We start from the raw sequence: 60,948 nt of genomic DNA on the forward strand, positions 1-60,948 counted from the left end.
TCAAAGCCGGCGCTGGCCTGCTGGGTGTCTCCCACACAGCCTCACCGGGACACTGACTTCTCCACCTCCCTCTTCCACACTAAGGGCCCCCTGGAGACTACTTCGGGCCTATTTGGATAATCCAGGATAATCTCCCCACCTCCATACCCTTGACTTAACCCTGTCTGCAAGGTCCCTTTGCTATTCACAGGTTCTGGGGCTGAGGATGGTGGAGTGCGTTATTCTGCCCTCACAGGCAAAGGAGGGAGCTTCCCCAGGACTCGCTGTAAGTACGCAGACACCTCCGCTCCGGGCCAGCGTCTGGGAGGCACCAGACAGCCTCTGGGGCCGTACCCACGTACGGTCTTTGTAATCAAAGGTTGTGTAGGGCTGGGGAAGGACCATCCCAGGGACCAGCGGTCCCCCTGTGAGCAGGCAGAAGAGAGGGGGTGTGCCGTCTTCTGTAGGAAGTCTCCTCCAAGAGGTGGCATTTCTCCTGCTTTGGAAAGAGCTGGAAGGGCTGGGCCTGGGGAGTGGCTATGGCCCCCCAGCAGGGAGAGGAGCCCGGGGGCTCTGAGCGGCTCTGGCCAAGGGAGACCTCAGGCAGCGAGGCTGGCCTGGGGACCCCCTGGGGGGCTCTGAAGCAGGGGGGAGGCCTGCCGTGTGAAGTGCAGAGCCCAGGAAGCCCTCCAAGACGCAGGCACCATTGTCTGCACGATAGTGGGGCAGGCTCCCTCCACAGACCCCGCAGAGTGGGCGGTCGGGCATCGTGGGGCAAGAGGCAGAAGTGCCCAGCCAGGGAAGCCAGAGGCCTGGACCGCCGCTATGCCCTGGGCAGGAATCATGGGGCCGGGGAGCGGTGACTGGCAGCCCAGAGCAAAGGAACCTCCCTGGGCAGGCACGGGGGGAAAGCAATGTCCAGTGCCCCAAGGGAGTGACTTTTTGCCCAAAGCCCAGCTCCTTTGAACACAAAGACATTTTTCGTCCCTTCAGATCTCCAGAAATCACAAACCCTGCAATCTTAGGACTGGACCGAATCCTAAAATGTCACCTGGGCAACCACACCTGCCAGGGGAAGGTAGAGGGAGGTACCGTCAACCCCTCTGCAGAAGCCCTGAGGTCATCTAGGGTCACTGGGCAAGTACTGGTGGTGTAGGGTCCGCAGCGCTGCTCCGGCGGCTTCTCCCCCCCACGAGCAGCTGAGACGGGGCAGAGCCAGAGGTGGGATCTGGGCTCCTGTTTCCCGTTGCGGCCTCAGGCTCCTCCCGCGTCCCGCAGCTTCAGGAGCCTGGGGGAGCCAGTGCTGCCACGGGGGCTCGGGCTGGGGGGCCTGGGAGCCAACAGGCGTGCCCCCTCATTCCTGGCTCGGCCACCCTTGCCATCTACGGAGCCTTCGTCAACTGCTGAACCTCTCTGAGCCTCAGTTTCCCCCAGGAAAGAGGGGCTAATAGCCCCGGCCCCCCGGAGGAGTGCAGGATCCCCTGAGCCCACATCAGATGCTGGCTCCCCAGCCCCGCCCTTTCTCCAACTCCTACCAAATTCAAGTCAAGCCAAATTGATTTTCTTAATCAGCCTCACTCATTTCCTGTCCTGGCAGTTTCCAAAACTAAAACGCCTTGCCCGCGGGCTGAGCTTCCTGGGGTGTCCCCACGTGGGCCACATGCCGACGGGGCGGGTGAGCAACGGGGTCAGCCCCAAGGACCCTGGGCCAGCCCGGCCCATTGTAGTGGCGCCAGCGGTTTAATCATTAACTCTTTCTCCAGTGCAGTCGGCCTCCCACGCACATTCATGAGCTACTCAGCCTCATCTCGGCCAGCATAGCTCGGCCGCCCACATGACAAGAGGACCAGCATGCTTGGGTTCTGAGTCACTCACCAGCACCACACTTCATGCCTTTCCAGGATTATTTATCGTCAGGAATCACGTATGCTGTACATGTCAGCATCTCCCGCCCAGCTTCACTTCCTCAGCCTCCCTTGGGCTGCTCTCTCTCCGCTCTCCTCTCTCCAGCGCTGACCGCCCTCAGCCAGAGTCAGCCCGTTCTTCTCGGGCGCCCGGACCCCTCCCTCGGTGGAGGACCCCTCCACGCACATCCCCCCCAGCCAGGCCACCTTCATATTCCCTTCCTGCCCCCTTTCTCTTCCACTCTCAAGCGCCCACATGTCCTTAGGAAACTCTCCATTTTCCTCCTTCTGGGAACACTCCTGGTGTAACAGGGAAAAACCATCTCTTTCACCTCCATTCATCCCTCAATGACCCACAAATTTTTTTTTTTTTTTTTTTTTGGCTGTGTTGGGTCTTCGTTTCTGTGCCAGGGCTTCCTCTACTTGCGGCAAGCGGGGGCCACTCTTCATCGCGGTGCGCGGGCCTCTCACTGTCGCGGCCTCTCTTGTTGCGGAGCACAGGCTCCAGACGCACAGGCTCAGTAGTTGTGGCTCACGGGCCCAGTTGCTCCGCGGCATGTGGGATCTTCCCAGACCAGGGCTTGAACCCGTGTCCCCTGCATTGGCAGGCGGATTCTCAACCACTGCGCCACCAGGGAAGCCCAACGCACAAATATTTTAAACTCTCTCATCCTGCTCTTACGCTTTTGCCTGCTACCACACCTTCAAAGTTCCCCATCATGGATGGCACCAAATTCCAATGCCTCTTTCTGGTTTTCAAGACCTTTTAGCATTTGGCTCCAGCACCTGGGTCCATCCAATCCCTCCCCAGGGCCAACCCTCTGGGGTTTGCTGTCTGCCGTCGGTCGCAATGCCCCTCTTCTTGTCTCCACCCCAGTGAAATTCCACTCCTCTTTCCTTCAAGGCCCTCTTAGCTCCATCCTTGATCTCCTTCTCTAGTACTGGAGCGTGAACCACCTTAGGAGGCAGATGCAGGCGGCATCAGAGAACCTAATTCAGAACTAGGTTCAAGTACACAGTGGAAGCAAGGTGAGTACTTGGTGTATTCATTTCCTGTGGCTGCCATGACAAATTACTACAAACCGGGTGGCTGAAACAACAGAAGGTCATTCCCTCTCAGCTCTAAAGGCTAGAAGTCCAAAATCAAGGTGTCAGGCGGGCCGGGCTCCCTCTGACGGTTCTAGGGCAGAACACTTTCTTGCCTCTCTTAGCTTCTGGTGTTGCCAGCAACTCTTGGTGGTCCTTGGATTGCAGATGTATCACTCCAGTTCTGCCCTCCATCTCCACGTGGCGTCTCCCTGTGTCCTCTCTGTGCAAGTGTCCAGATGCCCCTCTTCTTATAAGGGCCCCAGTCATTGGCCTAGCCCACCCACAGGACCTCATCTTAATTTGATTACATCTGCAGAAACCCCATGTCCAAATAAAGTCACATTCACAGGTAGCAGGGGTTAGGATGTGAACCTTTCTGGAGGACACAGTTCTCCACCCCAACGCTAGTCATATACCTGCCTGAGCCTCAGTTTTCTTACCTTCAAGATAACACCCTCTCCCTCAGGGAAGTTGTGAGGATGTGATGAAATAACGCAGTTGGAAACTGGCCACTTCCTGGCGCAGATTTCTCAACCCTTCTCTGTCAAGACCCGCAAGACATTCTTGCAGGTATAACTGCTGCTTCTCCTTTCCTCTTTCTTCCTCTCCTGAAAAAATATCAGAGTGAGAGTAATGATACTAGGGTCCAAAATGGAATCTGTGCTACTTTTTTTTTTTTTTCTTTTTAATTAAGGAATCCCTGGCAAACTTTGCCACTTTATAACGAAGATCAATTTTGGAAACATAGTAGTTCTTAAAACAATTAAGAACCATCAGTTTAGATAGGGCACAGAGTTCCTTAGCGAGCATCTGTCCCCTCACCCTTCCCTACAGCCCAGGGCATCTGCGGCTTCCTTGAGAGCTCAGGTCTGTCTGGGGTCTGGCTGTCCAGCCCAAATCCCAACTCACTATTAACTAACTAGCTGCACAACCGTGGACAAGTCCTTGCAGCAAGCTGAACCTCCTCCGTTTCTCATCCGTGAAATACTAGCACCCACCTCATGGGGCTGTTGTGAAGATGGGTGGAATAGTCTCGTGACACAGCACGCACCTGGCAGATCCTGAGAGCTCCGTACCTGTGAGTTGCCATAGTTACGGTGCAAAGGCTTCTCCTAGGGTAGGAGAGACTCCAACACGAATCCAGAGATCAAGGCCAGAGGTGTTCTCTTCCGAGCCTGAGGCCTTGCTAAATTCAACAAGAAGCTGTTTGCTGAGTCTTTTCAGAGTCCTCGCTCCCAGGCCCCGTCAGCCACTTCAGTTCCACTCTCTACGTTTAGAGCTGGAGATCAGGGGCTCCCGTGGGATGAATGACACAGAAGGCCCTGAGGGGCGCACAGAGCTGACATCCAGTTAAACAGAGAGACTGTTTCCCGGCCGGCCCCCACCTCTCCCAGACCTCTCTCCCCATCTCAGGGGCTGTGGACAACTATCCCAGCAGTTACCCCAGCCTAGAATTTCTAGTCAGGCCACTGATGGCAAACATATTTCTAACTCCAGTGAACTGAAACTAATTTTATTCTAAACTAATCATAGTGTTGGCATCTGATCCAGCAATTTCAGGCCTAGGCATAAATCTGGCCAAAACTATAATTCAAAAAGATACATGCACCTCAATGTTCACAGCGGCATTATTCATAATAGCCAAGACATGGAAACAACCTAAATGGAATACTACTCAGCCATTAAAAAAAGAACACAGTAATGCCACTTGCAGCAACATGGATGGACCTAGAGATTATCATACTAAGTGAAACAAATTAGAAAGAGAAAGACAAATACCATATGGTATCACTTATATGTGAAATCTAAAATATGGCACAAATGAACCTATCTATGAAACAGAAACAATCACAGACATATAGAACAGACTTGTGGTTGCCAAGAGGGAGAGGTGGGAGAGGGAAGGAATGGGAGTTTGGGATTAGCAGATGCAAACTATTATATATAGAATGGATAAACACCAAGGTCCTACTGTATAGCACAGGGAACTATATTCGATCTCTTGTGATAAACCATAATGGAAAAAGAACATGAAATATATGTGTGTGTGTGTGTGTAACTAAATCACTTTGCTGTACAGCAGAAACTAACATAGCATTGTAAACCAACTATACTTCAATAAAATTAACTAAAATAAAAAAAATTATTTTGTTCTGAAGATGCACTGGCAGGCTTTGAGAATTTGAAGACTCCTAGCTGGTGGAGAATCCTGTGCTCAGGCTGCAGACTGCCTGTCTTCACTGCGATCCCTGCAGGCTGTCTCACCTCACCCTCCAGGTTCTGTCCGGGCCCGGAAGTTGGCCTCAAACTGTCTCCCTGGCCCCAGGGCTCCTCTGGCCACAAGCTGTTTTAAAAGTATGAAGGAGACAGGCTGTTAAAATCTTTTTCCTTCCTTGCGTTTTCCTCCCTCGCATTCCTAAGACACTCTCCTCCAGCCCTGCAGCCCTGCGTGGCCGGCCTCTCTTATTTCTGTTTATGTTGTACGAAATTGGAGACTTTTAGAAGAATTGATAAGAATGAAAGGCTGGGAGGAAAGAGGAGCTAACATCTTAATTAGACGTCAACGTTGGGCCAGTGGGAAATCGTACTGAAGGGCCAGGCATGTTTTCCCAGAAATGCTGCTGCATAATTATTTTCCATTTTTCTTTCATTATCATTCATTCCACATCATTCATGTTATAATTTTTCATGCTTCTTCCTAGTCCGCTTTAACAGTGGTGGGCAATTTTCGCCAAGTGGGCATGGCTGGGTTTGTTTTGTCTTGTTGGTGGGGGAGCTGGGTCATTTTTTACGTAAAAAGTCTTGTTTTTCTCGTTCTATAGATGGGGAAGTGGAGGGACAAAATACAAGTCGATTTCTTGACATGAGTGACTCTGGAGCAGATTTAGAGAAAGGTTTCCCTAGGGTGGCACCTGACGGGGGCGGGCAAGGTGAGGTGCGTCCTCCCAGGAGGGGGCAGCTCAGCCTGCCCGGACAGCCCTGCTCAGCGACAGAAAGGCACCACAGGAGCTCCCCAGGCGCACAGAAAGGCCTCCCCCTCGGGACGTCTCGCAGCTCCCTAAGTGGGGTGTGGGTCCCCGTCAGCCCAGATCCCTAACAGTAATGGGACCTTTCCTAGGGACTAGGGCCGGTTCTGGAAAGGGACCGCCTGCTTCTACTCACTCACTGGTCAGTGTTAAATGAGAGCAGCTGATTTTTAGTCCCGTATTCCTGAACTAAGGACATTGTCTCAAGATCCATCAGAAAAGGCATCTCAGCTCTTGGTTTCTTCACTGACGGAGCTTTTCCGAAACTGCAACCTCTCTGGCCCCTAAGACCATGAAGGCTCCCTGGCAATATTCACTCTCCAGGACTCGAGGGATCGCGGGGGTAACCGCCCCAAACCGCCCCGCAGCCCACCCATCCTTCGGCCCCTTTGCTGTGGGTTCGGCCCACACAGCCAGCACACCCCAGGAGCCGTCCCCACAAGGGGTCCCCTAGAAAATGTCCCTGGAAGCCTCCAGGGGCTCCAAAGTCTGCCTTTTAAGACTCTCCAGAGCCCAGAGGCGGGGTAACCTAACACTCCTTTCTGATAAGCCCTTGCACTGTCTTTTACCCAAATACAATGGTCCTCGTTAGCTTTCACTGGGGCTTTGAACTCCACACAAAACCCTTCCCTCCCCTAACTGCCTGGTGGAGCGGCCCTGGGGGCCCGGCCATGTCAGCGTTTCCTTTGTTGTCTGTTTTTAAGGTGTTTATAATGGAGCCTTTTTCTCTGCTCCACACTCTCCCCCCAGGTGAAATCTCAGTCTAGGAGGCTATTCTGCTGCTTTCCAATCACCGACAGCTCTTTTCTTAATGCCCGAGAGTAAACTAGGTTGCTTTTGAGCGGGAGCGCTTTTTAGCACTTGGTTGCAGGGCCGGTAAACTGGGACAATTCGGACGCCCTGGGTACTAACCAGGCAATCGGAAAGGCCGCCGAGAGCAAGGCTGAGAAAGGGGAATTGCTGGAGCCCTTTCTCCCTCTGGCCCCAACCCACCAGCTGGGCTCCAAAAAATCACTGGGACGTTAAACAGCCCAAAGGTAGAACGCTTTTGTCCTCAGAAGCAATGTTTCAGCTGTCCCGGAGGGCCCCGGCGAGCCCACAGAATTTGATTCCATCCCTGAGGTTGCCGGCTTCTCACACGAATGATGACTGACGTGTGTGTTGAGTCTGGGGGGAGGTTGGGGCGCGGGGAGCAGCTCCAGGGGTGAGGGGAGCCCGACAGTGAGTCCACCCGCCCTCCAGATAAGGTGAGCACGGCAGGGAACAGAGTGGGTAGTGTTTGTCCTCAGTTAAGGCTCACCCCTCCATCTCTGCGCCCTTTCTCCCTGGGTACCAGTCCTGAACTCTGACCCCGAAGCTCACTCTACAGCACCCTATCCTCAGGGGATGAGGTCAGATAAGGCTGCCCAGCCCTCCATCCCCAAGCCTCCACTCTCCCTGCAGGATAATCCCTGCTCCCGGTGCCCAGGCGCAGGACCCTGCTCGATCCGTGCGGGCCAGGAGGCAGGTCCCGCGGTGAGCATCCTTTCAGGGAGAAGGGCAGCAGGTGCAGCCGGCCATGGCCCCGCCCAGCAGGCTCATTCCTTCCCCTCTGTGGACAGTTCCTCCTCTATCAAGTGAGGATACTGGGGCCCTAGACCATGTCACGTGGTCCCTGCACAGGCATGCACGTTTACAACAATGTATTTGTGAAGCCAAGTGAATGTCTACCTGATAGACTTCAACGCAGCATCATGAGGTGTGATGAAAGCACAGACAGTTTAGAAGAAGCTACTTTGAAGCCTGTCGCCCCCCCAGTCTTCGCTCCTCAGCTGGCCTTGACTTTCAGGGTCTCCCTTTCCCTGCCCCACAAGCTCCCAAAGCCCCAGCTTTCCCTGACGGCTCTTAGGTCAAGGACGCCAGAGCTTCCTCAGCAGATGAGGCAATGGCAGAGTGGCCGTTTATAAATCCACGTGCTGGTGAAGCCGGGACCTCCTGGCTTGGGGGAACCCCCAAGTCGCTGAGCCTCACATCTGCACACAGCTGGGGAAGCACGCCTCCCGGGACCCACCTCCCTGTGTGAGCAATACCCTGATCCACAGCTTAGGGATTAAGTGCAATGCATATTGGCCACTCTCTGTGGATGCCCTTGATCTCTCCATTTATTATATTACCTCCATTCCCTCATCAAGCTCTTGTGAGTGAACTATGCATGAAGTGATCGCAATACTTCTGTGGTAGCTCCAAGAGGCCATGGGGACTTCCAGTGCTTCTCTAGGGCTGCATGTACCATAGTTCAGGCAAACCCAGGATGGGGAGGAAGATGATGATACAATTAATGATGGTACAATGAAATTCTTTATAACAGATTCTCTCTAGGTTCGCTTTTAGTAGAAAAATACACACAATACTTATTTCATAGGTGAAAACCTATCATCCTACATACAGGGAACATTTTTTTTTGTTTTTAGAATTGTAGCCGACATTTATTTTACTTACTTATTTATTTATTTTTGGCCATACCGCGTGGCTTGTGGGATCTTAGTTCCCCGACCAAGGATTGAACCCCAGGCCCTCAGCGGTAAGAGCGCAGAGTCCTAACCACTGGACCACCAGGGAATTCCCCAGGCAACTTTTTTAATAAGTTATTCCAAAAAGCAAGGCGTCCCTACAAGGATAAGGAAGCATCATTCAAAGAGTAGCAAGGCCTCACTTAAAAATCTTGCTGGAGATTAAACCGACCACCCGATGGCAGATCCATTTCTACTCCACGAGGACACCATCTGCCCACAGGGCCAAACATACGCAAAACAACGCACCTAACACCTAGTTGATCATCCAGGCTGTGGAATGTTTGGGCTTCTTCCTTCGCCTGCTTTCTCCCCTCCAGCTGACTTGCTAGAAGACCAGGGAAAATGCAAAGCCATTGGTCTCGTGGGGAAGGAGACTGAAAGCATGCACCAGTCTGCTGTTGGCTTTGGCTTGTCCGGTCCTTTACCAAGTTCTCAGCAACATCGCTGCGCCAGCATGTGTTCACCCCGAGGCTCTGTGCCCCACGCCAGGCCAGACACTGGCTAAGTTAGAATGTCCCAGGTGTGGTTTCCATCACCCGAAGGCAGGTGATTGATCTAGTTCAGTGGTTCTCAACCAGGGAAGCTTTCAGTGATGTCTGCAGACATTTTTGGTGGTCACTTGGGAGAAGGGTGCTATTGGCGTCTAGTGGGTGGAGGCCGGGGCCGCTGCTAAATACCCTACAAGGCAGAGGCCAGCCCCCTACAACAAAGAATTATCCCCTACAACAAAGAATTATCCCCTACAACAAAGAATTATCCCCTACAACAAAGAATTATCTGCTGTAGTTGAGGAGGTGAGGCCAGATAAACACACCTGATACCAAAGGGCACAATGCAAGGAAACGTCGGATTCTGAGCACCCCAGAGGCGCAGGGAAAGGGAGAAAAGTCACCGGGGCTGCTGCAGCCTCCGTTTCCATTTTTGTAAAATAAGTGGCTTAAAGTCTGTGCTTTTATTAACTACCACTGGCGGAGCTGTTCCCACCCCTTCCTCTCTTAGACATAAAATCTTGTTCTACTCTCACAGTCTTAAATTAGGAATATTTGGTGGTGTGATCATGTATGTTTAAAACCAAACAGAAATTTCCTGTTCCCCAGCACAAAATAAAATTCAAGTTTATAAAAGGGCCTGTAAAATCTCATAATCAAGCCCATTAGCCGAGCAAAATGCTCCACTTTGATTCTGTGGTGTTTAGCTTTCTTTTCTTAGCACTACTTCATTAGCGTGCTTTTAACGGAGGCTCCTCCAGCCTGCTTCTTGAAATTGCCGAGAAAGAAAACACACAGCTTTAAAGCACAAGATACAAGAGCCATATCCCTCCCCCTTTAAATCCTGAGGCTCGGGGAGAGCAGAGAAGGCCAGGGGCGCCTGCAAATACAGTGTGGCCCCAAAAACCTTGTCTTCCTGGGGCACCGGGATCTTCTCCTGCAGTTTTGCTCCCTGGCCTCACTGCCAGTGGCCTTGCTAATTTCCAGCTCTTCGCTGCTTCAGAAGACCAGATTTTCTTGATTAATAACAAAAGGTTTTGTTGAGATCAGAGCTGTTTCCCACCATCTCTATGCAAACCCTGGCAACACCGACTGTGGACATTAGCATTTCAAGGCGCTTCCTATTACGGATGGCAAGAAAAGCCCCTCTTGGTGGGTAAAATCCATTTTGTCCTCTCTGGTGACATCTGTTCTAACTTTTAAAGCCAGAAGGGAAACTAGATAATGCCAGTCCTTTGATTTACAGCACTTGTCCTTGTCCTTGGATGCTGGCAAGCTCACACGGGAGAACCCAGAAGTAATGCTGAACTTGCCGTTCCAAAGTTTTTTGTTTTTTTTTTGTCTTTTTCATGATTTCTTTATTACATGTTCAATGACTTCTACACCTCACGAAATTGAGTATCTTAAACTTCCATTTTTTTGGAAAAAGAATGTAAATGTTTATTGCTGCAGATACTATTGTGTTTCATCTCCAGGTCCCCCAAAGCTAAATTTGCTTTCGTGGAGTGAGGAAATCGAAGCAGATTCGATTAAGCAACTGAAATATGTATACAAATATGGAAGAAAAGCCCCGCGAGTGGTAGGATAAAAAGGGAAAGGAGAGAAACCCGCCAGATCGCCACCTCCTCCTACCATGTGGGCTGCAAGCTCCGGGGTCCCTTACCCTGGTCATCCCCGAACAAAGCTGAAGGCAGATTCCAGCCGGTTCTCCATTCACTATTCATTCAGGGGTCCATCCGCTCCTTATGCATTCAGCCAACTGCTGCGCTAAAGGGCCTCCGCCCAGGATTGACATGGTAATGAAGTGCCCGTGCGGCTCCTGAAAAGGTCGCCCTAGGTATGTGCCCCTCTGACAAACGCACCCTTTCACCCCGCGGAGGCCCCCAAATTATCTCATAACATGACAGCATCTGCGCAGAGGGCTCCCGTCTTTGGAGCTGGGCACGTTTATCACGTGGCCGGGCTTCCCTTCGCCGGGTGGGACGGCCAGCCTCCCGGGTCCCCTCCTCTCGCCCGTCCCGCAGCCTCTGTGCTCCAAAGCTGCTGTGCCCGCAAGTGCCAAGGCAGCCGGGATGCTGAGTGCCTGGAATTCCTGTTTGATCATCTTCAGGTGTTAAAGGTCGACCGAAGAGTCAAGCCATGTCAGATGAACTTGCTGTCGGAGGGCCTTATAAGTAGCCCCGCAAGGAAGCCAGACAAAACCCGGGGGGTTCCGGGCCGGCAGTGGGGTGCGGTTGGTGCTGAGAGGGAGGAGAAGTTAGCTAATGAATTTTGCTCAGATTCCAGCAAATGACATTCGCTTGACTAATAAGTGTATCTGAACTTTATTTAAACTGGCCCAGGTCAATAAATCCTAAGAGTAAGCAGTGGAGTTGGGGGAATTTATAGAAAGTCTGCACCATCTGCAACTTATGTGTTCTGCCCCGATACCATGATTTCATTTAATTTAATTTGACATTTAAGAGCCTTTTTGGAAAGAAAAATGAATATTTCTATATTCTATTTGCAATAACCTCACCTGACTCTGCACATAACCAAGAAGAATAAATGTCACATTCATGGCACACAGTTGCGGGCGTCCTGGACAGGGGACCTGGGGCAGGGGAGGCGAGCAGGGCCCTCAGCAGCTGTTCCCCTGCTGTATCTGAGGGCCCAGTTGGGCTCTGAGTGCTCAGGCTTGCTTTGTTTTGCTTCCCCGTGTCCAAATTCAAGTGATGCTTTTGGATAAAATGTTCTTGACCGCATGCAAGATGGATCTGTGTCTGCCAACCGGAATACACAGAGCAGCCCGCTCGGACAGGCCGTGAGGAAGCCGTGCTTTCCTTGAAGAGCAGCAGGGAGACAGGCCAGCGTGACCCCAGCTTTCTGCAGGTGCCCCATTCCCTCTTCAGAATCTTTCCAAAGCTTCTAGGTCGAGATTGAGCTGTCCCGCCATCGCAGGACTTGGAAATGCATCCCTGGCAGACACGTATCCTTCATTCATCCTTGAAAAAGAGCAGCCTCTGCCTGCTGACCTCCAGGGGCTACAGACTCAGGGGACAAGAAAAAGCAGGAGGCGGGCTGGGTGCATCCTCCCGGGAGGGACCACACCCCTGCTGTGCACATCCCAAGGCCCGAGGACCAGCTTTCCGTGGGGTGTGGAAAGGACCTGGGGTTCTAGGGCTGGGGCGGCCACAGGCCACTTGCAAGGGCCTTCACGATGCTGGATAGACCCAGAGGTGGGAAGCAGAGGAGAGACTGGAGGCAGGCAAGCGCTGCTGCCCCTCTCCCTGGGCCCCCTGAATATCAGAAGTGCGCCCACTCCCCTTCTACCCTGTGCCCCCATCACTCAGTCACCCTCCTCCTCCTCCGGGGGGGAGCAGAGAAGGGCGGGGAGGGGGCCCTGACCCAGGCCTCAGGGGTTCTTGCCAGATAACAGGAAACTGTGCATCTAGGAGAATATCCTCATTCCTTGATTCTCCCAACAATCTCTCCCCAGCTTTATCACTTAATCAAGACCCGCTCTCTCACAGTGGCCGCGCCCTCGGGCAAGTAACCCTTTCACAGCGTCCAGTGCGTGGTGAAGAGGCCTTCTGAGCACTGCTGGGCTGTCCCCTCCGCGTGTGACCCGGGCTAGCTCGAGCCTCGCGTGGGAACCCCATGCAGAGCCTTCAACGCCACGGGTCCTGGGAGCTGAGTCCCCGCAGGGGAGGTGCCTCCGGGGCTGGGAGCTGAGAGCCGTCTGTCACCAGGCTCCGCCTCGTCCCAGGCTCTGTCTGACAAGGCGCGTTATGCAGGGCAGACGACACCGCCCCTGGGGTCACGGGACCCTTGGGCCTCAGCCAACCGTGTGACTCCCTCAGGCTAGAACCCTGCTTTGCATCATGCCCCAGGCTCCCCTTCCCCTGCACCCCCCGACCCCTGACCTGCAGGATCCACAGAACCCGCAGCGTGCGGGACCACCTGACGTTTCCAGAGCTGAGGGGGTCCCTCAGCGGAGGGACGGCTGGAGGGCCTTTGCGATGGGGGTCTCCTAGTGCCCCAGCCCCTCTCCCCGGTGATCAGTCAGTCCCTTGAACCCAGCTCCCTCCTTCCCTCGCTCTGCCTGACACCCACCGTCAGCGCCCAGCCCTCCCCCCGGAATCTCACGGCTTGTGTTTCTGCAGGCAAGGACCTCACCCACCATGAGTCCACTGTCACCGCAGAAGCGACTTGCTGCCCCCAAGGAGGATGGGGGTCCATGGACCAGTAGACGGCCTGGAAAGAAACTCAGGGGAGATGACCAGAAGGTGAGGGGGAGAGGCTGCACTCGGGAGAGCCGAGTACCCCAGGGAGGGCGTCCCCAGCTCCCAATTCCAGGCCCACAGAACTGTACCCAATACAACGGCTGTCATTTCAGGCCATTATATTGGGGTCCTTTTTCGTACAGTCCTAGATAACTAAACCGCTTTTATTCAGGCCTGAATCATTCCTTGGATTCTAAGGTACCACTGTTTTTGTTTTTGTTTTTTGCTTTCCATTTTATGACCTTCCTAAATCATTGCTGACTGCTTCTCCAGAAGTCCAGCTTATAATAGCCAAACAGTCTGTGCACGGTAGTCTCCTTACAAAACCTATTTATCTTCCTTAAATATCCCAGAGCAGTAAAACTAAAAATATTATCGAGTTATTTTGGCTGGAGTTACCAATAGCCTTTCCACAGCATTTAACTTCCTCATTTCTCTGACCCGAGTTTACAGGAAAAAATATATGTGCAGATCACCCTGAAGATCTACGTTTTGGAAAGATGTCACCTAATCGCCTCTTTCTGTCAATACCGTCCATCCTCGGGGCCATTCGATGCCCCTAGAGGCCGCCGCATTCCCTGAGTGCCCCGACGGCAGGGTCCCCTGTCCTTCCTGCCAGCCTCCCCACCCTGCATCCAATTACACCTGTGGTTTGAAAGCACAGCTCACTTATCTCTTAGTCACCCGAACCACATAGCTGGTCAGCAAATATTTACTGAATGAGCCTCATGGAGTGGGTGCTCCCACAACTTCCCCTCACCCCCTCTTCTCCCCTCCCCATCCCGCCACAAGGCTTCCTGTTAGGACATTCCTGACCTTCCAAATTCCTACACTCCCAGATGTAAACACCTTCCCCACCTTAGCCCCACAGGCCACTGACCAGACACTGCTGATCACTAGACGAGCGGAAGGGCCCCATAGTCGCAGGAACAGGGCAGAGGCCTCACACCTGGCCAGTTCCTTTTTTCAAACTAACAGTTTATTAACACTCAAAAAAACCATCTTAGCACCCCGTAATTCCATTTTAATCATTCAGGGGGATGCCCACCAACCAAATACTAAGAAAACCAAGCAAGGCATAAATAAATAAATCATGGTGCCCAACCTTGATGTCTGGTGAGGAACACAGACGCAGACCCGGATATGGGGGAAACTTACATGCAGGGAGGTCAGGGCTAGAGCACAGGTGAACACAGGTGCTGTGGGAGCTTGGGGAAGGGCGATTCTCCCAGCGTGGGAGGAACAAGAAAGACTTAATAATGAAGGGCACATTTGAGCAGGCCCTTGAAGGATGAGATTTCACCAGACAGAAAAGGGAGAAGGGAGGTCCATGCAGAGGGGCCAGGGAGGCCTGAGTGAGTCTATTTCTTTACCTCCATCAGTGAACCAATGGCTAATGACATAATGGGTCAGCCCAGGGCCAGGACTGGGGTGAAGGAGTACAGGGAAACGAGGCCTTGCGTGTAAAATTGAAGGTGATGTCAAAAAACTCAGTGATCAAGATAAAACCTATTCCAGGCAGTATTTAAGAAGTCAAAATTAATGCAAAATCCATGGCTAACAAAATACCACACTGTTAAATAAAAACCAGACCAGTATTACTGACTTTTCCTTTTGTTTCTGGCTCATTTTCACCGTTAGCCTGCCACTTTTAAAGTGTTCCCAGCTATGGGCATTTGTGCACTTGTCTTTACCCATAATTCCCTTTACTTTATTTCCAGGGAAAATGAGAGAGAGAGAAAATACATGAGAATAGTTTGAACCAAAAGCTCATTCATTCCTGTCTTGGCCTTCAGCAAATTCTTCCGTCTACAAATTCCCTCCTTCTTTTGGAAAAACTTGAGTCTGGGAGCTGGAAGCTTTCCTTCATACTGAATACTGTTCAACACCCTTTTCCTCTGTTAGCCAATGAACAAGGCAAACGTGCACGCCAAAGGCTTCAAGCTGGCCTGGGAGCCTGCGGATATGTGTGCATCCTGCCGGAAGCTGCAGAACCGGGCAGGAAGTTGCAATTACGAAGAGGTTGGGCTTCTGCAGAAGCTGAGCAGTGCTGGCCTGAATAAACCCAGGCTTATCAAAAGAAGGGATATGGGAGTGAATCTGGTAATTAATAGGACTGCAGGTTTCAAAGGAAAAGGGAGGAGGCCAGGCCAGCTTTGTGGCGCCCAGCACTTTCCCTAAAGGCACAGACAGAAACAGGATAAACAGCCACGGGGCAGGCGGGAATGGACCACATCCAATTGTGGGGCAGGCTCTCTCCTCCTTTACGTCTTCCCAACAGTCACCTGTTTGCTCAAGACCCTTTCTCTTCTATCATTACTGACTCCTTAGCTTTTCGAGATAATTATCATTGGGGCTGAAGTTTCTTACTCTTGGATCCTAGCCAAGTGACCTTATTTTCAGAGTTTAAGGAAGATTTTCAAATTTCTCTTGTAGGTTCCAATTTCAACTCATTTTTAACAATATTTGCTAGAAGCCACTGAACGCTGAAATGTGTATTTCAGTAAAAGTGAATCCTTTTCGTCCCGAAGGCCAGACAGTGGACCACAGGAGAGCCTGGGGGTTGCAGAAAGCCACACTACCCGAGATCCGCCCAGAGCCCGTCTGCTGTGCACTGAGAGTTCTCTGGGGACCGGCGCACAGCCAGCGTGGCTGGCCACATGTGTGAGCTGCTTTGCTTTCAGAACCACCCGCCAACCCACATGAGCCAGGAGCCTGGGCTCTCCATTCAGAGCCTACAAGTGTCTACCGAAGCGGAACAGGAAGGGGAAAGCTCAGAGGAAAGGGTTTCTCCCTCCCGTGACCCTGAAAGAGACCCAGTTGTAGCCTGCAGGGCTGGATGGGAAGACTTAGACAAAAATCACAGAACTGGGAGGACAAAAGGTCACACTGGGGGTTTCTATGGCTTGGTGGAAAGCCAGCTCACCTCGGAGTCAAGAGAGCTGCCCTGGAGCCCTATGACACACCTGCTGTATTTCTGAGGTCCACCCTGACCCTCGGTGTCCTCACTGGGGCAAGGGCTGGGGCTGATGGAGTAGGTGACACGCCCTCCCTCGAATCCCCTCTCACTCCAGTCCTGTTCCCTGACCTGTTCCTCCTCCTCCACTCCCTCCGTGCGGGCTCCAGGGATCTCCCTGAAGAGTGAGTCATACCTGGTGACCCACCTGCTTCAAAATCACCCCTGACCACCCACGTCAAGCATTTACCTGCAAGGAGCACCACCGCCTGCAGAGTCAGCTCCACCCTCCTGAGTCCCCCAGGATGTGGCCTGGCCTGAGGTCCTGCTCCTCGCTGCCCCTCTTCTGGTGCCCCTCCCCACCTTGTTTCTGCTTGAATTCCCCACCCTGTGTTCAAATTCCAAAAGGAATTTGAGGTAGTGCCCACCTCAAATGGAGGAAGGAACATAGAAGGCAGACCATCTAAGGCCTTTCCCTCACTATCACCATCGCCCACCACACCTACCATCTTCTAAGCCCATCTCCCCAGGAAGTCTCGTCTCCCATGACCCGGGTTATAAGGCCCCTGCTCTGGGCTTCCCAGCACCCCAGTCTTGCCCTCTCCCAGAACTCACCATGTGGCATCACGACGTACACATTCATTCACCTGCTTCACCTCTCATCTTTGCTTCCTATGCTTCTATTCTGGTAGCTGCCATAGCACTGATGCTCAAGATGAATGAATGAATGAATGAATGGGAGAAGGGACACATCTATCCCACTGTGAGCGCACAGAGGTTCTTTCATTGTTGGGCCTCTTCTCAAGGACATCTGACGATGACAGAGCTCTCCCTGCTCCCCTAGGCTCCAAGGCGCAGAGGATCACGAGGGTTCCTGTCTGTCCAGCTGCACCCTCCCTGCCACAGCTGTTGCCCACCCACCTTCAGCCAGACGCAGAGCGGAGGGTCGAATCTGCGTGGCACCAGCTTTAGGCCTCCTTTCACCTGGAACACTGACTGTTCAGCACATCTTCGCCCTGGAGATTCCCGCCAGCTGGTTCACAAAACCGAAGGGCTGAGTTTTCTCTACAGAGAATGTCTTCTGCTTCCCCTTCAGAAAGGAGACGGGAGTCTGAAGTTCCCAGCACAGTTCAGCTTAGCCTCTCCACCTTGGAACCTCGTTCGTTTCCTCTGGGGCTATCAGGAATAGGGACCTGGCTGAAAGCTCTCATGATGCAGCAGTGCCCTCTGCCACTCCTCCTTCCTGGAACTGAAGCTGAGTAGCTCTGTGCAAAAAGGGAGACGAGTGGGCTGACACCTTTCCTAAGCCTTGATAGCCACTTGAGACGGTCCTCAACCATTCCTGACCTTCCCCCAATTAAATAACCTCAATTCCCTGAACTTTCTTCAAAAGGATCATCTACTCAGCAAGAGAGAAATGCTCAGAGCCTTCAGAAGGCAAGGAAAGAACCAGGCTCTGTCCTGATTGAAGACACAACCAGTGAGATTGGTAAGCAGAGTTGCTTTCTATCGGTAAGATTCTTTTTTATATTTATTTTATTTATTATCATTTATTTTTGGCTGCTTTGGGTCTTCGTTTCTGCGTGCGGGCTTTCTCTAGTTGCGGCGAGCGGGGGCTACTCTTCGCTACGGTGTGCAGGCTTCTCATTGCGGTGGCTTCTCCTGTTGTGGAGCACGGGCTCTAGGCATGCAGGCTTCAGTAGTTGTGGCACACGAGCTCAGTAGTTGTGGCTTGCAGGCTCTAGAGCGCAGGCTCAGTAGCTGTGGTGCATGGGCTTAGTTGCTCCACAGCATGTGGGATCTTCCCAGGCCAGGGCTCGAACCCGTGTCCCCTGCATTGGCAGGCGGATTCTTAACCACGGTGCCACCAGGGAAGTCCCAGAATTGCTTTATAGGTGAAAGGAGGAGATAAACATGAAGATTTTTATTTTAGTGCAAATTTCAGTGGCACAGCCCTCCTGGGGCAAATTCCCAACTTCCTGATCCATCACAGACTAGCTCTGAAAATGTCAGTTTTCTTTAGGTGACAAGTCAGAAATTTCAGGGCCTCATAAGGAGTGCTCCCCAGAAATAAATTTTAGAAGTGTATTATTTGACATCACTACTTTAGAGGAGTGACATTAAAACTAATGAAAAAGGGAACGTTTGTTTTCCCTCTCCCTTTTGAAATGGCAGCAATAACATTCCAAATTAAGGAGATTTCCAAAAGCATCATACCTTTGGGCAATGCAACAGGAAAAGATATTCTGCAGAAGCTGATCATCTAATAGGTCACACTGTACCTGCTTCCCATCAGGCTGTGGTTTTGCCTTGTCTTGGGAAATGAATAAATCAGAGGCGTGATGGCAAACTAACATCTTTACCCTTCAGGCTTAGAAAGTCAGTTAATTAAAGCAACAAGGCGCTAACGGATGTTTGCACTTTTCTCTCCCTGCTTTTTGTGCATCACGTGTGCAAGTGGCTGTGTGGACCCCCACTCAGACCTCCTATTGTCCAAAGGCACCATTTAGCCAGCAAACCTGGTGGCTGAGTGCTGACTTTCTCAAGCCCGATGTAGAACCTTCTAGAGGTAGAAGGTGTGTCAATTAAGTTAAATTAACTTAATGAAATAAGGCAGTCAAGCTCTGACTTCAGTATATACATCCATGTCCTTTACTTTCTCCCGATGTCATGGATACCTGTGAACTGGTTATGCGTCTTTCATCCATTGTCTTATCTGCTGAGAAAAAAATAAATTCATTCACTCCATGAACATTAATTGAGGACTTCTAGGTGCTTGGCAGGTGCAAGGTGCTGGGCACATGGAACAAGAAGTACCAAGCAGATCCCGAAGAAGCTGGCAGTGCCCTGGCGAGGCAGAATTAGCAAAAGCCACGTGCCAAACGCTCACCCTGCTTGTTTCAGCTTCGGGGGCAATCTACCCCAGGTAGGATGGGACCTTGAGGGAGGCACAGCCCTCTTCTAACTGGAGGGCTGGGCCACAAAAAGGCTTTGCAGAGGCAAGTCTCAAATGAGAGATCTTGCAGGCTATCCTGGGGAGGGGGCACGGGGCTCTGCGGAAAGCTGACAAGCACCAGGGTGGCCTGCCCCGGCCTGTTCGGGGAGCAGGGACGGTTGTGAGTGACTGAACGTTGGATGCAGGGACCCAGGGACCAGGCCAGGGGATCGGGCTGAAGAGGGAGGCGGTGGGCGGCCCATGGAGCTGCTGCCTTGAAGGGCTGGGTCTTCTGTCCCCTGGGGGGGTCCACCGAATGTGAGAGTCTGAGAAACTCCTCTAGTGGCAGCTGAAGAAGAGAACTGAGCAGGCTCCTTCCATCCCCTGCTCACCGTTTATGACGGGGAGCGCGCTGTGCACCGCGGATGAGATTCCCCGGCCCCGGGACGGACACGAGGGCCATGCGTGTGCCCTTGAGCGGTCACTTCGCCCAAGGTGGACAGGCCATCCCTGGGATCCCGCCGACTCTGAGATTCCCTCACGCTGATGCGCCGCGTCCCTGGAAGATGCTGGAGGTGGCACCAGGCGGAGGAGAAGGATCTCCTTTCCTCAAGATCTGCGGGCAGACGAAATCAACCGCCTCAGCAGCCTTCTGAGAATCGTCTGCTCGGTGACAGTCACTGCGGAGGACAAGAGACGAGTAGGAAAAGGCAGCTGAGGGACTTCCCTGGAGGTCCAGTGGCTAAGTTTCCGCGCTCCCAGTGCCGGGGGGCTGGGTTTGATCCCTGGTCGGGAAACTAGATCCCACGTGCATGCCGCAACTAAAGATCCAGCCAAATAAACAAATATTTTTTTTAAAAATGCAGCTGATCTCCGAGGTGGCACTTCCGTGCAGTGGGGCATTTGAGAGCCCTCCCCGCAAGGGTCTGACACAGAACAGAGCGTGGCCAGCTGTGAGGGCAGTAGAGGGACCTGCACCCGCCTGAGGGTGACCGGGAAGGCCTTCCTGAAGCGGTGATTAGGCAATGGGCTGTAAAGACCTCCCAGGAAACCGTGGGGAAGAGGCATCGCAGGGCCTGTGAGCAGAGGCGCAGGGGTGAGAAAGCACGGAGGCCAGCTGGGCAGAGGCCTGTGCTTCCAGGACGGGGGACCCACAGAGGAAGCCCTGGATGCAGAAGTTCTGCTTCTTTCTGTCAACCGTGGGCAGCTGTGAGAGGCTTGGAGCAGGGGAGTGGCGGGGTCCCAGTTTTGCTGGGAGAAAATGGCTCTGGTCTCATTTGTATAGAATAGGCTGGCTGGGAGGAGACCAGGAGCTCTCCAAAACTCGTAACCGGATACCCGCTGTGTCCTTCTGTAGCCAACTGCCACCCTCTGTGCCAAACTGTCATTTATGTCAAATTCCACTCACCCTTAACCACGGGGCCGCCGGATATCACCTTTCTGCTGCATGTAGATACTGGTCAGCACGGAGACGTTTTACAGCAATTTTGCGTTGTGTTTTTGCTTGGTTGCAACACGACAGTGGCAATCCCTCATAACTGCCCTCAACCAGTTCTGAGTTAGGTGGCCCTGCCGCTCGCTTGCCCAGGACGGTCAGGGTTCACGCCTGCTATGCTGGCATCCACGGCTCCTCTGACAAACGTCCTGCTTCGGAGAATGAGTTATACGGTGACCCCAGTCCTGGCACCACTGCTTGGAAACCTGAGTTGGGGGAGGGGGCTCTGCGATGTGCATCTGTCCCCCGGGCGGCCCTGCCTGTGATCTCTGGAGGAGGGCAGGGGCTGGGGCCCGCCCCGTTTTCATTTCTCAGCATATGACAAATGCTGGATTGAGTGGACACTGAGTGCGAATTTCCCCTTTGCCCAAGAATTGGGTTAAAACCAAAGAATAAAAGAAGCTGCGTATCCCCCACTCTTAGAAAGCCTCCAGCGATTGGGGTGGACTTATTGGAGGTGGCATAACCACTCTGATGACTCCCCACACCCGTTTCCCTCAGCCCCCAGCAGCCTAGGGGACAAGGGGACGGGGCAGTCAGCCTTGGGGACCACGCTGTGCCAGGTGAGAGGCCGTCCTCCCCTGCCGGCTCTGAGAGCATCCCTGCTCCCGGCACTGACGTCTGCTGAGGACACAGGGAGAAGGGAGTGGCTGAGACCTCTGTTCTCAACTGCAACTTTAAAAACAGCACAAAGTGGCCTTCAGGCTCCCTTTTCGGCAATTACATTTTATGAGTCCACGAACACAGCAAGTTACACGTCCAGGCCTGATAAGAAACAAGCTCCGCCCCCGGGATTCCAGGCAGCGTCCACTGCTCCAGTCTTGGACTTTCACCCGGCACTTCTGGCTCCTCTGCTTCCCCAACCCGATGCCCATTAACACCCCCTCCCAATCCAGGCAGGTGTGCTTGGCTAGCAGCCCAGGGGCCCAAGGCAGTAGCTGATGAGCCTTTAGCCGGACCCACTGATGGACACTCGGCCCCCTTTCTTCCAAAATCTGGTCTGGCCTGGTCTCCCGTGGGTTTGTTAACACTTGGTTTTAAGCTATGGGTGACAAACTATATCCTCTGAGTGTGCCTTCAGGACACAGGGGTCCCCCTCTGGTGGCTTTGGATGCTTATGTTGAAACCTGAGTGCACAGGGGACAGGGGAGGCTGCCAGAGGAGCTGCAAGGTATCGTCACCTCTAACATTCCCTCCCTGGCCCAGGGACTCTCATACTTGGCGAGCATCAGAATCCCCCCGGGGGGGGCTTGTCGGCACTGACCTCTGCCCTCTCCCCAGGGCTTCTGATTCATGGGCCTGGGGTGAGGTCGGAGAATTTGCATCCCTGATGCTCCCAGTGGGCCCACGTCAAGGGCCACACTTTGAGCCGCTGCCCTAGCGCCCCAATGAGACGGGGACAGTTCTGGCCCCTGGACATGGCTCCACCCGCCGGGTCTGTGATGAAAGCTCCCTGCCAGGGCCACGGCCACCGCAGTCCCTCTGCTGAAGAGCTTATAGGACTCGGCCGGGAAGCAGCCCAGCCCAGGCAAGGGGGCTCTGAGGGTGAGGCTCCGGGGGAGGGGGCCCAGGTGGGCCAGGGAAGATTTGGGGAAAGTGACACTTGAGACTGAGGGGCAAAGAAGGGCCAGGCCATGAAAGGGAGGGGATGAAGGGAGCCCCAGAGAGGGGGACTGACGCAGGTACCCGCACCTAGCACAGGAGAGAACCCGGTGTCCCGGAGAGCAGCAAGCAGGTCGGGCAGGAGCTCAGGCTGGACAGTGGGCCAGGGCACGACCCGCCGGGCCTTCAGGACAGTCAGAGTCTGGACATAACCCAGAAGGTAGGGGCGGCTGGGAGGGGTCAGAGGGGAGGACTGATGCTTGGACCTGGACCCTGGGCAGCTGTGACTTCTCAGAGGGAGCAGCCCTCCGAGGGGCCGGGGCCAGGGGGCCGGGGACCCAGGATTGAGTGGGGAGAGTTGAAGGGGTGGGTAGCTCAGGCTGCTACCACAACATACCACAGCCTGGGTGGCTTAAATGACAAACACTTATTTCTCACAGTTCTGGAGGCCGGAAGTCCAAGATCATGACCTTGGCAGAGTCAGTGTCTGGGGAGAGCCCTCCGCCCTCCACAGGGCTGCAGCCAGCTCCACACACGGGGAAGGGGCGGCAGGTCCCCTGGCGTCTCCTCTTATACGGACACTCATCCCATCATGGTGGCCCCTCCCTCGTCTAAGCCTGACCACCTCCCAAAGGGCCACCTTCAAACACCATCACACTGGGGTTAGGGCTTCAACATATGAATCCGGGGGGGACACAAACATCCAGTCCGTAGTGGGGCGGGGCGGACGTGAGAAATCAGAGCCGGCATTTACTTCAGTTTCCAAAGGGCTTCACGTGGGAAAAAACCAGTACTGTGGAAGAAAAATTGGGACATCTTTGAGAAGTCCCGTGCTATCTTCCCTATACTCTGGTAAACAGCAGGTCACCTCTAACTACAATTTTCTTTCCAGAAGCAAACTGAAAGGAGGTACTGTCAGTTAAAAATTAAACAACAAAACGAAACTCAGACCATGTGAGTGTCACGCTTTTTTAAAAAGCAATCAATTACTCGTTTTCTCTTGATCCCGACAGGATCAAAAAAACATTTGGTAGCATTCCCTGACGGTCAAAATCCATTCGTAAATGGTTACACGGTCTGTGCCTCGCTGTGGATGTCCTGTACTTCCGTGTCGGCCCCGTGTTCTACAGCTCTTCTTCTCCCTGGGCTCCTCGCTCAGCAAACATTTTTCAGTACATACACGCGGGCCTTCTCATTGCCCCTTTCCCACTGATTTGGGGGCAACTGGAGACATTGATCTCTTGTTTTAAAATAAGAATCAGTGAATGGACTTTGATGTAGAGAATTTGTCTTTTTTTTTTAATTGAAGTATAGTTGATTTACAATGTTGTGTTAGTTTCAGGTGTACAGCAAAGTGATTCAGTTATACTATATGTATGTATGCGTGTATATATATGTACGTAGATATATACATATATGTATGTATGTGTAGTGCATATTCTTTTTCAGATTCTTTTCCCTTGTAGGTTATTACAAAATGTTGAGTATAGTTCCCTGTGCTATACAGTAGGTACTTGTTGGTTACCTATTTTATATATAGTAGTGTATACCTGTTCATCTCAAACTCCTGATTTATCCCTCCCCGCTTTCCCCTTAGAGAATTTTTCATTGCAGCCAACATTTCAAATGCATCTTCATCCATCCCTTCTCATGGCCTGTGCCACGCACTGTTGTAGGTATTGGAGTACAGGGGTGCAAAGGATGAACCAGGCCCTGCTCCCGGGGAGCTTATTCTCTGGGAACATTACAAGGGCATTAGGTGCCGTTCAAAGAACCAGAACAGGTCAGCGGGAGAGGGGACGCCTGCCTGAAAGCCACCTGACCCATCTGACCAGGGCTTAACCCTGAGCCCAAGGCTGACCCTTCAATGCCGCCCCCTTAGGACCAGCTGGACATCCTGCAAAACCTCTCCAAGCCAACCTCGGGTTCTCATCTCTTGCTCTCAGAAACTTCAAACATTCAACACAGAGTCAAGACATTAAAACAAAACAAAACACACACACACAAAAAAAAAACCCTCTTCCAGTCTTCAAGCTCCACTTTATGACCTAAAAAGCAAAATCTTTCTAAAGCATAACAAGCTACTTCAGATGAAGAAAACAACGGACTCTAAAAGGCGAGGAATCCAGTGTATGTTCTCTGTCACGTGAGCACCAAATACCGAGAAACCATCCCGGGACGAGGAGGCCGGCCCAAACCAGCTGCTTCAAAGAGTCTGTTCTTTAGCCGAAGGCTTAACACAATGACCCTAGAAATGCCGAGGGGAAACAGTCCGAGAGCTCGCACTGGCTTTCCAAGGAGGGATGCCAGAAGGTCCCTCTTGGCAGGATTCACAGCATCAAAATCCCATTTGTAGAGAATGCCAAGTGTCAGCGGCTGCAATGGCCTTTTTAAAGAGCTGTGCTTTCACGCCACTAAGAAAGAAAAAGGAACGAAAAGAAGCTAAAGATTCACTAAGCTTAAAAATTTGGAATAAAGGGTACCTTTCCCCCCAGTAAATAAAGCTGATACCGCCATGGTGGCAGTTGCGTCAAACCATTTGTGCTGCTTCCTTCGTGGCCGGCTGTTTTCTTTTTCAAGCCAGGAGGAGACACTACCATGGGACCCCTCTCCACATGGAAACTCAGGTGTTACTGCTTCTTCCTCCCCCGCCCACCTTCAGGGCAACAGCTCTGCACTTGGGGCCCAGGGGGAAGATGCCTCCTCAACTTGTCCTCTGCATCCTTGACGGATCTCTCCAGTTTGGGTGTGAGGAAATCTGGGCCTTTTTCTTTTTCCCCGGTGTGTTTCATTTACAATGATTTTGCTAAGCAGTGTGAGTGTTTACCATATGCTGGCCGTGTGGCAGAATATTTTGGCTCCCCTAAAAAGCCAGGTTGCTGAGTCACGCTGAGTCACTTGCCCCGAGAAATCCCCGGGGGCAGGGCATCCAAAACAGCTGGGGCAAACACGGGGCCCTGGCTGGCCCTCTTCGGAGGGACGGGGGTGTGGGCGTGGACGGCGGAGGGGGAAGAGTCCGGCCGAGGTTCCACAAGCGGCTGAAGCACCGCGGCTCTCACCAAACAGCAAAGTCCTGTAAACGTTGAATTTCTAGAACTATGCCTACAGAGGAGAATAGCTGAGATGGAGCCAGAGCAATGACCAGGACTAAAGACACTTGTAGACAGAAATAGTGTTAAATAAAAACCCGAAAAGCAGAACTTGATCACTAGCAAAACACAAAAAGATTGCTTACATTTGTTTGTTTGTTTTTAATTTGTCCTCTCCAATATTGTGTGGTGGACATTCAAAAGTCAATGAACTAATTGATTTCGACTCTGAATAATTGTGTTTTTAAATGGAACATGGGTAAATGTGGGTGGTTATTTCCTACAGTTCCTTCAATGCCCCCAAAAGTCAGACCCTTCATGGGATGATAAAATGGCCACTTCTAATCACCTTATGGCCATAAGAATCATCTTATCTAAAATGCAGGTTCCGTAGTCATCGTTCCACCTCTGCTAAGAAGCTGGGGGTCCCAGGAGTATATCTTAAAACATGATCCCAGGATTGCCCAGGAATCTTGTGAAAAAATGTAAAGGGCTCAGCCCTATTCCTCACCCTACCCTCAAATTCTTATAGGATAGGTAAAGGTGGGAGTCTATAAACCCATATATTCCAGAAGCTTCCAGATCATTCCACTTGGGTTTTCCCTGGCTCTGCTTACAAGAACAAAACAGCAAAGTCCCACCACTGCCTAGATGACCCTCACTTTCTGAGCAGACATGAAAATGTTGCCTATGGGTTTTTGTTACTCTGTTCCACCTGAGAAAAACTTTCCTCACTATTTCTCCCATACTTGACTGAAAGATGCAGATACAGTGTGTCCATCATCCCTGTTTTTACTCCCTAATCCTGACACTCAGTGGCTCTGCGACCTTAGACTTGTTACTTAGCCTCTCTAAGTCTCAGCTTCTGACTCACGCTAAAACAGAGCCCCTAAAGCTCCTCTTGGGTTGTTGCTGGGATCGGGTACACACCCTTGTGCAGGCTGAACGAGTACCCGGCCTTCTCCTCCTTCACTGTACTCAGGTTCCAGCCATGTAAGCAGGGAGACTGCTTTCTTCGTCTCTCATCCAATGTCACCTTCTCCATGCAGCCTTCCAGGACCACCCGATTCAAAACCATTACTCTTGTACCCTGCTGCTGGCACTGCTCATTTCCATCCCTGCTTTATTGCCAGTCTTCACCATCTTGTAATAACCTCTGTGATTTACTCACCAATTTCGTTTCTTTGTCTCTCCCATCTAGAATGTAGCATCCTGGTGGTCAGAATTTTCGTCTGTTTTGTTCACTGGTGATTCCTAATTTCCTAGAAGAGTGCCTGGTACACAGTAGGTGTTCAGTAAATACTGGACGGACGGATGGATGGATGGATAGATGGAAGGGTGGATGGGTGGGTGGATGGATGGACGAGTGGATGGAAGGGTACCTGCCTTTGAGCTCTATTTCCTCTGTGCCACCATTCACACTGGCTGCATGTCTGAGCTTGGAAAACCTGTCTCCTTTTCCAGCTGAGGTAAGATATGATTACTCACAAGCCAGTGACTTCCCTCTTTAAAACCAGCTTTGTTGTTTTACTACTGACATGTTTTTGCCAGATCTGTTTGCATGCTCCTTAACTCGTGTAAACGTTAATAAAGAAAACTATGAAAACAGCTTCCTACATGTTTCCTGTTCCAGGCATAATCACGTGAAAATGCAGTGTGCCGTGCATGTAATGGAGTAACCCCCTTTACTGGGCTTCCAAATGACAATCCCTCCCGGGGAAGACACCAATCCTAGATTTTTACATCTCCCCTTCCAACCCCAGTCTGTTCTGCACTTTCCCTGCATCACACACTTCCGGCCATGGCCTTGGTACTGGGGCCCAAGGCAGGCTCACTCCAAGGGCTCGGGCGCTCCCCACGGGGTATGTTGCTCCGAGGACCGCCCGCACTCAGGGACGTTCCATCCTCAGCATCAGTCCTTCAAACCCCACTGACGGCGGCACGGGCTTTTGTTCCTATCGGCAATCATCAGCCCATAAGGGGGACCCTAAGGCACGGTGAGGATGGTGCAGAATATTTTATTTCGAAATGTTATGTTTCGAACTCTTGTAAAATACCCATTGTCAATGTTTCCTTTTTTAAAGCAAGCATTCCTCCGGAAGATAATTAAATGGATTTGATACACTTTTAGAAAGCCTTAGGAAGTAACTCAGGACAAGAGATGAGACTTTGACGTCAGACAGGCCAGTGTCCAGATTCTGGCTCCCGCCTCCTGGCTGTTTTGACAGGATGGGTGACAGGGCAGTCTCCCGGCAGGTGAGGCAGGAGAGCGCTGTGGCCTGACCCGGAGGGTCTTGCGGGGGTTTAGGGAGACCAGGCGGTGAAAGGGCTTGTGCCAGGCTTGCGCTGGAGTGAGGGGGGCTGCGGGATGCCCTCCGCCACGTGGGGACGAGGGCCTGGAGGGTGGGAGTCCCAGCCCCTCAATTCCCAGGCTCTGTGGTCTCAGTCAGGGGACCTCCACCCCCAGCCCGGCCCCGGCCCGCGTCTGTGACGTGGGACTCACGGCCGCATCGCGGTGCCCAGCACATCCCAGGCCTGCTTCCCACACACACAGGCCCGCTCCCTCCCCGTCCACAGGTGCTCCCACTCCCCGTGGGACAGAGACTGGACGGGCACCTTGGGGTTCACCTGACACCCGGCCCCGCAGCCCGGCTCACCTCTGCACTCCATGCTTCCTCTGCAAAACGGGAAGCACAGTGCCTGCCCTGCTGGTCAACGTGAGAGTCAGAGAGGGCAGTGCTGTTAAGTCCGCCCTGTGATTCACATGCTAGGAGTTGCTCTGCAAAGATGCTATTTTAAAGTCAAAAGCGGGAGAGCTCACACACCTGTGCTCCTGGCTCCTTGCAGAGCCCCGGGGGCGGGGGGGAGGGGGGGTTGTCACTGGCACTGGCTGCAGGCCTTGCTGTGCAGAGTCACCAGCGGCTCTGGTTCTCTGCAAGTTCTGCCTCAGTGGGTCTGGACCGGAGGCCGGCTCTGCCCCCCTGGACCGGAGGCCGGCTCTCTCACTCTGAGAAGTAAGGGTCAGAGTTGAAATGCTCCGTCCCAGCCCTCCATGTGATGTGAGCCTCTTCATGCAGGTGCAGGAGCCAGCGGGGCTCACGGTGACTCACCGAGGACCCGGGGAGAGATGCCCGCGGGGCAAAGGGAAATGAAGGGCGAGGTCGCAGCTGCCCTCAAGGCCACGGGCTCAGGCTCAGGCGCGGTAGGTGGCGGCAACTGCCGCCTCTTGCCCTCTCTGCGCCCCGCCAGCCCCTCTTCCAAACACAACGACAGCAGCAGCCACAGAACCTAAACACTTTCTGGTAAGCGTTTTGCTCTTCTGGGTTTCCTCCTCCCTGGGGAAGCGGGGCTCAGGACCTCAGAGCAGGACGTCAGGAACTGGAGCTGCACCAGCACACTCCCGACCCCTGTCTCTGGACCAGGAACGGCGTCGCGGGAAGACGGACCTCGGCTTTCTAGCAGCTGCCGAGGGCCACAGCCTGGGGGCTCCCAGCCCGCTTCCCGGTACTCAAGCTTCGAGTCCTCACCCCAGCAGGGTCTTCCTCGGGGAAAACGGTATCCCGGGGGCCCCCGGAAGTCAAATCGGGAAGACAATGGATAAAGAGCCTGCCCCAACCGGGAAGCCTGATGGCTCCACACTCAAAATCATGACATGTAAAGAAAAATGCCAAAATCACCTTAAAATCTTGATGCTGAGAAGTGAGGAGATGTTTCGAAGATGCGGTTTCTGGAACGTCCAGAGGCACCAGGCGCTCTTACCGCCTCACCAGGGAAGCTGAGGGGTCCACAGGTGGCCACTTCTTCCCCCGCTCAGCTTTCCCATCCTCTCCAGGGCCCGGAGCCAGTCAGGCCATTTTTCCTGCTTGGCTTGGGTTCACCACACATGGGTATAAATTTTATACCTTAGGGGGAAGTCAGTAGGGATTCTGATTGGTTAAAAATAGACCCACACTATGTACCTGAGTATATACGAGACACCACGATGTCAAATAAAACCATGCATTTTTTTTTAATTAAGGCATTTTTGTTGGACGTGGAGATAACGTTTATTTTGTGCACTATAAATCATTTGTTGTTGTAAAACTTTCAGAAAGAAAAAAGCTGAAGTAAGTTATCCGTGATTACAACTGCAATGCATGTGTAAGATTATACTTCGAAACTCTGATTCACCAATCATCCCCCCGCCATCTGTAATTTCTCTTTTGGTGGCCATTTAGTCATCAGTGTAACAAACTACATCAAAGTTTAGTGGCTCCAGACCATAGTTTCTTCTCTCACAATCTTATTGCTTGGATTCAAAGGCTCTCAGGTGAATGTGGTCAGTTAGTGGTTGGAGTGAGGTCACCTTAAGGCCTTTCTAGGCTGGACATCCAAGTTGTCTCCTTAACTCACAGTCAAGCGCTTAACTGGGATGGCTAGAGGGCTGGGGCTGGCCCCTCCCTCCCATAGCTCTTTCTGTGTGGCCTCTTCATGCAGTGAGCTTGGACTTCCTCACAGCATGGTGGAATCCAAGAGGCCTGGATTTCTTCCATGGTGATTGTAAGAGAAAAGCCAAGAAACCAAAATGGAAACTAAAAGGCTTCTTCGACCCTAACCTGGGAAATCACACAGCACCACGTCCACTGCAATCTGTTGGGTTCATGGGGCCTGCCCAGGTCCAGTCTGGGAAGGATGACATGCAGCATGAATTCTGGGAAGCATGGTTCATCAGGGGGCATCTTTTGAGAGTAGTGACCTCAAAAGCCACCAGAGACCTGTAGGCCAAGGTGAAGCGCAAGATACATAAATTTCAGGGTCCACTGTGAAGTGAAAATGCAGGCCACCCCCCCATTCAAAAAGCAGAAAAAAGGATTCTTCCTTTCTTCCACAGTCTCTCTCTACCTGTCATGGTGTTTGTTTGTTTGTTTTTTTAAATACCACATGCAAAGTCTGTGTTTATTTATATTAAATAAAGATCTTTCCAACATGCAACAGCTATCTGTTTTGTTTTGTTTTTTAAATTTATTTATTTATTTATTTATTTATTTTTGGCTGTGTTGGGTCTTCGTTTCTGCGCGAGGGCTTTCTCTAGTTGCGGCAAGCGGGGGCCACTCTTCATCGCGGTGCGCGGGCCTCTCACTATCGTGGCCTCTCTTGTTGCGGAGCACAGGCTCCAGCCGCGCAGGCTCAGTAGTTGTGGCTCACGGGCCTAGTTGCTCCGCGGCATGTGGGGTCTTCCCAGACCAGGGATCGAACCCGTGTCCCCTGCATTGGCAGGCAGATTCTCAACCACTGCGCCACCAGGGAAGCCCATGTCATGGTGTTTTTAATTTGTGATTTAAAGGCATACCCTCTTATCCTCTCAAGGATACTTAGGCAAATAAAGACACAGGTGCCCAGAGACCTGGCCTTCAACTCAGCATGCGGGGTGCGCTCACCCACTCTGACCTTTCCTGCCCCCAGTCCTAGGACCTCATGGGGGACAGAAGAGCGGTGGTGGACCAGCCAGGGGCAGGGAGCAAGTGGAAGAACCCAGGGAAGCATGGAGGTGGGACCACATATGGTCCAGGCTGCCAGCCTCCAGTACATGATCCACTGTCCCAACAGATGTCACTCACAAAACACAACCGAAAGATTAAAATTATTAAGAATCTCAGGGACTTCCCTGGTGGTGCAGTGGCTAAGAATCCACCTGCCAATGCAGGGGACACAGGTTCGAGCCCTGGTCTGGGAAGATCCCACATGCCACGGAGCAACTAAGCCCGTGCGCCACAACTGCTGAGGCTGCGCTCTAGAGCCCCCAAGCCACAACTACTGAGCCCGCATGCCACAATTATGGAAGCCCACGTGCCTAGAGCCTGTGCTCCGCAACAAGAGAAGCCACCGCAATGAGAAGCCCGCACACCGCAGTGAATAACCCTCGCTCACTGCAACTAGAGAAAGCCCGTGTGCAGCAATGAAGACCCAATGCAGCCAAAAATACATAAATAAATTTATTAAAAAAAAAAAAAAAAAAAAGAATCTCAGGATAACACCTGCAGAGCATCAAACCCCAAGCATGGGGCCCCTCTGAGCTAGGTGTCCAGGTGACACGCCCACGGAGCTGGACCCGCCCAGGAGTAATGACAGAGGAGGAGCAGGCAGTAGCACTAGCCACACGAGTAAGACCCCTGCCGCGGGAAGGGGAACGACCCCTCCAGCTCCCCTAGCTAGCCAGGACCCAAACGGTGCTAGTGGAATGAATTAGACTCAGTCTAAAAGAATTCCAAGCAACCCCCGCAGCCAAGGGTGAGGACAATACTCGTCTAGGCCAGGGATTCTACAGCCATCAGGCTTAATGATGCCTCTACACACCTGCTGTCAGGGCCAGGCTGGGCCTGATAAAACAACAGGTAAATTATATTTTTAAAATCCATGACTTGATGAAATACGGTACACGGAAAAGTACTTTGCAAATGCAAACAGTAAAGAAATGTGAATAGTTTTCTTTAAACAGATACCACTCCTCCATGTTTCCTATTTTTTTTTTAATGATCAACACATAGGAACTTCTAGTTCCAGATAAGATGGAGTAGATGTACTTCTCCCTGTTCCTCCCGCCAAGGAGAGCTAAAAACTCTAGACACCAGACAGAAAACAGTCATCAGCAGACCCTGAGAGGTGGAGAGAAGGCAGACCGGCTGGTGACTGTGGGGCCCAAGGAAGGACATGGCGGTGTTTTCCCTGGGTCTTCTTTGTGCCTCTTATATCCTGGACCACGTGCTTATCCTGGACCACATGCTCTTATATCCTGGACCACGTGCTTATCCTGGACCACGTGCTCTTATATCCTGGACCATCCTGCTGGGGAAGCAGGCACCCAGAAACACCAATGGACACGGACAAGAAAGAAAACAAGAAAAGCCTGCCCTCTCAAGCAACGGACCAGGAACGAGGCAGCCTGGCAAGACGGAAAATGTCTAGACAATAACTATACTACTCTAAACAAGCACCACACATACAACTGGGGCACCAACTCCACCCCCATCAGCAAAGGCCAAGTGGAGAGCCTACATTTCCACCCTCACCCTGCTGTCATGAGGCACCCCCATCTCAGCCTCCCTCTACAATAGGGTGGTGTTACAGATGGTGGGGTGGGGAGCAGAGGAAGCCGCCCTGCTAGTCAGCCATGAGCCCCCTCAACAGTGTTAACAGAGATCACGTGTGAGCCTGGACTTTCACCCTCACCCAGCAGTAACCTGGCACTGTTTCCGCTCCCCACAGGGTGGTCTCAGAGCAGGCTGAATGAAAAACTGGGGCGTTCACTCCCTTCCAGAGGTAAGAGGTCTTCAGCCCCCAGAGTGTAGGTACAGGAGGAGGCATCTCTTCCCCTGCCAGCCAGGGTAGTGTCAGCAGAGACCTGCTCTAACAGAAGATGTAAGTAAGATCCAGAGTCTCATAACACCCAAAAAGTCTAGGGTTCAAACAAAAATCACTCTTCATACCAAGAACTGGGAAAAGCTCAACTTGAATGAGAAAAGACCACAAGTGCCAACACTGAGTTGACATGATGCTGGAATTAACTAATAAGGGTTTTACAACAGCCATCAAAGTCTTTCAAGAAGCAATTATGAATATGCTCCAAAAAAGGAAAAAATTGAAAATCTCAGTAAAGACGTGGAAGATACAGAGAAGAACCAAATGGAAACTTTAGAACTAAAAAATACAATAGCCAAAGCAAACAATGCACTGGATGGGTTCAAAAGCAAAATGGAGAGGACAGAGAAAAGAATCACTGAACTTGAAGATAGAAAAATAGAAATTACCCAATTTGAACAACAGAGAGAGAGAGTAGACAAAAGAAAAAAAAAAAAAAACAGACATGGCCTCATAGACCTGTGGGACTATAGCAAAAAGATCTAACATTCTTGTCATCAGGGCCCCAGGAGAGGAGAAAGAGGGAGAGGTTGAAAAAGTATGTGAAGAAATAATGGCTGAAAAATTTCCTAATTTGGCAAAAGACTTAAACCTGCAGAGTCAAGAAGCTGAGAGACCCTCAAACTGGAAAAAGAAAGCAAGTCATGCCAAGATACATCATGGACAAATTTCTGAAAACCGAACATAAAAAGAGCAAGGAGAAATAACACCTTATCTACAGAGGAAAAAGCAACTTGAAAAACAGCAGATTTCTCATCAGAAACCATGGAAGCCAGAAGGAAGTGGCACAACATGTCAAATGCTGAAAGAACTCTACCCCAGAAGTCTAGATCCAGCAAAAACGTTCTCCAGGAATCGAGAGGATCACAAGACCTTCTCAGATGTAGGAAAACTAAGACAACTGGTCACCAGCAGACCTACCCTTAAAGAATGTCTAAAGGATGCCCTTGAAAAAGAAAGGAAATGACAAAAGAAAGAATACTGGAACATCAGGAAGGAAGAACGAACACGGGAGAACATAAAAATGGGGGTAAGTATAATAAACTTCCCTTGTCCTCTTGGGTTTTCTAAAAACAAATGTATGGGTCCTCAAGAGGTCCAAGATGGCTTGTTCTCACCCATAGGCAAACCGCACCAACTGCAGGATTGATTTAAGAGGCCAGTTGCTTACCTGGAGTGTGGTGCCTGCACCACCTGCAGCAGTGTCTCCTCAGGCTGTTTCCTGGGCTACTCACCAAACCCAATTAATCAGAATTTCTAGAGATGGGCTGCAGGACTCTGCTTGTAAAGGTGATTGTTACATACACTAAGGTGTAAAGTCCTCAGGTCTGAGTTGAACTTTTGTTAATGAAGAATCAGGCTCAGTCACTCAGTGTTAACTTCTGAGGAAGGTGAGAACAAAGTGTTTTATAAATTCCCTGCAAGACTGGAACAAATTTTCAGGTAAAAAAGTAATCAATATCTCACCTGGGGTCAAGGTCACACACCTCTGGATCATCACAGGGTACTGTTCTAGGGAGTGTGGGCTCACAGACGGATCTGTTATTCTTCTGTGCTTCAGTTTCCTCCTCTGTCAAACGGGGACAGCATCTGCCTTTCCTAACTGATGGGGTCAAGTTGAAGAGTAAAACAAGTGAGCTAAGATGGGCCTGTAAGTGATTATTCTTACCCAATGTGAATGATTAACCTCCCCTTCTTTATCTTTTTCTAAATTTTTTCATTAAGTTTAATTTCATCTGTGTTTTTCACTTTTTATTTTTTATTATTATTATTATTATTATTTTTTTTAGTTAATTAATTGATTTATTTATTTTTTGGCTGTGTTGGGTCTTCGTTTCTGTGTGAGGACTTCCTCTAGTTGCGGCAAGCGGGGGGCCACTCTTCATCGCGGTGCGCGGGCCTCTCACTGTCGCGGCCTCTCTTGTTGCGGAGCACGGGCTCCAGACGCGCAGGCTCAGTAGTTGTGGTTCACGGGCCCAGTTGCTCTGAGGCATGTGGGATCTTCCCAGACCGGGGCTCGAACCGGTGTCCCCTGCATTGGCAGGCAGATGCTCAACCATGGCGCCACGAGGGACGCCCCTATTTTTTATTATTTTTTAAAATTTATTTATTTTTATTTTTGGCTGCGTTGGGTCTTCGTTGCTGCACACGGGCTTTCTCTAGTTGCAGCGAGCAGGGGCTACTCTTTGTTGCGGTGTGTGGGCTTCTTATCGCGGTGGCTTCTCTCGTTGCGGAGCACGGGCTCTAGGCGCACAGGCTTCAGTAGTTGCAGCACACAGGTTCAGTAGTTGTGGCTCACGGACTCAGTAGTTGAGCTACTTGGCTGAGCTAGCTTGGTTGCTCCGCGGCATGTGGGATCTTCCCAGACCAGGGCTCGAACCCGTGTCCCCTGCATTGGCAGGCAGATTCTTAACCACTGCGCCACCAGGGAAGTCCCAACCTCCCCTTCTTTAAAGAGGGCCATCACGTTGCCCTCTTTTCTTTGAAATATGAGGTCTCTATGCTCTTCACAAAGACTCCGGGAAAGGCAGAGACGGTTAAGATAAAATGTACCACTTAATCCCACCGGCCTTTCCTCCAGGGTCCAGCTGATGGGCAGCCCCAGCACTGAAACATATGAGGGCCCTGGCATCAGTGGTGCCGGGAAGACAGCATGATCCTGGCTGAGCTGAGGATGGGTGCCCAGGGACTGCTCCAGCCCTAGCAGGTCCCCCCTGCTGGCTGGGTCCCCGGCACTCACCTCCCTGAAAATGCAGCCCTAGGTCCTGTCACCTCCCGCAGACAGGGGTAGCAGTGACATGTGACAGGCATCAAGGGGCTTGCAGAACCCTTGTGCTGTTTCCAGCTGGGGAGAAGGGATATTGTAAATTGTCATTTTTAGGCAAGTGGGAGGGTAGACTCTGGGAGTGAAAGCCTCAAAGACGTGGGGATGGTGAGGGTGAGGGCGTGGAGAGGTGTGCCACTACTTGAAAAACAAATTCTCTCCACCAGCCGGCTTGAGCGGCCAGTGATCAGAAGTACCCGTACTGGCGCCTCCTGGGTGCCACCAGTGCCCCATCGGCGGCCTCTCGGGTCGTGAATGGGCAGTGGCCGAAGCACCGCGGGCGCAGGACGCGTGTCCGCCGAGCGCGCCCCAGCCCCGGCCTGAGCCCCTGACCTGTCCGCGGGACAGGGCGGCGGGGCGCGGCGAGGCGGCCGCCGGGGCCGGGCGCGCACGCGGTGCGGGGCGGGCGGGTTCCTCCCCTCTGAAGTCATGGACTTGGCGCTCGGCATCGCGGCCGGCGCGCAAATGTGGCTTCGGCCAAAAAGGGGAAAGAAGGGAAAAAAAGCGCACAATGTGTTTTTTGTTAGGGACTCGCAAGCCGGGCCTCGGGTTTTACTTTTGGTGCCGCCTTATAATATTAAGATGCAGCCTGATTCCGGACAAGCCCGCCCTTGTCGCTGGCCCGAGACGGCTGCTGCGGATTCCCACGGACGCCGGTGGGCAGCCGCGGCGGCCCGGGCGCCGCGTCCCAGGCGGGGGGAGCACGGTGGGCGGCGGCCCGGGGTCCCCGCGGGGGCCGGACCCCGCGACGCGCGCCCCGGGGCGGCGCAGACTCGGCGACGCCAGCCGCGCGCCCGCCAGCTCGTGGGCGGCCCGGGATTGTTTTGCAAGACCTTATCTCTCGCTCAAGTTAATTTTCTTTTTTAATTTGGTGACCGGAACAAAAGCCACAGGAAAATCCTTTGTGAAAGCCAAACGCGCCCACAAATCGGGGCACTTCACAGCATTTGTAACTAAATATTTGCCGTGCTGGTAGTTAAATCCGCCCCTCCGCCAAACTTTCCAAACTTTGCTTTCTTTGAACGGGGCTGAAAGGTGATCTCCCTAGAAGGAGATCAGACGGTTGAAAGCAATTGGCTTTAGCAAGGCGTTTTTCCTGGTGCTCTTGAGATCTCTGGGCAAACAGGACCGCGCGCGAATCCTAGAAGGAATTAGGGCCGGGATGGGGATGGCGGCGGCGCGGGGGAGGAATGCCCGCTAAGCCATTGTAGTAGCTGAAGCGCTTTGTTAGTGCAATTTATTAGCTGTGTGCGACAAGAACGAGAAGAGGTTAGGCAGGTCTTCAAAACTACGCAAAGGGAGAAAAATAAACATCCCCTTGTTTGCTTTTTGTGGTTTTGCTCATTTTCTTCCCCTCTCGTTGCCCCTCATCTAAGGCTGTTTTAAACCCAAATTCGGTTATCTGGTTTCAGGGTAAGGGCTCCCTCTTGCCAAGGTATTGAATAAACAAGTAAAGCAAAAACTTGAATCCTTATGTAATCCAGATGCTGTTTCCTCGAAAACCACAACAAACTCCGCTAAACCAGATAACAGGATCGGGAACAGCACTGGCCCACCCCCGCGGTTTCGGGGCCAGCAGAGGACATTCATGTTCAGGAACTCCTCTCCGGGACAGACGATAAATAATTGCTGCTAACACTCTAAACTGCAGGTGCGCACCCTTGAGGGATCCGGATGCCATAAACTGTCCGGGAATGTTGGCATCTGGTTCTTAAAATGGAACTTTCCCTAGAGATAAAGCCGGGACCGAGGAGGCGTCTGCGTCCGCGGGCTGACTTGGAACTTTCTGGCCTCTTGATGTTCTCAGTTGAAAACGCAGCACTGGGAAGGGGCTAAGCCTGCCCGTCTTTGTAGTGGTAATGAGGACGCAGACGCGGGTCCGCTGCGCTCAGAGGCTGGGAGCCGCGGGACCAGGCTGCACATCCTCCCGCCTCCCGGGGGGCGGGGTGGGGGGCCGTTCTGGAAAAATCTGAGGGTTTTCAGCGCAACCTCCAAGGGTTCCGAGGAGGAAGGCAGGGGACAGTAGGGGTGCGGGGCTGAGGGATCCTTCAAAGGTATTTTGGGTAGTCCAGCATCAAAGTCATCCCCGCGAGGGTCCAAAGGAACAAATAAATCTCGACATCCACTAAGGCAGTCACCTTCTCCCCAGTCGCCCTACCCCTCGCGCCAGCCCCACCCTGAACACCTCGGTTGCAAAAACAAATAAAATAAAGCAAACCCTTTTTTTGCTTTGGCAACCTCTAAGCCACATTACGCCTCCTTCTGCACAAGGAAGATTTCTTTCTTCTCCCTCTCCCGGCTTTTTTTTCTTCTCTCCCCAACCCCCCTTTTCTTTTCTTCTCGGTCGTCCTTCCTTCCCCCAAATCGCTCGAAACTTAAGACGTGCAGCGGCTGCAGGTGCTCGCGGGCCGGGCGGCCCGGCCGGGGCGAGCCTAGGACGGCCGGGCCTCGCAGGCATTGATCAGCTGGGCGCGCGCGCTGAGTGACGGCGCGGTTGCCATGGCAGCCGCCTGAGCGGCGCCGCGAGGACAAGGCTGCAGGGCGGCGTGAATGGGCGGCGTCACGCGCCTGGCGCCAGAGAGTCTGCTCCGGGGCTCCGGCTCCGGCCCCGCCGCGGCTTGGCCCTCGCGCTGCCGCCGCCGCCGCCGCTGCCAATTCATCACCTGTCAGGGATCACTCGGGGGGTCACGGGCGGAATGGACACAGCTGTGAGAACAAAACCGGGGGAAAGAAAGGCGAGCGCTCCCAATTGTGCCAGATGTGCAGGGAGGACCTTGAGACCGCCCCCCCCCCGGCCCCCCGCAGGCTCCTCCCGCCCCCAGTTGCATCACGCGGGGATTGCAAAGGCTGCCCAGCCGGCCCGGTGCGCCCGGCCCGGAGCTGCTTCTGATCGCAGAGAGGGGCTGGACGCGCTGGGAGCCAGCGGCCGAGCCCGGGGTGGAGACCGAGGGAGTGAGCCCTGGAACCAGGTTAGGGCAACTTTCAGGGCAGGCGTGTGGCTTTAAGTGGGTGTGTGTGTAGGGGGGGAAATTGCATCTCCACCCCCCCCACCGGAAGCCATTCACACCTTCCCACCACCCACGGATCCAGCAAATCCAGGGCCCTTTCTGCAGCTTTAAGAGTCCTCAAATGCAAACCCACTGAGACACCAATTGACAGATTTTTCAATGCCTCGTAACCCACCCCGGAAATGCTCCAACACCGTTTTCCCGATGAAAGCATAATTTTAAAGGTAATTTCGTATTGGGCTTGCTGAGACAGACATACTAGTAACTCAAGCCTTTTTTTTTTTTTTAATCATTGACTTATACACCCTCATAATCCCCTTAAAATGATCTTTAAATGAATGTAGAACTGGGTAGCGTGCCAATCGAATCGAATTCAACACAGTCAGGCTGACTGGACCCTGACATGGCCGCTAAAGAAAGAAACACCAGAAAACTTTAACCATATTTAGCCATTTTACTGCATCAGGGTACAAAAATGATCATGGGAGAAGGCAGTGCCTCAATCAGCTTTGCAAGTGTGTAAAGTAATCCTGCACAACGCTCATTAGGAACCAGCCCAGAGCCTGACTGTAGGGATAATGAGGCTGGCACGGATGTTAACATACGGTGTCCTTGGAAAAAGCTAGGAACGCGTCAGTATCTCAGAGCTGCAATGTCCAAGAATCACAAGTAATAATTTGAGAATCCCAAAGATGTTTGTTTACGTTGGCTATTATTGTAAAATAGTCAAAGTATAACATCATGAACCAAAATAGTGTCAAAACAAAATCTGTTCCACTGTGGCACGTATGTGACAGAAACACATGCACACAAAGTACATCAAAAGGCTCGAACTGTCGGGGACTCGGGTATGAAATCATTTCCAGACTTAATATCAGAGAAGAGGTTGTTAATCGAATACTGTCAGGAACAGAGTCGCAGGCAGCCTTTGCCCGGCCAGGCCCTGAGCAGATTTCTCTGCTGGTCAGGAAACCACCACCCTCCATGCTCCAAACTGAAGTGGCTGGATTTTCTGAAAGTGACATCCACCCTAGCGCCACCAACTCTCCCTCCCTAAAGAGAAGCTGTGGGGCAGGCACATGGCTGCAATTGGTGTCCCAGACCAGACCAGCTGGCTCACCGGCGAGGAATTAATCATTCACTGAAGGAAAAAATACTGTATCCCCATTATTAAGCTTTGCTTTTTGTCCAGTTCTGCCCTCTTCCTCTTTCTTAAATGCAGAGGAGGTGGATGGAGATTGAGACAAAAAAGTAAACTTACCAATATAATCTTTTCTCAGACTTTGTAGCATATTCTAGAGAAATAATGATTTTCAAAACACACATTTACTGTAGTCTTAAGCTAGAATTATGTGTGAATTTACTGGAAAGGATTTGAGTAAATAACTGCAAACTTTTTTTTTATTTAGACCGCAGGAATGAGGTCTTAAAATATGTCTAGAAAAAAAAAGGGCGGGGGAGACACAAACTGAAGCTGCCTCCAGTCCTAGTGCTGAAAAGATTCCCAACCTGGTACCTGACAGATTTTTTTTTCTTAAATAGTGTGAAGATAGCGACCAATGGCTGGGGCCACCTACCTATACAAAAATTTAAAAATACAGCAGGCGCTGGAATGTGACACCAGAAATCACGATTTGTGCATAATTAATCACCTTATTTTGCCACCTACATTGCAGAACACAGATCGGCAGCCTCTCAAGGGCAGCGAATATAAATACAGCTTCAGTATACAAGTTTTCCTAATGATTTCCGATTACTAGGATCATTATAATAGCCTTCCCAGTTCCAGAAAAGGAACCCAGAGTCTTGCCTCTCAGAGCTCCTTAGCGATCAGCATGGTTTCCGATAAGTACTCATTTTACAGAGTTTACAATAATGCCTCCTGCGTTGCTCCGGGTTGCACGATCCCACACTAAACCTGTCGCTGAATGCGCGCGTGGGTGTTTTTGGTTTCGTTTTTTACAAAGCTTTTCCTTATCTTATGAGACCGAACTCACTCGACAGAAGTCACTTGTCGATGGCAAACTTATTTGCGTTTTCACTTTCTTCAGAAATGCTTTCTATCCTGATGACATTCCGTGAGGCGCAGGGAACGGTGGTGACTTTCCTTCTGCTGTGCAGACCTAGCCTGTGTCGCTGTGATTTTAGGGATGCTGAAAGCTCCGAGGTGTAGAGGCTTCGTCGGGGACACCTTAAAGGGAGGGTCCTGCCTAGCCATTGGGAGTAGAAATAAGATGCACATTTAGATTCCCGAGGTCTCCGTCTCCCCCTCCCCCACCCTGTCCGCGACCGCCTTCTCCCTTTTCTCCGCTCCTCTCCTCCCCTGTCCTCCCCCTCCCCTGTGCTCCCCTCCGCGCCCCTCCGCGCCCCTCCGCTCCGCTCCCCTCCAAGCCCGGCGCTTACTGTACTCTGTTTACCACCCGAGCTGGGCTCGCGCCCGCCCCGCCCACCCCGCGGGGATTGGCTGCGAACGCGGAAGGACCGAGCGCTCGCCTCGCGCCTGCGCCCGCCAATGAGGGAGCCCGCCAGGCCTGATGGACACGCTGCCTTCCACCAATGGGGACGCAGGGAAGCCGGATCGTGTTGCCCCGGCGAGCCCTAATAAAAGCCGCCGGGCCGGGCTCTCAGCTTCATTCTGAGCCGAGCCCGGTGCCGAGGGCAGGTAGATCCGCAGGCGGCGCGGGGGCGGCGGCGGCGGCGGCGGCGGCGGCGGCGGCGGCGGCGGCGGCGGCGGCGGCGGCGGCGGCGGCGGCGGCGGCGGCGGCGGCGGACTGAGCCCCGGGGCAGCCCGCTCCCTCCTCCCGGTCTCTCATTCCCCGCGATCAGCATGAAAGCCTTCAGTCCAGTGAGGTCCGTTAGGAAAAACAGCCTTTCGGACCACAGCCTGGGCATCTCCCGGAGCAAAACCCCGGTGGACGACCCGATGAGCCTCCTGTATAACATGAACGACTGCTACTCCAAGCTCAAGGAGCTGGTGCCCAGCATCCCCCAGAACAAGAAGGTGAGCAAGATGGAAATCCTGCAGCACGTCATCGACTACATCTTGGACCTGCAGCTCGCCCTGGACTCGCACCCCACTATTGTCAGCCTGCACCACCAGCGGCCCGGGCAGAGCCAGGCGTCCAGGACGCCGCTCACCACCCTAAACACGGACATCAGCATCCTGTCCTTTCAGGTAAGACCTGCTCCCGATGCCCCGCTCGCTGCCGCGCACCCCCAGCGATGCCTGGGCTGCCCCTGGCAGAGCCATTGTCCAGACGGCCGGCCGTAGTCGGTGATTTACAGATGAGCTAATAACTTTATTATTATTATTTACAAATACGATGTAGATTGAGTCGTGCGTGAAATTACTGGTAAGTTCTGACCCGTTAATGCATCTGTCTTTGAGTCTGAAGGTAGCATTAACGTATTTAATGGAACTTGCTGTTTAAAAAAAAGCTGTTTTAAAAAAGGCCCTTTCTCCTTAAGATTGTCTAACGTTGTGCCTCTTATCTCCTTTCTCGCAGGCTTCTGAATTCCCTTCTGAGTTAATGTCAAATGACAGCAAAGCGCTCTGTGGCTGAATAAATGGTGAGTGGTTGCTTGTGCCTCGCGTTGAACTGGCGCTTGTGGAGTGTGTGTTCGCGCGCGCGCGTGTGTACTTACGTATCTGTAAAATTTTTGGCTTGGTAAATGAATGTGTGTACTTCGTTGTATTACACGTAGTACATTGTTTACACGTACTCTAGACATGAAGGGGCCTCTAGCTCCTGTTACTCAAAATCCCACGACATTTTCCTTAAAAAATAAAAAAAAGTGATGCCAGTAACTTACTCTGAAGGTGGTGGAGACAAATGCGTACTGGCTTCTGTGGGCATGTAACATACTCCGGCTGTTTTCTGCTATCGCTCTGGTACTATGAGGTACTAACCTCCATATAATGAATCTTATCGCCGCAAATTCCATAGGGATCCTCCTTCCCAAAAACTGCGGCCCGCTGGGATTCAGCTAACCCGAGCATTGCTGCCCTGTGCTTCAGACCCTGTGATGTGGGATTCCGACTTCCCTATCTGTTAACCAAAGGGCTGTTTTCAATCAAATAATTGGTACAAGAAGCAGACTGGCGCCTGTGAGCACTGCCGTTGGAGATCCAAATAGGAGATGGCGTTGGGAAGCTTTTCCCCCGAGTCTCTGCTATTTTTAATGTTGAATTTGCGCTGTCCAGGCCGAGTGTGTGTGTTACATCTGGACGCCGGGGTTTGCCCAATGTTTGAGTGTTTGGTTAAGTGTTCAGACTGCGGCTTCCTCCTGGCACCAGTCTGCCGCCTCTGCCCTTAGGTTGAAATCTCCTAACACCCCCTTCTCTCCCAGTCTTTTGCAGGCGCTGACTTTTTGTCTCCTTTGCACAATAACAGCAACAACCCCACAGGCTCTTTTAAGGCGCTGAACTCACTTTTCAACCCTTTCCCAAGGAGGACAAGTCAAAGGGACCTTTTTTTAAAAATGGAAGGAAAACTAAGAATGATCAACTTCCCCAGGGTGTTTTCTGACATGGACTGTGGTATTAGTTATTTATGAAAAAGACTTTTAAATGCCCTTTCTGCAGTTGGAAGGTTTTCTTTATATACTATTCCCACCATGGGGAGCGACAACGTTAAAATCACAAGGAATTGCCCAATTTAAGCAGACTTTGCCTTTTTTCAAAGGTGGAGCGTGACCCAGAAGGATCCAGTATTCAGTTACTTAAATGAAGTCTTTCGGTCAGAAATTACCTTTTTGACGCAAGCCTACTGAATGCTGTGTATATATTTATATATAATTATATATATATTGAGTGAAACCTTGTGAACTCTTTAATTAGAGTTTTCTTGTACAGTGGCAGAAATGTGTATTTCTGCATACAAAGTGTTAATGATGTACTTATTCATGCTAAACTTTTTATAAAAGTTTAGTTGTAAACTTAACCCTTTTATACAAAATAAATCAAGTGTGTTTATTGAATGGTGATTGCCTGCTTTATTTCAGAGGACCAGTGCTTTGATTTTTATTATGCTATGTTATATAACTGAACCCAAATAAATACAAGTTCAAATTTATGTAGACTGTATAAGATTATAATAAACATGTCTGAAGTCAGTACCTGAATCTGAATGATTTTTAAGATTCTCTTTCTGTCTCTATCGCGCCATTTTATTTAACCCCTCCTCCTTCATCCCTTCTGTCACCCCCTAAGTGTTGGAACCTGTGTGCTGAGAAATGCCTTACCGGATGTGTGGTCAGGGCTATCGCTTAGGGGCAAAGGGCTGCTGCTGCTTTTTAGGAGAGCTGACAGGGGCTGGGAAGTCTATAAACCCAGAAGTTTCTCTTAGTCCGTCAAGGAAAAATTGGTTCTATGCTTTGGGGTTGGGTTTCAAACCAAGAATTGCTGTGGTGGTAACTCCTGAGAGTTTAGACCACTCAAATAAATGTGGACTCCGGAGGCCTACCTGCCTGTAGATGTCAAGATACTTCTGGAGTAAATGAAACTGCTGTGAATCAGAAGACAAAAGCCTCCATACAATTCAGAACATGATTTTAAGATTTAGAGGAAGGGCAAAAAAAAAAACCCTCAGTGTCCCTCTCTCCTCCTTATGACCCTTTGCCCCGGGAATTCCGCTGTAACCGGCCCTGAGCGCCAGCCTCTGCGTGCTGCCCCTGTGCCGAGAAGGACGGGGCCCACGTTCCAAGACAGGTGGCTATTAAACCGCCCTTCACCCTTGACTGCGCCGCCGGACTGCCCGGGCGAGGACGGAGAGCAGAGTATCAGCCGGCTGTTTCCCCCGCAGCCCTCACGTGGCAACCTTTGGACCCGGCTTTGAAGTATATAGTTAGTATAGATACGTGTTTAAAATTCATATGTGTACGTATATTTATATTCTCAAATTGGAAGACACTCCCGCAGGGGTGTGAGGGGAGCGGGGGAGGTTCTGGAAGCCGGGTCCGGGGAGGACCGGAACTGGAGAAGGACGCTGGAGGGCAGGCGGGCGAGGATAGGTGTCTCACCTGTGGCCACTTTCTCAGGCCCAGCCGAGCAGGTGCTGGGTGGCGCCACCGAGTCTGACCTGGCGGCTGCGGTGTTTCCGGCCCTGACACGGAGTCCATCACCAGTGAGCGGTGAGCGCGGGGTAGGGGTGGAGGATGGGGGGAGAGGCATCCTGGGGATCTCAGCTCGAACCCTGCCACGTTCCCGCATCCTCGGCAGCGGTCCCGGCCCTGGAGCCTCCTTCCTCCTGGGCTGGGGCCCTGCAGCCGGCCAGGGCAGCTCTGGACACCACCCGCGCCCTGCCCGCGTCATCCCCGTCCTGGACCTCATCCTAGTCCGCAGGTGGGCCCGTCCTTTGATCCGGGCACAGTACCAGGGCCGTCGTTGTTGTTGATAATCATACCCCCAGGGAAGCAGGCTCTGGCTGTGGCACTTGGGCGCAGCCGGTCACCCGACCCACGCCTCCCTTCAGGCCTGTCGCCTGACCTGTCGTCAGCCCCTCCGGCGCCCTGCACGACAGGCCACCCTGCGTGGGGCTGGACCCGGGTGGGGCAAGGGCGGGAGGAGGGAGGACAGGTCGCTGCCCACCCCCGTCCTTTCCTCTGGGCGGGGAGGCGGGGGGACTGCGCAGACGCCAGCCCCGGGTCGCCCCCAGCCTCGGTGACCCTCGTGGGGTCGGCTCGGATGGCCAGGGGATCTGACCCGGGCGGAGGGTCTCGTGCACGGGCTCCCTGGCTTTGCGGGGGAAGCTGTGTGGCCGGGGCGGGGCCTTTCGACAGCTGCACTGTCACTGGGAGCGGGGGACCGTTTGCAAGTTTTGGACGACGACCTAGAGTAGCAGCAGCGTCAAGGGAAGGAGGCACCCTTCGGAGGGGACTTTTCGCGGCGGAGCCCGGGCGGCCCTTCGGGGTCCGGCCGGTGGAGGCCGAGCGCCACCTGCTGGCCGGCGCGAGGAAGGCAGTTCGCGAGCGGGGTCTTTGGGGCCCGGGGCTTGGGGGCTTGGAACCCGAGTTAATCAGCGGGAGAGTAAGGGGAGAAATCACCGGGGAGACACAAGCTTTTGAAAATGAATGATGATGTCATGAAAGCCTACTTCTCTAGCATGTGTACAGTCGTTTCCACCTGGGACTCTTATTTCATGTTTACTACTTCATAACTTGGATACGATCCCCTTTTGCAAACTAGTATCTACCGCCAACTCTGCAGTAGGTGCTGTCCCGGATTTTAATAAAAGTATCAGACATGATCCCGGGCCTCAAAGAGCTTATAACCAGATTGTGGAGAAAAAAGAAATGTGAAGTCCAAGGAAAGCCGGAACGTTTTCCCATCTCTTTCCTCAAGTTTCTGTTTAATTTAATTTTATTGTTTCTGAATTGCTTAATAACCTTAGCCAGGACCTCCTATGTTATGTTAAAGGAATAGGGGTGAGTGAGGGTGGACATCCTTGTCTTATTCCAGACCTTAATGAGAACAGGTCAAACTCTGTCTGTTATGTGTGACCTGGCTCTAGGATTTTGCTGTAATATATAGTCTTTATCAGTTTTAGGAAGAACCCTTCAACTGTTACGGGTTTTTTATTTTGAGAATTTTAAATCATAATTTGGGGGTGAATTTGGTAAAATAGTTTTACTGTATTTATTGATACAATTTCTCTAATGTATGACACTAATTTTTCTGATGGTAACTACCTTTACATTTCTGCACTAAATCCTACCTGAACATGATGTATTATTACTTTTTATAGACACCGTTGGGTTCTGTTAGGCCACATTTTACTTGGAATTTTTGAGAATGAAATTGAGCTGTGGTATCTTATGCAGTTCTTACCTAATTTTGGAATCAAGGTCACGCTGACCTCAAACAATAAATGTGCGGGTCAGATTGCATTTACTTTTAGTCCTCAAAGCCATGGATAAATCCTCAGAGCTGGGCAGACATGTGGTCTCTCAATCCTACAGAAACTGGACTCAGAGATGTGACCTGAGTGAACAAGGGTACACAGCAGTCAGTGGACAGAGCAATTCAGCCCAGTGTTTTACTGGAATGGAGAAGGGGCTTCTGAATTTAATAGGAAATAGCATTCTTGTTAATAAAAAGCTGTACCGTGGAGCTTTTTTAAAAAAATTCAAGGATCATTATTTATGAGGCTCGCTCTCCACAGTGTGGGCACACAGCTCCAGGACCACCCAAATAGTCAAATAGCCTGACTCACCGCCCACCCTTCCCTTTCTGTCGCTCTCTGCTGGTGGAGAAGCGCCTCCAGGCTCTGAGTGTCCTTCTGGAGATGGTTCTGACAAGGCTTTGAATGTCCTTCTATTTCATCATAAAGATAATTTGGGACAGAGGCAGCAAGATCTGCTGAGAAGCTTAGCAGCAGGTGTTGTGTTCAGTGCCAACTACTGACGTAGGCACTCTGAGGGGTACCATCCTGAGGTCACAAGAACATCAGGGAACCCTGCAGAGGACACGTGGAGCGAGCTGATTCAGAGTGAGGGGCGTGCACACATCTGTGGCCGTCCTGGGTGAGGGTGCCAGGCTCAGCAAGTTAGGGGCATGGGCCCAATAGGAATGGAAGACAAGGTTTTGAACCATGTGAAGCAGGACATTGCAACGGAGACCACCATGCAGAACCCTTGAAGGCCTGCAATCTCAGCTAAGGTATAGACTAAAAAAAATATTACTCACTAACCCAGGAAGATGGTAAGAAAGTCTGTCTGTCAGCCTGAGCGCAGGCGGGGAAAGAAATATCGCCCTTGAAAATTCATAGCCGTAGATCTGCCCTCATGGGGAAGTGGGGGTTCAAATATATACTACCCAGTTAGTTTCAGAAATTCTAATGCTGATAAATTAACATAAAAATGGATCCTGGCTGGTGATGCTTCTGGGGTGTTTGGCAGTAGCAAATACAAAACTTCTCGAGAGAAAAGCCCTCCATACAGACCGCGAAGAATTCTCATATTTAATGGCTTGCTGAAAGTAAGTTTACAATTAAAAAAATTTTAAACCACTGGAAAACAATTTACCATGTGAGAAAGAGTCAGTAGATAGAATGAAGAGAAAGATTAGGAACAAGAGAACTATAAAGGATGAAAGTGACTAAAATGATTAAAGAAATCAAAGAACTAATTGAAAACATAAGACAATCCCAAGATAATAGTTATTGAAATTGAAAACAATGCAAAAGTTAAAACCCAGGTGAAAAACCACTGGAGCATTTCTATACACTAACAATGAACAATCTGAAAAGGAAATTAAGAAAACAATTCCATTTACAATAACATCAAAAAGGGATAAATACTTAGGAATTAACATAACCAAGGAGGCAAAAGACTAGTACAATTAAAAGTACAAAACATTGCTGAAGAAATTAAAGAAGACATTAAAAAATGGAAAGATATCCCATGCTCATGAATAGGAGAACTTAATATTGTTAAAATGACAATACCACCTAAAGCAATCTACAGATTGAGGCAATCCCTGACAAATCACAATGGTGTTTTTTGCAGAAAAAGAAAAATCCATCCTAAAATTCATATGGAATCTTAAGGGACCCTTAAGCTAAAACAATCTTGAGAAAGAAGAACAAAGTTGGAGAACTTACAGTTCCTGATTTCAAAACACTATAAAGCTCCAGTCATCAAAACAGTGTGGTATTGGCATGAGCACAAGCATAATGATCAATGGCATAGGCTAGAGAACCCAGAAATAAACTCTCACATATGTGGTCAAATGATCAACAAGGATGCCAAGACCATTCAATAAGGAAAGGACAGGCTTTGCAACAAACGGTGCTGGGGAAATTGGATAGCCATATGCAAAAGAACGAAGTTGGACCCTTACCTAACACCATATACAAAAATTAACTCAAAATGCACTAAAGATGATAAACATAAGAGCTAAAACTATAAAACTCTTAGAAGAAAACATATGGCATAAGCTTCACAAAACTGGATGTAGCAGTGATTTCTTGGACATGACACCAAAGGCACAGGCAAAAATAAAATAAAATAAAAATAGACAAATTGGACTTCATGAAAATTTAAAACTTTGTGTATCAATGGAGGCTATCAACCGAGTGAAAAAGCAACCTATGGAATGGGAGAAAATATTTGCAAGTCATATATCTGTTAAGGGATTAATATCCAAAATATATAAAAGGGATTAATATCCAAAGTATATAAAAGGCTCCCAAAACTCAACAACAGCAACAACAACAGCAAAAACAGCCCAATTCAAAAATGGGCAAAGGACTTGCATAGACATTTGTCCAAAGAAAATATGTGAATAGCCAATAAACCTTGAAAAGATGATCAATATCACTAATCATTAGGGAAATGCAAATCAGAATCACAGTGAGCTATCACTTGACATCCATTAGGATGGCAGCTATCAAAAAAAAAATGCACCAAACCCGACCCCCCCCCCCAAAAAAAGAGCAAGTATTGGGGAAGATGTAGAGAAGTTGGAATTCTTATGCACTGTTGGTGAGAATGTAAATGATACAGCTGCTGTGAAAAACAGTATGGCAGCTCCTCCAAAACTAAACAATCGAATTACCATACGTTCCGGCAATTCCACTTCTGGGTATACACCCAAAAAACTTGAAGCAAGGTCTCAAAGAGATACTGCATGCCTGTATTCATAGCAGCATTATTTACAATAGCTAAAATGTGGAAGCAACCCATGTGTCCATCAACAGATGAAGAGAAGGCAAAATGTGGTCTATACATACAAAGGAATGTTATTCAGCCTTAAGAAGGAAGGAAATTCTGACACATGCTACAACATGGGTGAATCTTGAGGACATCATGCTAAGTGAAATAAGCCAGTCACAGAAAGACAAATGCTGTATGATTCCATTTATGTGCAGTACTTAGAGTAATCAAAATCATAGAGACAGAAAGTAAGGAGGGTGGGTGCCAGAGGCTTGGGGGAGGGGAAAAGAGGGAGTTATTGTTTAATGGGTATAAAGTTTCCATTTTGCAAGATGAAAAGAGTTCTGAAGATGGATAGTGGTGATGGTTGCACAACAATATGAATGTACTTAGTACCACTGAACTATACACTTAAATGTACTTAAGATGGTAAATTTTATGTTTTGTGGGAGATAGATCTGAGGAAATATCCCAGAACGTAGCACAAAGAGATAAAGATATCACAAATATGAAATCAAGGCCGGAGACACAGAGGATAGAATGAGAAGATCCAACACAGGACAGACTTTACTGAGGGTCGTGGCAATGGAGGGGAGTGAGCAAGCAACTTGAACATTAGACATGTCTAAATAGTAGACAAGCCTTTAGTCAAGCTGGCTGGCCACACATATATCCGTCCTAAAACTTGAGAAGAAAAAGTTCAACAACACAAGACAAAGAGTTCACAGATGAAGTAATAGAGTGGCCTTTAAACATACGAAGATAGTCAACTTCATTCATAATAAGTGCACGTGGATACAACATGAGATATCAGTTCTCACCTAGCAGATGGACAAAAGTCCAAAAGTGGTCACGTACTGTGTTGACAAATCCTGTACATTGTTGATAATAAAGTGGTACAACCCCTATGCAGAGGAATTGGATGATATCTAGCAAAATTATATATGCATTTACACTTTGACCCTGCCATCTCACTCCTAGGAATCTATCGCAAAATCACAATGCAAAAGTATGAAATAATAGATGCTCCAAATTAATAGATTTGGCATTATTTTTTTTTAATTTTATTTATTTAGTTAGTTGCGCTGGGTCTTAGTGGCGGCACGTGGGCTCCTTAGTTGTGGCGTGCGAACTCTTAGTTGCAGCACGCATACCCTGGGTCCAGTGTGCAGATTTGCAAGCACTCCCCTCCCTGGGACCCCGGGAACCCTCCCCTGCGCCAGTGAGCAGCGTCCCCTCCTCAAGGCTTCTGGGTCTTAACCATTCCAACCATTCCAGCCTTCCTCCCCGTGCCCTCAGCCAGGGAGGGGCATGCTTCCTGCAGTCACTACCTCCCTGCTGCCTCCTTAGAGTTCTTTTTTTGCTTTTTCGGTTACCTAGTTAACCCTTGACCCTGGGTTGACAATTGTATTCTCTCTGTGGAAGTTCCTGCCTGGACTCTGGCTGGTCCACTGGGCCCAACCCCTCAACCTCCCTGTACAACGTGGAGCCTGTACTGCTCAGAGGAGAAACTCCAATGGCTCACCAGCTCTTGGTTCGAAAGGGTACATGCACCGTGATGTTCACTGCAGTGCTCTTTACAATAGCCAAGACGTGGAAGCAACCTGAGTGTCCATCGACAGATGAAGGGATAAAGAAGATGTGAGATATATATATATATATATATACATACACACACACACACACACACACACACACACACACACACAATAGAATATTACTCAGCGATAGAAAAAAATGAAATAATGCCATTTTCAGCAACATGGATAGACCTAGAGATGATCATACTAAGTGAAGTAAGCCAGAGAAAGACAAATATCATATGATATCAATTATATGTGGAATCTTAAAAAATGATACAAATGAACTTATTAACAAAACAGAAACAGACTCATAGACTTAGAGAATGAACATATGGTTACTGCGGGGGGAAGGATGGGGGAGAGGGATAGATTGGGAGTTTGAGATTCACATGTACACACTACTATATGTAAAATAGATAACCAACAAGGACCTACTGTATAGCACAGGGAACTCGACTCAATATTCTGTAATAACATAAATGGGAAAAGAATTTGAAAAAGAATAAATACATGTATACGTATAACTGAATCACTTTGCTGTACACCTGAAACTAACACAACGTTGTTAATCAACTACACTCCAATATGAAATAAAAATTTAAAAATAAATTAATAAACGGCAAAAAATAAATAAAATAGAATTTTAGTGATATATTGGTCCTATATTGCTGCATAAGTAAGCCCCCCAAAACTTAGCAGCTTAAGACAGCAAGTGTTTCTCACCTTGTACGGTTTCTGAGGGTCGGGAATCAGGAGTGGCTTTGTTCGGTGGCTCTGGACCAAGACTCTTGACTCAAGGCTGACAACGCTGGAGAATCAGCTTCCAGACTCCCTTGTGTGGTTGCCTCTGTTCCTCACCGGCTTTTGGCCAGAGACCCCGGGGCCTCTCCGTAGGACTGCTCACAACAGGGCAGCTGGCTTTCCCCAGGGCGAGGCATGGAGAGAACGTCCAAGACAGAAGCTGCAGCCTTGACTCACCAAATCTCGGCAGTGACGGACCACCACCTTCGGTCACACAGACCAACCCGGGTACAAAGTGGGGGGGGGGACCAGCAGGGTGTGGGTGTGAACAGCAGAAGGCGGGGTCCCTGGGGCCATCTTGGAGGGTGGCTGCAAGGTCTTTTTATTAAGAATGTTGGCTGGGGCGTGGGGGGGGTGGGGTAGGATCAGGGCCAGCCTGGGGGTCCTGATTCCTTTGCTGCCGCTGACAGTGGAGAGGACGCACAGTCTGAGCAGGAGCTGGAATCCAGAGGTCCCACAAGGAGGAAATGGCCAACTTCCTACCACAGGCACCATTTTAGAAGGTCTTTGGAAACATTTGGTGGAAATGGCAGTGATAATTTTGGCCGTGTGACTCCTCCAGTCTATCTTGCTGTGTCACTAAAACTTTCAATTTAGGAACTATGCTGGCATTTCCTCCAGCTGATAAGATGTCTAAGATGTCAATGGACTACATGTGTATTTTTTAGTTGCAGCCAATACATTTTAAACTTATTAACAAGACCACAATTAACTTGGTTTTTTGAACTCAAGAAAAAATAGCATATTAAGTAACTACATATCGTAGAGCATCATAACTCATTGGATCATTTTACTTTTCCCAAATATTATTCCCACCTGGTTCAATACCTGGCTATAAGCAGAACCTTGAAGTGAGGTAAATAATATTTTCACTTCTACAATGGGAGGGATAATTTTGGCATATCCAAAAGACTAGATAGATAGATAGATAGATAGATAGATAGATAGACAGAGATAGGAAACCATACTATTAAATATTTTGGACTTGAGATGATTATTCTATTGATAAATGGAATGGCAAGGTATAACAGCCAAGGATAAAATTCAGTTCTTCCTTCCCCCTGCCCAGCTATCATATGTATTTTAATTACTGGAAACATATTATACACAATTGATAGTGTTCTTCAATCTCACCATTGAAAGTGACACCCTTCAAGTCCAAGTGATCGGTTGAAGTAGATAAAAGGACCAAAGTTCTGGAAATGTTGAAAGTGGCCCTTGGGCCATTTCCACACCTTTATACCCAGGAAGGGGGTAGCTTTTGTGTGGCATCTAGATAAAGACAAGGGACTTGAATTCTAAGTCTTATGTTGATATGCAATCTAAAAATAGTATATATTGATTCTTATACACTTCAACATTTTCTGTGTAAGGCCTTTACATTCTTAGTTATAGGCAAGAGCCCAAGTTTTCTGAGATTCCATAGCCAAACCATCAGTGAAATAGGAGGAAAAAAAGAAAAAAAAAAACAACTCTTACTGGAAGCCATATGCAAGAGAGAGATAGTGACAATGTCTGAAAAGAAAGCCATTTCTATTTTTTACATCTTTTTCACTACAGTAAGGGTGTAAATTTTAACTGACATTTCCCAACGAAGAAAATCATTCTGGGGGGGGGGGGGGCGGAAAATGGAGGCAATTACGCACCAAAAGTATGTTGAAGGCTTCAATGTTAAGGGAAAATATCTACTTGATTTCAAATATTTTCAACCAAGACAGTCTCTTGCCCCAGACTAATCCTCACAGGAGCTGCGTGGAACACAGAGCTTCTGGGCAGCCCGTGGGAGAAGATGGGGCTGCAAGCATTCGACCCTTGGTGCTGGCGCCCCCCCAGCCCCGGGAGGTGTGGGCAAGCACGTGCACTAACTAGGTCTCAGTCTCACTAGAAGCAAAGCGAGCGATCCTTTCAGCTCCATCATGCTCCCTGTAAGTCTCCTGCCCTGGGAGATGAACGGCTCTCTAAAATCAGGCTGGACGCATCCAGCATGTAACAGAGCTATTTTTCCATCAGTTTTTCTGCCGTGATGGAATCATAGGAGAGGATTTATTTGTCTTCCTTGTCCCTGTGGTGATCCGTGACAGTTTGTATTTTCCGAAAATGACGGCAAAAACATTTCTGGACCCACGTGCTCGTCTAGAACTTTGTCACTCCTGCATCAAGAGGTGGAGTCTGCCTTCTGGCCCTGAGCCTGGGCTGGACTTTGTGAATGCGACGGGGGGAGGAGCTCTGTGAACTCCAGGGCCAGGTCATAAGAGGTGATATACCTTCTGCCTGATACTCTCTCTCTCTCAGTCTCAGGACATTCACCCTGGGTATGTAGCTGCCATTTTGTGAGGAAGCCCAAGCTGCAGAGAGAGAGAGCCTGTGTAGGGGTTGCACCTACAGCTGCCACCCCAGCTGACACCACGTCACCCATCAGACCTGTGAGCAAGAAAGCCCTTGAGAGGCCTCCAGCCCTGCCACCATCTGACCACAACTGCATGGGAGACCCTAAGTAGGAACACCTGGCTGAGCTAGTCAATCCCAGGACTGTGATAAAAATATTTATAAAATATATACATATATATAAAAAATATATAATTGTTGCAGTTTTTGCCAATCAGTTTGGGGTGATTCCTTACATAGCAACTGATAACCTGAACATGATCTGAAGAGGTAAAACATCACACAGTTTAAGAATTATAATCTCCAAATTTTTGTTTGGTATAACCTCCTTAAAGGATTTTGAAAAACCGTCTCTGTGCTCACACAGCTTTTAGTTGTCACTTAAATTTTTGTTATAAGTTTGCAAAATAAATTTTCACACAAATTCATTGCACTACTCTCTTAAGTGTGTCTCCTGGAGTATCGGTGCAATTTGATAGCTGTGATTACCCGTATTTAAAATACAAGAACCATTTCTTCTTTAGAAGTCAAAAATTTCACAGTTTCTTTTTCTCCCTGAACTAGTATTTCTATTCTACTTCTCCCACAAAATTTTGTCCTAATGTAATTTATGTTTGCATTTTAAAATCATTTATTTATTACCCTATTACGCCTTTCTGCAGAAGAACATATATATATGCACATAGATATATTGAAATTATAAACATTTTTGTTTCCAGTTATCACAAATCCTTCTTCATGTTTAAATCCTTTAAACATTTTTATAAACATTAAATAATATTTTACAGGAAATACATTTCTTAATGATATTTTCAATTATTTTAAGTATCCATGGATGAATGTTACTTTTGTATAGAACGAGCCAGAGTTCAGCATGAATTTTAATCCCGGTATTTTTGTTTGAATAGATTTAAGTGCCAAGAAACCTCACTCACACAAAGAAGTAGATGGAATTGGAAGCTGTTTTGATAGAACAACGTCATTGATTCTTTCAACTTCTTCCAAGTTATATGCTAGAAACTATGTAGCAATTCATTACCAAACTTTATTTTTAGTATTCTACCCCATGACAACTCGATTACATCTAGCTTCCATTTTATTGGTAACAAAGAACTGGGAATCACTGGGCTTGAACATTTCCCCAAAGATGTTCTAGGGAACAAAAGGAGGAGGGGGTTTAGATGGCCTTGGAAGACTTTCAGCCAACCTTCCATTTTTCATCCCACTTTCACCTCTGCCTCTAGGGGGCGTCCCTGGGCTCCCAGAGCCTTTCAGGGCGTTTGAGGGCCCCGCACATCACTTCTCTTCTCTTTAGGGGCCCGTTGGCAGGTACCCAGGATATAGATTGTTTCTCTGATAAGCCTCCTCACCTCTCTGGCCTTTCTGGATTACAATATTTGTTGAAACTTCTCCCCTGCTGTCATCTTCCTTCCTGAGCTCTTTGACCTTACAGGTTGATACGTCAGGATGGAGAAGAAAGAGGTGCATGTGTTCATTCTCCCGTTCCTGACTGGTAGTGAAGTAACTAGTAAACAGAAAGCGCGAGTACTGAGACTTAACCCAATGAGTGTCTTCGCCCTGAAGACCAGCCTCGGGTGGCTCTCCTCCTCTGGAATCATTTGAACAGGAACCCCATCGTTTTTTTTAATGTGCTCAATGGTGGATTTGCTTTATTGATATTTCCAGAAGTCCTTTGGAGGAAAGGCCTTAATTAAGCAAGGCCCTTTACAGGATGGAATACTGTCCTACACATTGCTTGGGGTAAAAAGGATTCGGGGTGGGATATATTTGGAAGAGATTGCACATCATTTTCTCTTCTTGGAGTTTCAAAATATACATTGAAAGCTCTAAGAAATTGTGTAACAAAAAAACCTAAAGACTGTCATACAGAATGAAGTCAGAAAAACAAATATCATGTATTAATGCATATATGTGGAATCTAGAAAAATGGTACAGATGAACCTGTTTGCAGGGCAGAAATAGAGACACAGATGCAGAGAACAAACGTATGGACACCAAGCGGGGAAAGCAGCGGGGGTGGTGGTGGTGGGATGAACTGGGAGATTGGGATTGACATGTAGACACTAATATGTATAAAATGGATAACTAATAAGAACCTGCTGTATAAAATAAAATTTAAAAAAAAACTATCTGATTGGACTTTCTGAACTTATCGGACTGCGAATCCAGTTTTTTGTGTAATACCTGCCAACATCCTCACCTAACCAGCCTTCCACAAACATCCCAAGGGAAAGGCTGAACTAAGTGATACATCTGGTAACTGATTTTGGCCAGAAACTGTTTCTCAGAAAGCCCCCTTTCAACTGGATCCTGGATGTGGTGAGGCCGCAGGCCCTGTGCAGCTCTCTGCTTTGTGAGCATCCTATGGACCTTCAGCCCACGTGTGTGACGAGCTGGATTGACTCTCGACCTCCGGGTTTGAAGGCTCCACGGATGGCAGAGGGACAAAGCAACGGGCCTTTCATTTGTGACTTTGACATGTGCGCTTTTGGGGATATTGGGAATGTTGTAATTTTCCAGTGCAAACGTTGACACTTTGTTTCTGGGTCACAGAGAAAACACCACCTTTCATCACCAATTACTGTTTTCCTCAAATCCATGCTATTTTTGTCCGGTTTCCTTTGAAAGACCAGAACAAATGCTAAGCCTTTGATTTCTCCACTTGTCATTCGAATTCATGGTACAGATTTTAAAGTCTTACCTTATGTTCAAGTCATCCTTCGGAAACGTGACTTGCTCCCCAATGTTACCTCTTTTCCCAGCCCTTGTCACACTGCTATAGTCACAGCTCTTACCTTTTTCATGATCGTGTAAGTGACTGACGCTTACTTGGATCGTCATCAATATCTTCTATACGCTGTTTAATTTTCAAGGCCAGCCACACTCTCACTTTTGCTGTCATTTCACTCCCATCAAATCCCTCTTTATCTATTTAAATTTTACATGAAAATTTGACTTCACATAATCTTTGATAGTCTGTGCTCCAAATAATGGTAATTCCTTTTAAGCCAGTGCATAATAATACATTCTTCTATTTTTTTCAAGGCTGCCAGAAGAAGATTAATTTAGACAATGTTGAGATTAATGCTGCTGCAAGTCAAAACAAGTTGCAACATGCTGGAAAACACTCTGAGTCCCATTTTTAATTTACAAATTAAGGGTGTTAAGACTTGAATCTTTTAAGGTCTCTTTGGAGAGCTTTATACTTCTGTATGTTGCTAAAGCTCAAGACTCTTGGGCTTCCATAAGTCATGCAATAACATTCTTAATCGCTTATCAGTCATTAAATTTTTCTAAAATTCTTGAGATTCAGTTATCTTTCAACTTATTGCAGCTCTTTCAGTAATAAATTCCGTTAACTTGCTACACACCAAGTTCAAGTTTGACCTTTGGCCCAGTGTCTTGCATACGGCAGTGGCTGCATGCACGAAGGTACAAGTGGACGCTCCCTTGGGTTGTGGTAAGCTTTAAAGGATACCCCAGGCAATTATACTTCAATAGAAGATATTGGGCCAAGAAAGTATAGCATGTGAGGAAGAAGAGAGCACGCACCTGAGCATGGGAGGAAGTGAGGACAAACTCACAAAAATAAGGACCATCTGTGAATTTAGTTTCCTGAAGATCCTTGTAGTATTCAGGAAAAACGACGTAAACGGACAACTTTAGCTTAGAAATCAATTTGCACAGGAATAAATTGGGACCATGCTTTGAAGGGCCTTGAACGTCCATCCAAGATTACTAGAATTGGATACTTCGAATGACGGGGGAGTCAGCGCCACTCATGAGCAGGAGATGAACTCTGCGTTTTCAGAGGCTCCACTGGCGTTTGTGGGCAGGAATGAAGAGGGGAGAGGCGAGAGGCAGGTGATGGTGGTGGCTAGATTTAAGGTGGAGGGACCCTAAGGGGATGGTCTGGAGCGGCACTACCGAGAGGAGCTAAGAGCCTGGTGACTGATGGGACGAGGGGATGGGAGAGAGAGAGGAAGCGAAGGCTAACTCCATTTCTGAGCCTGAGTAACGGAGAGAATTATGGCCCCAGTGACAAGGAGGAAAACACAGGGGGGAGAGTTGGTTTGGGGGAATGGCCTTGAGCTCTGTTTTAGACAAGCTCTACGTGAGGTGACGGCCGACATCTGGGTGGAAACATTCAGCTGGCGCCGGAGGAGACGGAGGTCGGAATTCTAGGGCTTGCTGGGCACGGGCACGTTCTCCCCGTCACACCCATCAGGGTGCCAGGGCCTCCATCACAGCTGTTTTCTCCTTGCATCATCCCAAGGTAAAAGGTCCCGATTTTAGTCTGTTTCCAAATGACAACCTCTTGTGTTCACTCACTCCCAGCTCCTGATACCTTGGTTAAGGTTTCACGATTGCTGCAGCAGTCCAGACATAGAGGTACCCCTGGGGAGGTTTAGAGATATGATAAACCAAAAGAGTCTTTTCTTTCTGCAGTTTTCTTCTGATCGCAGAAATACGTGTTTTTAAAAATAACTCAAATCCAGAAATTTGTAATAAAACTCCAAACTCTTGCACATGTACAACAGGAGACATGTAATGCATACTCATACAAACCTTGCAATAAAAATTGGAAACAACCCAATATCCAGTAAGGTAAATAGATACGTTACACATGTTTATATAATAGAACACTATTCTGCAGTGAAAAGTAATGAATGGCAACTATGTACATCACCAGGGATAAACCTCACAGACAGCGTTTAACGAAAGAAGCAAGTCAAGGATAAACACTAGCAGTATGATTTTATTGATATGAGCTCAAAACCAGGTAAAATTGTTCAAGGATACATACATAAGTGGTAAAAGCATAAAGGTAAGCAAGGAAATGATTATCACAAAGGCAAGAGAGTGGTATTTGAGGGGTACTTCCAGTAGAGACACACACAGGAGACTTCTAAGATGAGGTCATGGGGTGGAGCCCCCAGTGATTAGTGCCCTGATAAAAGTCACAGGAGAGCTCACTTCCTACCCTACCCCTGCTCTCTGCCACACCACGATACAAGGAGCAGTCAGCGGTCTGTAACTTGGAAGAGGGTTCTCACCAGAACCCGGCCGTGCTGGCACCCTGATCTTGGACTTCCAAACTCCAGCACGATGAGACATAAATTTCTGTTGTTTATAAGCCTATGGTTAAGTCTATGTTTGTTTGTTACAGAAGCCCGAGCTAAGACAAAGATAAAACGAAGCTAAAAGTGGGGTTGAAGGCAAACCATCCTATGTAGCACCAAAATATTTGTAATAATACGACCACTTTGTAATTTCCTCATCTGTAAACTTGAGGGGCTGGACTAAATGACCAGAAAGATTTCTTCTCACTCTATGTGCTCATGTTCATCCCTTCAATACCTCCTAAATGGCTGCAAACTGAGCTCACATACATCATTGGAGGGGCAAGAAGGCATAGCTGGGGATACATTAACTCAGTGTTAGACCTGGCTTCCAATTTCCGCTCTAACCCATAATGGCTGTGAGCCACTGGGCAAGGTTTTTCACTTCTCTCAGCTTTAGTTCCCCATTTGTGAGACAGGAAAAGTATCTGCTTCTCAATATTATTGCAAAGATCAGGGAGCTAGTGACTAACATATAACAAGTAGCGGGGAAGTAGTACCCATTATCAAGGGAGGAAGCCCTCTTTCCTCCATCACATACTTTTAATAGATGAAGAAACTAGAGCCGACAAGTACATGGCCATCGGATAGACAGCAGGGGCAGGCCGTCCATAACTCCAGCCTTGTGACTCACTTCTGTGTTCTTTCACCTGTGACGTATTGACCAACCGACCCACCATTTCAGTGATGGGTCAAATCAGCTATCTGGCAAGGTCACATTTAAATACACACGTGCATGGGCACACGTGCACACACTCCCCCCTTCGCCAGCACCCGTTTAAACACGCTGCACTGGTTATGTTTATACCAAATGGACGGAGTTCAGTTCAGGAGATCTGGTCAGTGAGGACAGCAGAGCCAGACAGAGGGTTCGCTTCAAGATACACAAGGATTTAAAGGCCCAGATGGCCTGCAGATCTGGACTCCTTTACTGCCTGGTACTGCGGCTGCAGGGTTCACGGGGAGAGGACAGAAGAAGGTGATAGAGCTTCCGTGGGAAAACCCAGGACACATTCTCAGAGCCTGAAGACTCAGACGTGTTTAGTACTCTCCATTAACATTTTCTACAACGATGGAATATGGGAAACAGAAGCACCACAGACCCACGTAGGACAGAGTGATGAGTACTGGCGGAAATGAAGTCGGCACCGTGGTGGAAAAATCATCGGATTTGGAGTCAGAAAACCAGGGTTGGTGTCTTTGTTCTGTTTACTAGCTGAGTGACCTTGGGGGAGGGAGGGAAAGAGGGCTCTCAAACTCCCAAATCTTCAGTTTTCTCAAAATTAAGATAATGACAATAATGCCAGTAGTTTAGGGAACAGCTATAAAAATCTAACGCATTGTCGTCATGTAAAAGTTAAACGTCTGCGTCTCAGTCTCCTTATCTGTAAACTAGGGACGATGATAGCACTTACTTTATAGGCTTGTTAGGATTTAATCAGTTAATCCATGTGAAGTGCTTATAACAGTGTCTGGCTCAAGTAAGCACGCAAATTATTAGGCAGATGATTATATTAAACGAAACTGTCACCTACCACCATCTCGATGCACTGTCTATCCACTATTCCAGACGTGTCTATTGGTTTCTTGCCGTTAGTGACTAGTTGTCATTATGAAAGACAAAGAGTTCCATTTTGCCTATTTTCTTTTCTTTTCTTCTTAGGAGACAGTGACCAGAATCATTAAAAAAAAACAAAAACAAAAACAAAAAACCCAAAAAACCTCTACTGCAATAATGATTTTTTTAAATAGACATATATTACTTATCTATT

General features: G+C 49.6%; 1 protein-coding gene across 1 annotated transcript; it reads left to right on the forward strand.

Annotated features, from left to right (window-relative positions):
• The first annotated feature begins 41,363 nt into the window (after nt 1-41,363).
• On the forward strand, nt 41,364-43,722 carry ID2 (inhibitor of DNA binding 2). Its single transcript, XM_068564933.1, has 3 exons — nt 41,364-41,782; nt 42,114-42,177; nt 42,958-43,722. The coding sequence occupies exons 1-2, from the start codon at nt 41,435-41,437 to the stop codon at nt 42,168-42,170; spliced, it is 405 nt and encodes a 134-aa protein (XP_068421034.1). The 5' UTR covers nt 41,364-41,434; the 3' UTR covers nt 42,171-42,177; nt 42,958-43,722.
• Nucleotides 43,723-60,948: the final 17,226 nt, after the last annotated feature.

Source organism: Eschrichtius robustus, chromosome 15 (genome assembly GCF_028021215.1).
Source record: "Eschrichtius robustus isolate mEscRob2 chromosome 15, mEscRob2.pri, whole genome shotgun sequence".
NCBI classification, from domain to species: Eukaryota; Metazoa; Chordata; class Mammalia; order Artiodactyla; family Eschrichtiidae; genus Eschrichtius; species Eschrichtius robustus.

What these genes read in the sequence shown, in the direction of transcription:
- ID2 (XM_068564933.1), top strand. Translation starts at nt 41,435, where the DNA reads ATGAAAGCCTTCAGTCCAGTGAGGTCCGTTAGGAAAAACAGCCTTTCG. An exon ending in TCAGCATCCTGTCCTTTCAG is followed by an intron (nt 41,783 to 42,113) that starts GTAAGACCTGCT and finishes CCTTTCTCGCAG; the next exon opens with GCTTCTGAATTCCCTTCTGA.